This window comes from Leopardus geoffroyi, chromosome A1 (assembly GCF_018350155.1).
Source record: "Leopardus geoffroyi isolate Oge1 chromosome A1, O.geoffroyi_Oge1_pat1.0, whole genome shotgun sequence".
NCBI classification, from domain to species: Eukaryota; Metazoa; Chordata; class Mammalia; order Carnivora; family Felidae; genus Leopardus; species Leopardus geoffroyi.
This window is the reverse complement of record NC_059326.1, coordinates 53853199-53925287: the sequence shown is the minus strand read 5'-3', so window position 1 is coordinate 53925287 and position 72089 is coordinate 53853199. Positions and strand designations below refer to the sequence as shown.

Below are 72089 nucleotides of genomic sequence, written 5' to 3'. Positions count from 1 at the left end.
AGACCAATGAGATCTTCCAAGGTACCCAAAGTGAGACTACAAGCTTAGTCAATGAAAAGTTGTAGCTTTCTTATGAAGAGGACTTGATATATATGCCATGAACCATTGACTTCACTTTTTTCAAATGTGAATTTTATTTTTTTAAGCTTATTATTATTATTTTTTTTTTGAGAGAGACAGGGATTGAGAGAGAGAGACAGAGAGTAAGCAGGGGAGGGACAGAGAGAGAGGGAGACAGAATCCCAAGCAGGCTCCGCTCTGTCAGCACAGATCCCGATGAGGGGCTTGAACTCACAAACCACAAGGTCATGACCTGAGCCGAAATCAAGAGTTGGATGCTTAACTGACTGAGCCACCCAGGAATTCCCCAAATGTGGATTTTAATTGTAGCTAATGCTGTTCCTGCTCCACCACTGTATATTGGATATTCTGCAGGTAGATAACTAGATTACTGGTTACTAAGACATTACATGTGGTAAAAAAAAAAAAAAAAAGAAAAGAAAAAAAAATTACACAGTCCCAGAAATTATTTTACCTGGAAGAGAAACAGCTATGAATTTAGAATATAATCTCCTTCCAGGAGAGTGGTATTCCTATATTTGAATGGGAGCCAACATTAGCATCACTAAGTCCAAATGCTACTAACACACACCCTTCCCCAGTCATCTTGACAGATAAAAATATCTCCACACATTTTATAATATCGTGTATATGGATGTTGGGTAGCCAATGCTATACACTTTGGCAGATGTAACTAGTTGTCCACCAAATGTATATTTTTATCTTCTTTGTACTATAAGAACCCCACTTTTCTTTGGGTGAATCATTGTGTCAAGATAAAATATTCACCCTCCCAGATTCTCCTGTACTTAACTGAAGCCCAAAACAGGTATATAGAAATCACTAGATGGGGCTTCTAGGAAAATATTTAAAAGTAAGCCAGACTCTGCTGGCAGAAGGCCTTTTGTCCTCTTCCTTTTCCTTTATCCTGCTTGGGTAACATAGATGGGGTGTGTGGGGTTTCTGGAACTGTCCTGTATCCATGAGGTTGAAGGCCATTCACTAAGTTTAGCAGAAAAGACAAAAGGAAAACCTGGGTCCTATATGGTGTGCTCGGCTGCTATCTCAACCTAGTCTACTTCTCTCCAGACTTCTATGTGAGCAAAGCCACTTAATTATTTAAGCCTCTGTTGGGGATTCTGTTATGTGCAGTCAAACTCTGTCCTGATTGGATACAAAGCAAGAACAAGTGTTTGTGCCCTCCTCTCACTGAAGATTCCATGGCTGAGGGAAGGGAAGAGAGGAGTGGTAGAGCAGCACAGTAAAGTAAGTTACAACTGTGTACTTTTGCGAAAGGAATTTGAACTTTGCCCACAACAGGGTGAATCCCAGGAGGGAGTCCTAAAAACCCAAGAAAAATGTGGGGGGTCCAAGTGAAGAGGGAAACTTGCTGGATTTGTCTTGTACCCCAATGAATCTGAGATTATTTTGCCCATGTATGTATGTATGTATGTATGTATGTATAATTTACAGTAATGCTCAAGGTAAACACAGCAGAGGAGAAAGCGGGTTTCCCATTGTTATGAAATGTTTACTCCTATTCAAGGTGTACCGTCAGGGGACACTTCTTCAGGTAGCAGGCGTACTTTACATTTATTCAGATGAACTGGTTGAGACCCGACAAATATGAACAGTTTATTGTAGGGCACAGTTATTCCTGAAGGACTAAATCCCAGGAAAAAGAGTAAGAATGGAATCAACTTTCTTTTCTTCGGATTAAGAAAACGTGCAATTTAAAGAGGAAATGTGCCATGGTGCTACCTGAGAAATTTAAAGCGAGGTCAATTAGCAGTGTCACATTTCTGTAGCATCTCACTCTGCAAATGTCCCCGCAAGAGTTAAATGAAGCTGGAGCCACACACTAAAAACCCTCTTGCAACAGCTGTGCTCAGAGCCCCTTCTGCAGAAAGGGGGAAAAAAAAATAAGTTTTAATTAAATTGTATTAATTGGTTTAGCTGATCTGGAAATAGAGTAAGGGCTCTGCGCTAATTTTGTTTGTTGGCTCAAATCCACTTATCCTTGACATGAGAATAAAGGAATGAAGCAATAAAATGTCTAGAAATGCCCTGGTAGAGACTTTTAAACTGTCCGAGGTTAAAGAGTGATGCTATCTCAGAGATGAACTTAAAATTCTGTTGCCAACTTAGAGAAGTCAGAAGTGCAAGCAAGAAAAGAAGAGTGTGATTAAAAACCCTGCTTCCTTAAAGCTCTGCAAAGCTGCAAAGAAAAGGCAGGCATTCTTCCCATAATAGTGAGCACTTGTTATAAAGAAAAGGAGAAGGTTGTGAAAGCGTCAGGGTATAATGACCTTATTTCAGGCCATTCAGCGTAAGTTTTCGTGTATAAGGTAACTAAGATTTGGAGTGTAGCTTCACAGTTTGATGTTGCTATGTGCAAAATTCATTTTATTACACTTAAAACCATACCTCAATCCATGATCCATGCCTGTGCGGCAGCACTGATCAATATTATTTTTAAAAGATATTATTTCAAAGGCATAATGCTAATACAATCAAGGGGTTTTTTTGTTTGTTTTTGCTTCCAAGTTCCTACAAGCTAGCGGCTTGAATATAATCACAATTACTAGAAATATTTCTTCAAATAGCAATATTCTGTAGTGCACAGAAGATACTCTACAAAAATAGCTTGAAGTTTGCTCTATAGAAAACGTGTAGCTAAAACTTGGTGTGGAAAAAATACGTACAGGACAGAAGGCTGCTATGCCCTGAATATTTGTGTCTCCCCCAAATGTGTGTGTTGACATGGTATTTGGAGATGGGGCCTCTGGGAGGTAATCAGGGTTAGATGAGGTCATGAGGGTGTGGCACTCATAATGGGATTAGTGCCTTTATAAAAGGAGATACCAAGAGAGCTTGCCCTCTGCCACCTTCTCTCTCTCCCTCCCCATCCCCCATGGGAGGACACAGTGAGAAGGTGGCCAGGAAAAGAGCTCTCAACAGAAAGTGACCATAGTGGTACTCTGACCTCTTAACTTCCAGACTCTAGCACTGTAAGAAAATAATTACCTGTTGTTAAACTATCCAGTCTATTGTATTTCTTTAAGGCAGCCTAAACTAATACAGAGTCAGTGGAGAAAAAAAATACATCAACAGATGTCATTTATAAGCAAATATTTGTAGTAATGAGACGGTATCTCTGGCTTTTTGTTTCAATCCATGATTGGGCTCTGAGAGTGTCTGATTATTAATCTGTGACTGCTCGTCCTTCACACACCCCTGCATGGTGATGCATTTTTCCCATAACGTGACAACTGCTGAGAGAAAACATCTAAGTGTCAGTGACTCAGGCAGATGCTAATAGTGGTGTTTCCCATCCGTCTTGTATATTAGAACAAATTGTGTCTCCAAAATTCAAACTGTGTCTCTAGAAAGAGCTATATTAGCTGTTTCCTTTCTGGAAGGTCCATGTGGTTATGATTCACGAATTGTGGTCAAATGATTGTATTAATGAGACTGGGTTCTCCAGTAGGAAGAGGAGTGGTGGGACCAGATATTGGGGTGGACACAGCTTCAGGAAGGAGCCAATACTCAGCTGGATGGAGAAACTTACATGGGGTAGGGCCAGGGGGCAGAAGACAGAAAGAGAAGAATTAATACACAAAAGGGCAAGAGCCCCTTCACCCTTTCCTTGTCTAGGTACACTCAGCCATTTGTCTGAGTTCTCTCCCACCTCCTTGAGCCCCTGCCTGACCCCACCCCTCCACCACACACCTGTATCTATATACATAGTTTTAAAAACCCAAAATGCCTGGCTTTGGAAAATTCTGATATACAAAGCCATACAGACAGGATCACCTAAAAGCAATTTCTTACCCCTTCCCCAAGTTATAGTTGCTTCTCTCCTTTTGGTTGAAGATTCGGTGGTCAGGGACAAACAATTCTTTGTCCCTTCCACCACAGTGGATATTTCCTGGAGGCTGTCCTCGGGTAAGCACTAAGGGTGCGCCCCCAGAGGTGCAAGGTGGAAAGACACCACTCCCCTCTGATAAGCCTCCTCAGATAATATCACGGGGTCGGTGTTCGAGCCCTTTCATTCCATCACCTCTTATGGGGTGGAGCAAAGAGATCTTCAGTGTCACAGTATCTTATTTTCCTACTTTCCAGGTAAGGGTGGGGAACTTTACAGGAAAGTGAAGATTTCTCCCAAAGAGATTTAAGGCAACTTCCCATAGAGGCAGGTTTCTAATTCAGGGAGGAGTGCTCTATCCTCCAAGTCACTCAGTTTTCTAGGAGAGCAGGACAAGAAAAACCCAAATGCTGAAGTGTCCACAGTGACCCTTTACCACTGGAAGCTTGTACAACTATTTTGTCCTTTGCAGTGATAATGCCCACACTCTTTCCCTCTAGTCTAGGGCAGGGGGTCAGCTTCTAAGGGCAATTGTGCAAGAGATGTTCACAAAGTCCCTTAGCACCTCAAATTCACTTCTTATTTGAATACACTTTTTTTAAAAAAAGTTTACTGCTGTATTATCAAAATGATACTTTCAGGTGCTAGATATTTATTGCTGTGTAACAAATTATTCCAAAACTTAGCTGCTTAAAATAAACACATTTATTTTATCATAGGTTTGGGGAGGGGGGGGCGGCAGCCAGGAATCTGGGCACAGCTTAGCTGGATCCTCTGTTCTGTGTTCTCTAACAAGGCTTCAGTAAAGCCTCAGCCTAGGGTCTGGAGTCTCATCTGAAGGCTTAACTGAGGAAGGAAGCTCTGAAGCTCGATCCACTCTGAATTCCTTCCACTCTGAAGCTCAATCAGTAGTGGTGGCAGCATTAGTTTCTTCACAGGTTGTTGGACTGAGTCCCCCTGTTCCTCACAGCTGTTGATTGGAATATGCCCTCAGTTTCTGGCCAGGTGGGCTTCTCCCACATGGCAGCTTTTTCATCAAATCATGAAAGTAAAGAAGGTGATAGAGAAAGTTTGCTAGCAAGATGGAAGTTAGAGTCTTTTATAATCTAATTATGAAAGTGATAACCTATCATCTTGGCTATATTCTGTTGGTTAAAAGCAAGTCCAGCCCACATTCAAGAAAAGGGAATTATAGAAAGGTGCACATTTCAAGAAGTGGGGGTCATCAGGGGCCACCTTAGAGGCTGCCTAGCACACTAGTCATTCAGAAGATACAGAAAAATTAAAAGAAGGCTATTAAAAGATAGTCAACCACTCATGTTTATATTGCTTCTTTTCTTTCTAGTTTTGACTTCTGTGTAGAAGTTAAAAATTTTTTTTAACTTCATTATTACCACACTCTATACAGTAAATCCTGACTTTTAAATTTTTACACTAAATTAAACTAACTTTATTTAATTGAGATAATTCAACTTAGTGTAAAGATGTTTTCATATTATTATAGCACTCTCTCTTTAGAAACAATTTTAATGTTTGTTTGCATTAGAGTATCTCAGATGGTTTATTATTCTTTATTTAAACATTCCTTTGTTGCTGGTATTTTCTAGTTATTTTCCTACTATACATAGGAACACTGAGCATTTTTTGTGTACTTACTTTTTTCCCTGTAGTTTGCATTCCCTTCTAATGGATTCTCAGAGGTAGTACTTAGAAGTCGGGATTACCTTAAAAATATTTGATAAATATTCTGAGCAGTTTCCAACATCCCTAGTACTCAAAGAGTATGGCGAAAGGTAACAGATGACACGTCAGACGGATTCCTAAGGGAGGCACTAAAAGAGCTACGAGGTAATATCTCAGGAGAAAGTTAGTGAAAACATGATCATGCAGGAAATGGAGCAGGTGAGAGGAGGAGATGTGGTCTGGATGACAGTTGGTGGCCAGAAGGCAGGGAAGCTGAGGGAAAACAACCATTGAACTAATAAAGAGGTAGTGGATGGGATGCCCATACACAAGAGAATGGACAATAGAAGTGAAGATAAAGGAAGCTAATGGGAAGGATGAGTAGATTATCTAGGTAAATACTCAAAGATGAGCCAATATATGAGATATTTAGCTGTTGGTGACAAAGGTGGGCACTTGGTCATGGGTACAGGTCAGAATCCTAGCTACTAGGTTAGAACAAGATTAAGTAAGTTCAATTGGGTGCCGATTAATCTGAGCTACTAAAATAATGCTCCTTCATTTTCCCTCAGTAACAGAAGGATGGGTCCTGACATCAATAATTCAGCTGAGTCTACTGATAGGATGTAAATGGACAGTGGAGGAATGAGGGTTTGGAGAGTAATGCTGATACCTTTAGCAAGGATTACTTTGTATCATGGGAACAAAGAAGTTGCGAGGTGAAAAATAGAGTGCTCAGAGGAATATGTAAAATCTAATGGATTAGAAATAGAGAATTATCTAATTTTTAAGAAACTGAATTTCAATCATGTTCCTGTACCAATTTCAAATAAGTTGAGGAATGAGAAAGGAGAAGAAAATGTCCACCTGTATGTGTGGGTTTTGCATAAAATATTAGCATGAAATCTGTCCCTGAGTAAAAGAAAGGGAAACATCCTACTAAATGCGTTTAGGGTTTAGATGGTAAGTGCACTGACATAAAACATAACAAGAATAAAAAATAACTTTCTATAGTGGGCAGTAAGATCAAGCTAGAAGAATAATTCAATTTATTTTCTTTCTCCTAAGTGCGATAAAACCACTGTGGCAACGATAATTAGAATTCCCCTTCTCTCTGAATAGATCTTTAGGGGAGAAAACAGAACACTAAGAGAAAAGCCCCCATATCTCATGAAACATGGTTAAGAGAGAAGGATCAGTGATGAGTTAGCCCTGCTTGGGAGGAACAGGGCAACATGATAGAAGATCTGAGCCCAGCTTATACACTGGGGCTGAGAGTTTAGGCTTCCAGCCAGCGTTTGGATGCTGCTACCTGGAGTCTGAATGCTGCTCTCTCATCTCTCCCTGGGACATGGAATAGGGGGAACCACATAACAAGCTGTGGTCCAGGAAAGGCCAATAATATCACATTCAGAATTCTCCCAACCATCCCACGGAGAAGGATGCCAATTAGTGAGCGTATCTTCCCTTGGACTTTGGCTGGGTGAATGAAGCGTAGGCATTTGCTTCTATTTCTGTTTTGCTCCCCAAACCCAAATAAACTTATTTTCATTATTTGTCAGGGTCTGTTCCTAAAGGCTATTCAGTTTGGCAGAAGTCTGTTTGTAGGAGCCCGTTGTAAAGACTGTTTCATAGGGCAGAAGCTGTGTGTGGGCAGACCAGAAAGAATTACATAGAGCATCCGTAAAACACTCTTCCAAGTTAAGGGGTCAAATATATAACAATCCACACGAGAAACTTGGACTTTATGAAAACAGCCAAAAAAGCAGCTACCCAAACCAATCTCCTTATGTAAGCTTGCTGGATATTGAGAGCAAGAATTAAAGCACAGGCTAATTATCATTTAGACATTTTAGTAGGATCATCTGAGGAAAGTTACGATGACAGAGCACTTATTATATAGTGTTGATAGCACTAAATAATCCAAACAATATATAGAATGTGGGCAAAATGCTGTCAAGAGACAAACTCATGTACTTTAATATTATTGTATCTACACATGAATAGGCAAAAAATTAACAATAAACTCACAAATGTAGAAAAAGAATAATGAAGGTAAGTCATACTGAAGAGAAATATATTTAAGATAAATGTAAACTTCTATAAATATATAAGATATATAAACTATTAAGGCAAATTCTCTTTCTGAAGCTCCTAATCACTGCTTTAAGAACCACTAGTATTGATGACATTAAGATAAAAAATTCTTCTAAATACCACAAGACTTGCATATGCCATTACCTATAGCCATTTACTGTTTCATTTCTACTATGTGGTCTCCTTTAGGAGAGGTTCTGTGTCATATGGTATCCCTAATGTCTAATTCAATTCCTGGATGCTCAAGAAAATTTTATTAACTGAATATTTGAATAAGTAAGTTTAATGCCATATATTATTTATACCATATATATTCTTGATCCCGTCTGTCAAATACTTTGTCAAATTTCATCCTTATTAGAATCTCTTCTCATTCTTAATCTTTCAGTACATAGAATTCGCAAAATCTAAATGCTAAAAGTGTATTTATCATGGCTCAAGAACAATTACATTGTACTTTTCCTTCTATCTAACTTGACTAATTCTCACATGTATTTCAGAAATATGAATAACGTCTTCATACAATTCATGTAAGGCACAGAAAATAGGTATCATTATTTCTGTCTTAATGACAGATTTTGAGGTTAAGGTGACTCATGAACAGCTGAGCAGCCAGTCAGTAGGAGAAACCAAAATAGAACGGAAACGCCTCCATTCCTACCCCCACGCTCAAACCCGAGCACACCCTCCCTCCTTGGGGGAGTGAAGCGTGATGGGCCTGGAGTGAACTGTGAAGGCTTCCTGCAAGTTAATGAGCTGCGGAAGGAAGGGTCGCTATTCCCTGCTAGTGATCAGTGAGCACAACTCATTCTCAATCTAGCAGATAATAAAAAAGGAAGGTTGGGAGAATTTAGAAAAGCAAGCCCCTTAAATACTGAGCTCGTTTTATTTGGAGAAGGATGATTCATTTACCTTTAACAGGGTATTTTCAGAAGTCACCATCCAAGTCACCTACACTGAGTAATTTTTTCATCCCAGAGAATGTAACCTTAAAAGGCAAACTACCTTGTGTGTCAGATGGGCATATCCCAGCCTGTTTTACTCTCTTTGAGGGGAAAAATATTTTATTGAATGGGTTGCTCGGATTCTTCTACGTACCGAAGAAAAGAGTAGCAAGGCAGGCTTCCAAAGCTGGCTAGATACTTAAGTTACTTTGAAAAAGTAATCAACAATAGAATATGGCAGGTGTCAATCTTTGACTTGCAAACAAATTAGTCTTGGAATGCTTAAGGAGCTTGAGAATATTCTTAGAATATTCAAGGAGCTTAAAGGTGATTTTAAAAACCTGTTTAAAAAACATTCACGATCAACCTGTATCCACGCACAAAATGGCCCTGAGTGGATGGATTACAAATCAAATGTGTAATGTGTGTGATAAAGTTAAGATGCACCTCTGCCTCCACCATCCAATTCAAATAATAATGTTGTCCAACGCAAATACTAGTTTCCAGTAACTGAAGTCTCTCCTTTTCCTACACCTCTGTAACTGGAGGCATGCAAGTCTATCTGACTTACTGAGGCCGCTTTCATAATTCCAGTGGGCTGGGTTCTAAGGAGAAATTTTAAAACTGTTTTCCTCTCCACCAAGTCCTTTGCCACAGCACTATAGCTTAGAGCAACCCACACCTCACAAAGAGGAGAAAAGGATCACTGCTGAAACCTTTGCTTAATCCACCAAAAACTCTCTATTGCTTTTACGGCCCACCCCACATTCACATCATTATTAAATCCCCTCCTCCATCCTTATATCATAGATCCTACTTGTTTGATTTTCTCCTCTGTACTCAAGTGCCTGTGGTTCTCTTTGTCATCACTGATTTCACTGCTGCCCGAGTTTAAGCTTCTAGAGTTTATGTTCTCCAGGGTCCAACTGTCATGCCTCCTCTTGAAAAACAAACATGCGTACAAAGCAGTCAGGCCAGTGGAGATACGGACAGGAGCCTGTGAAGGAAACACTTATAAAATATAAACCAGACACATTAATTTCACATTTGGCCATACACAAGCCTGAGTCTGATAGAAGGATTTCAGCCAAAACAGAAGGTTCTTGCGGTGAGACGGCTGATACGGTCAGGCTGGAAAAACCTCTCCACTCCTTCCTGTGGGCACCTGAATTCCACAGGCTCACAGAAGGCAAGAGGCCCTGAATAACGATTCCTTAGAGTTTTCTGTGTGCTTGTTGGAGGCCTTGCACATGGCATGTGGCTTGGGACACGGTGATTTCAGTTCCTTGAGCAAACTCAGATAAAATGGGGGGAAAATGTTTCCCTGCTTATCCTGGACACCGTCCCATGAAAGCGAGGCAGTACAGGCAAGTAAAGTTTTCTAGGGAGTGTTAGTCAAATGTGACATTATTCCAGTGTAACCTACCAGGTAGGAGGTTCAATGCTCTCTGGTGGCTTCAACATGCTGAACATTTGAGGTGCACGAGAAGTTGCTCTTAAGACACACATTTCCTTATCCTTTGGACTAATCCAATGGGAAAATTATATTTGGCCAATGATTCGTTTTCAAGTCCCCATCTCCACACAAGTTTCACAGTAATTTACTTTCCTTTGGAAACTATGAGTACAGTGTGGATCTTAATGAATTTTAACAATACTTCAGCTAAGATTAAGGAGAGAAGCTGGCAATATCTGGAGTAACTCCACTGCAGGAAGCAGATTCTTGGGGTAATTCTTTTGCTTTGCATTTTGTCCTGTGCAGCTTTGTCTAACCTAAAATTCTGTGAGCCTAATGTAGCACCAACTGAATACTCTCATTTCTGACCATCTCAAGGGGGAATTTGATGTAATGGCTGCAGTGTCAAAAAAAGTGACAATGTTAGGTGGAAGCTGACCTTCAGAACGAAACCAACTCTAGAAATTCTCACTCGGGGAGTGACATCTATGGCCCCATTTGAGAGGATCTTGGACGAGATTCAGAGTATCCAGGGAATACTCTGAATTTATGTGTCAAATAATACCATAACATTCACAAAGGGGTGCATGACCCAAACCTGTTAAAACTTAGCATTTATAATCACATTTCATCTCTACCTTTTCTTGTTTGTGTTTTTTCCCCTCCCCAGTATTTTTTCCAAAGATGTGCTATTACTTTTTCCATTGCCATTGCTTCCCCTACTCAGTTTTGTCTGCTCACACAAGCGCTCATTTTTCATTCATTCATTCAACAAATATTTGTTAAGGTACAGGTCCTGTTCTGAGCACCAGGGTAAAAATAGTAAAAATAAAACAAGATCTATTACTTCAAGAAGCTGATGGTCTAGTGAAAAAGCACGATCAAAAACTAGAAAACTAATAAATAACTTCAGATAGTGATAAATGAATAAAATAAATGCTCTAATGGATCTCAAGTATGTCTTTTAAGTACACAAAATGAATTAAATGAATCCTAGGTACGTTTTTAAAAGGTTTACTTATAGTTTAGACATGGGGTATTTTGAAAAGGGAAGTATCAATGATTTTAGCTTAAGCATTAGAGCAATGGTAAAACCATTTTCTAAAATTGAACAAACAACTTTGGAGGGATAGAGGAAAGACAGAACCAATCTTCTCTTAAATCTGAGATGTAACTATAGGTACTCAGGGGTGAAACCAGGGATAGAGTTCCAGTCTGGTGAGTCATAAACCTACAAATAGCCTTTAGATTGATGGGCCTGGGTATTATCATTGGTAGAGAAGATCAAGATCAGACAATTAGAGGTCAAATAGATTAAGACAGGGGCGCCTGGGTGGCTCAGTTGGTTGACCATCCGACTTTTGACTTCAGCTCAGGTCATGATCTCACAGTTCATGAGTTTGAGCCCCACATGGGGCTCCGCACTGACAGTGGGGAGCCTGCTTGGGATTCTTGCTCTCCTTCTCTCTCAGCCTCTCCCCAACTCACACTCCCTCTCTCTCTCAAAATTAGTAAATAAACATTTAAAAAACAAACCAACAAGAACCAAATATATTAAGACAAAGGGCCAGCATTCTTGAGACACAAACTGCTATATATACTGCAATAAATAAGTAACTACTATGTGTCGGACATTTAAATGCATACATTTCTGGCCTTGAGAAATTTGCTAGCCAATGGTGGGAACAGAAAGAAACAGACAATTTCAGGATAGCATGTTAAGTACTCCTTTTTTGGTTTAGAGAATGGGCTGCCTCTAGTCCTCATATTCATTTTCATTTATTCACAAATATATATTAGAGTTTAATCTGTTCCAGGCACTATGCTAGGTTCCAGACATACAGTTGTGAAATTGTGTGAATACTTGCATCATGAGTTAGTAAGGGAAATAGATACTTAACAAATGATTGTAGAAATAATTGAGATTACAATCTTGGTAGAAGACTAAAGGATGAATGTAAAGTTTTCCTAAAGGCTGCACCTGGCCTAGTCTGGCCTAGTCTAACTAGGAAGTACCATTTTTAAGCCTAGGCTTGAAAAATGGTTGGTTAAAACTCAGGAAATCGGGGCGCCTGGGTGGCGCAGTCGGTTAAGCGTCCGACTTCAGCCAGGTCACGATCTCGCGGTCCGTGAGTTCGAGCCCCGCGTCGGGCTCTGGGCTGATGGCTCAGAGCCTGGAGCCTGTTTCCGATTCTGTGTCTCCCTCTCTCTCTGCCCCTCCCCCGTTCATGCTCTGTCTCTCTCTGTCCCAAAAATAAATAAACATTGAAAAAAAAAAATTAAAAAACAAACAAACAAACAAACAAACAAACAAACTCAGGAAATCATAGGAATCAAGTAGAGTAAGAAACCAGAATAGTGATGCAAAGGCACCTGGCTAAAAAGAAATTTGACACGATAAGAGAACAAAAAGTAGATAGTATGACCAGAAAGCAGTGAAGGAAGCAGGAAGCAACTCTCCATCTCTGTCACAAGATCCAAAACAATATTGTGAAGGACAAACAAAATAGAATTCAGGAATCCCAAAGATCCCAAAAAAGGGATCAGAATCTGAGGAAATCAGAAACTGTTTGGGATTCTAGCAAATGGTTCAGAATGTTGACCATAAATGGGAACCCATGTCTGGGGTAATTCCTGGTGAGCATTGACTTTTAGAGGGCCTGCCAGCTTTGGAGAGCAAGAGTGAGGGAGACACTTTAAAATGACATAGCACTGTGTACTGCTTTCTTGGTATTTATCACTTTTTAAAATAATTCCCACAACTAGGCTGAAAACTCCCCTATTAAACTTCTGTGTGCCTAACATGATGCTTTATTTCTACTAGACAGTCACATGGTGAACTGTTTAATTCAGGTAAGTAGTGCTATGGACACTTCATCTGGAACAACAGTCTACATAAGAGTAACATAGTGGGCAAAACCCATTTGACGTTTCATTTGAGGAGTTAGCAAGTCCAAAAAGACAAAGGTAGATTGGTGATTGCCTAGGGCTAGGGGAAGGGCTGAGGGGAAATGGGAAGTGTTTTAGTGAACAGGTTTCTTTTGGAGTGATGAAAATCTTGAAAGTTGCACAACTCTGTGAATAGCACTGGATGCTTTTTTTTTTTTTTGTTTTAATGTTTATTTTTGAGAGAGAAAGAAATAGAGTGTGAGCAAGGGAGGGGCAGAGAGAGGGATACACAGAATCTGAAGCAGGTTCCAGGCTCTGAGCTGTCAGCACAGAGCCTGATGCAGGGCTCGAACTCACGGACCATGACATCATGACCTGAGCCAAAGTTGTATGCTTAACCAGCTGAGCCACCCAGGCACCCCTGTCACTGAACGCTTTAAATGCATAAATGTATGGCATCTCAATAAAACCATTACACAAAAACAATGGGAAGAGCTGAAGGACTTGCCAGGGTAGTCTCTATGATGCATTGTTATTTTACCAGTGACGCTCCTAAAAATCTTTTAGAATCACATAAGAACCAGGATGTGCCATGGGGTGCCTGGGTGGCTCAGTCAGTTGAGTGTCCAACTTCGGCTCAGGTCATGATCTCACCAGTTCGTGGGTTCCAGCCCCATGTCAGGCTCTGGGCTGACAGCTCAGAGCCTGGAGCCTGCTTCAGATTCTCTGTCTCCCTCTCTCTCTGCCCCTCCTCCACTCATGCTCTGTCTCTCTCTGCCTCTCAAAAATAAAGAAACATAATAAAAGCAAAAACAAAAACAAAAATTTAAAAAACCCAAAAAACAAAAAACAAAAACAGAATGTTCCAGAATCCTGAACCCCACCAGGTTCTCCTTTGAGCTGTTCTCTCGTGAACATTATTACCTTCCTAGGCAGGATATGTTATCAAAAAATTAAGAAAAAAAAAATGGCCTCACGTTCTATTCCTTTCAGATCTTGGTAGGATATGTTACAGCAATGTTGTAGGGGTTTAACCTGAAATCTTTGGGCATGGGAGGGAGAGGAAAGGCGTGAGGGGGGGATCCATAGATGATCAGACTACAACTGTCCTGAAGTTGTATATTAGTTGTGAATATGTGCTTTGTTGAATTACTGTGGGAGAAGGCACATTTATCACGGTCTCAGAGGAGTCTATTTGGTGTCACCCCTTATCCCTCTCCCCGAAAAGAAGAATGCTTTAAAAATTTGAGACATAAAACACAAAAGTTTTTAAAAATTCCACCTCCCACTTCAAAATTATTTTGTTTCACTGGTTGGGTGAGGAGGGGTTGAGGGAGGAAGGAGGAGAAAATAGAGCAAGAAGACTAATTCCAATTTTCTGAAAGGAGGAAGCAGCATTTCCTAAGGCATAATCTGAATTAGACTCCGTAGAGTAGGAAAGGCTGCTGGAATATGCTTGTTCTCTCTTCTTTTTCTGTAATCATTTTAGGAGAGGGTATAGTTTATAGGAGTAAGCATCAACCCTGCTGAAGCAAATGAAATGAATGAGCAAGCCATACTTCATCTAAACACTGCAAATCAATGTTATCCCTCCTTACCCTCTCACTGAAGATGCCTGCCGCATTAATGATTCATGGTGAACCATCAACTCAGTACAGTCACTCTGCGAGAACACCAAGGGTTTGCTTACACATAATTACTCAGAACTGAGTAGGAGGAAATCCCTGTCTCGGATCATGGGAGATAATGGAATTCCAACTAAGGATGCCTTGGCAAAGTAGAAGTACTTTCCCTTAGACCTTTGAAATCCTTAATGAGTTGAATCATGTCAAGTAACAAAATAAACAAGGATGAGAAACATCAGTTGGGTTTGGTCCAAAATCTAGCCTGCTTAAGATTGGGCTTCCCCCATCGTTGCTTAAACATTATACAGTTTTCTATCAGCCAAGCCTGTGGTTTCATTTCATTTTTTTCCTCTTAAATCAGATTTCAAAAGCCAGGCACTAGCTGATGGTAATTAGTAGGCATCGGTTGAAGTTTATTCTTGCCGTTCTTTCCAGGCATGCATAATTTTTGTGCAGAGAAAAGAAAATCCAATTATCCCCAAATCCAGCCAGTGTGGTTCATCTGCTCTCGTGTTAGATCTTTAGAAAGGGTTCTTAACAATTGAAAGGAAGACATATGGTACTTGAGAACAGCATCTTGTAACCTTGTTTATAATATTAAGAAAAAAAAAAAACCTAGTCTTGGTGACCATTTACATCCCTCTTTACAAAAATCTGACACAAGAAATATTGATCTTATAAAAAATGTGACATAGAGCTATTTCATATCGTAAGGAATTTATTGGTGATTGTATTTCTAAGTTCTGTCTTGCACTTTAAAGGATTCCCTTAAAAACGTTCAACTTGAAATTTTCCAGCAACACTTACGTAATGCAAACTAAAACCATCTGATATGATATTGGGAGAACTCAGATTCTCCAAATCAAGGAAGGTAAGAATTTCTACCTAACTTGGCAAAAGTTGGATATATGCCAAAAGATTTCAGTAAATTATCTCACTATTGAAATTATTTCTTGAAATGTTGGTTAATTTTGGAAACTTCATTGATCTTTGAGTCCCTGAAAATACTTTAATATTACAAAAGTAAATAAAATTCTTGGTAATAAAATATACTCTTTATTATTTGGATTAAAACTGTTTAGGTCATATTTTTCTTCTGTAAATATGTATCTCCAAGGAATAAACATGACGTTAAAAACAAATCATACCCAAACTGCTTTTTGTCATTTATTTGCTCAAGAAAATTTTCTTATTGCCAGTGAAATCTTAAAAAATAAACTAATTGAGGGGCGCCTGGGTGGCTCAGTCGGTTAAGTGTCCGACTTCGGCTCAGGTCATGATCTCTCAGTGTGTGGGTTCGGGCCCCGCGTCGGGCTCTGTGCTGACAGCTCGGAGCCTGCTTCGAATTCTGTGTCTCCCTCTCTCTCTCTGCCCCTCCCCTGCTCATACTCTGTCTTTCTCTGTCTCTCAAAAATAAATAAATGTTAAAAAAAATTTTTTAAATAAATAAATAAACTAATTGAAAAAATAAAGTTTACATTTTTAAATGAACCTATATTGAACCCTTTTGATAAAAGCATTGTTCAACAACACCTTGTGTGTAAAATTTTTTTTCCATTTTTTTCTTCAGCTAAGACAGAAGAGAGGATTTATTGTACATGTGTTACATTTAGCCACAAATGAAAACAGAATTAGTCCCAAAAGTCACAGGTGCAAAGGAACAAAAAGGACTGTTTTGAGCAAGGCAAGTTTCTCAAAGATGGTCATTGTGATCAGATGGTGATGGATGTTCTAGATCCACTGAATCAAGCTCTAGAAAGTAGGCATGCAGTTCAACAATTGGTACCAGAGTCCCTGGCCTCTGGCTTTCCTTATTTCTGCTCCTATGGCTCCAAGTGTGTACAAGCTAGCGATTTACTTGGACCTCTGCCTCATCTTTCTTCTTTTGTGCTTCGGCCTGTGCATTTACTTCTTCCTCCACTGAGGATTCCAAGAAGATGGCACTAAGGCCAAGAATATAATCATTTTCATTACCTACCCTGTTTCTGAAGAGATATACTGCTGTGTTCTGGTGACTTTGTGTCATAAATTTGCAGAAGGACAACTCCCAAGATGGCATGACTCTCTTTACCTCCAGGGAATTTTCTACTAAGTGTGCCTGAAGATATTAATATGGACACAATTCTCCAATTATACAAACTTTTTTCTTGTCTGGATGATAGTTTGATCACACCATGTTTCTGCTAAAGGACTTCTAACAAACTGTGGGAGCAGAAAGGTGAATAAGGCACAATCTCTGTTTTGAGGAACTCACAGTGTAGGTTGGAATGCTAACGTATATGTAAAATAACATAAAGTAGCAAGGGCACTTGAGATTTAATTAAGGAAAATATTTATTTAAGGAAATAACATAGTCAAAAGAGGTAAGAGTTGATTGGAACCTTGAAGGAGAAGTAGGAGTCTACCATAAAGATTTGAATTTTGTCTGGTAAGTTTATTACTGTATATTTGTAGACCTTCAAAAATATTTGTTAAATGAAAGAGGTAACTAAATGCTAAGCTACTTATTTTTTTTTTGACACATTTGTCTTTCCCAGTTTTTACAACAGCCTTATGAAGTGCATAAGGCTATTAACACTTTATGAATAAAATATAGGCCCAAAGGAAGTTGATCCAGTGAACAGAAGACCTGAAACCACACCATCCTTCTGACTTTCTCTCTGTCCTCCTATTTCTTCACCATTCTTCTGAAATTCCTGACTGCTCCTATCACAAAATGGACTCAGAGAAGACAGTCAGCAACAATTATTTATTGATAAAGACAGGCTATAGCTTTGATGGCAAAAATTTAATACGGCAAAATTTTAATTGGAGCGTTTGGCTTCAAAACCCAGTCTTTATCCAGCTTCAATTTGGCCTTTTCCCTACTTTATACTTCCTCAGTCAGGGCTTTATAAACCGCTTGTTGGTGTGAGCAAGTAGCCAATAGTGTCCAGTGCTGATGATCTCACTCCTGAGCCACTGTCAGAGGAGTGTCAGGAGGGGAGGAAGGGGAGAAGACAAGTCCAGAGCCCTCTAGGAACTTCTCCAAAGCCACTTATCTCTTAGACAAATACCACGGATGACTCTGTAAGTTTTCGCTACAGACTGGTTGCCCCGGTGCTGCTTTCAGAGATTCAAGGCCACAGCCAGGATCCTAATTTCCAAGTCTGCATTAATGTATCTCTTGAATTACTCTCTTCCAGAAGGAACAGAAAATCTTATATTCACTGTCAAGATTTCCCAGGTCCTTATACTTAAGCACATGCCAGGTTGTCTAGAGGGAAGTAGTGACTGGGAGAAATGCTCTGCCTTGAATTCTCATTTCCATTCAAAGATATTCCTAGAATGTTCCATGGACCCTTTGTGCCTGGAATGATGAAAGGACATTCCTGGGTGGGCTGGTATATTTCACACAATGTGTTCTCCATGAATGTGCTTTCCACAAATGACTCAGGCAAGGGTAAGCTGCATAGAATTCTGGTGCAGAGAAGGAAAGAAAGCTGCAGTCTACTTAAGCATGAGTGTACTTTCTCTGAGCAGGCTGAGTAATCTCCTGGAGGTGACTAGTCCAAGAAGAAGCCAAGGAGTACAAGTCAGGCTCTCTAACTTTACTTTTTTTATTTTTTTTTAATTTTTTATTGTTTATTCATTTTTTTGAGAGAGAGATGGAGACAGAGCGTGAGTGGGGGAGGGGCAGAGAGAGCTGGAGACACAGAATCTGAAGCAGGCTCCAGGCTCTGAGCTGTCAGCACAGAGCCTGATGTGGGACTTGAACCCATGATCAGGAGATCATGACCTGAGCCGAAGTCGGACGCTTAACTGACTGAGCCACCCAGACACCCCCGGCTCTCTAACTTTAAATGCCGACATAGATGAAACAAATATGGGTAGGTGACTTAACTTCTTTGGGGCTTATTTTCTAATCTGTGAAGCAGAAAAATTAATGTCCATTTTGTCCATTTAATGATAGTGGTGGGAAAGATCATGGGCAAAATCAGGCTGACCATTATTTATTAAATGTTTGGTGAAGGAAGAGTAAAAATACAGTAATTAGAGATGGTGTCTGAAGAAAAAGATTGTTCAACCCATGTTTAGTGTTGGTGCTAGGGATATGGTAGTAAACAGAATGTTCTTGCCCTCATGGACTCACATGGTAATTTAGGAGACAGACACTAAATAATTAATTGTGCATTTAATTATACAATTAAAATTGTGATGAGTCCCACAAAAGAGAATTATGGCATTAAGAGAATATACAAGAATAGAGGAAGATTTAGTCCAGTCTCAAAAAAGTGTTCTGTCTGGGAGTGGCATTCCAGTTGAACTAGGAAAGACGAAAGGCGAAGGGTGAAGTGGCAAAGATGTGGGAGATGGTTTTTAGGAAGAGGAGACCAGATGCCATATTCAAAGGTTTGTGAGGTAGGAAGCACAAGGCAGGAATTTAGAATTGAAAGCAGGCCTTTGGGGCTAGAATAACAGTAAAAACAGGAAATGCAAAGGGTGGGGGCGGGTGTGGTTCTAGATAAGGCTGACTGATAGGTGGGAACCAGCTCCTAGTGGGCCTTGTGGGCCAAGGTAAGGATTTGGAATGTTTATCTTTAGAAAAATGGGCAGCCTTTACAAACTAGCATATCAGAGAAATTGTTGCAAACCATTTTTCTGATAAGGGGTTAATTTCCAAAATATATAAGGAATCTCTCTAACTCAATAGTAAGAAAACTAATAACCCAATTAAAAAATAAACTTTAGGGGCATCTGGGTGGTTCACTGGGTTGAGCATCAGACTTTGGCTCTGGTCACAGTATGTGAGTTAGAGCTCCACATTGGGCTCTAGGCTGACAGCTCAGAGTCTGGAGCCTGCTTTGGATCCTGTGTCTCCTTCTCTCTCTCTGCTCCTCCCCAGCTCATGCTGTCTCTCTCAAAAATAAATAAACTTAAACTTTAATAAAAATTTAAAAAGACCTTAAATAGACCTTTCTCCAAAGAAGATGTACAAATCGCCAATAGATACATGAAAAGATGCTCAATACCCCTAATTATCAGGGAAATGCAAATAAAAACCACAATGAGCTATATCACTTCACAGCCGTTCTGATAACTTTTACTAAAAAAGCAAAAGATAACAAGTGTTGGCAATGCTGTGGAGAAATGCGAGCTCTTGTACGCTGTTGATAGGAACATAAAGTAGTGTGGCCGCTATAGAAAACAGTATGGAGGTCCCTCAAAAAATAAATAAATAAATAAATAAATAAATAAACTACCATATGATCCAGCAATCCCATTCCTGGGCATTTCCCCAAAAGAACTGAAATTAGGATCCTGAAGAGATAGTAGCCCCCCGCACACTCTCTGCAGCCCTATTCCTAAGAGTCGAGGTGTGGAGACAACCTGACTGTTCATCAACAGATGAATGAAGAAAGTGTGGTATATAAATACAACGGAATATTATTCAGCCTTATAACAGAAGGAAGTCCTTCAATATGTGGCACATGGACAAGCCTTGATGACATTATGCTGAGTGAACTAAGCCAGTCGTAGAAAGACAAATACTACATGGTTCCACCTATATGAGGAATGTAAAATGGTGAAAGATACAGGAGTAGAGAACAGAATGGTGGTTACCAGGGGGTAAGGGGAAGAGGAAATGGAAGTTGTTCTTCAATGGGTATGACATTTTAGTTACATGAGGCGAATACATGGTAGACCTCTGCTGTACAACACAGGGCCTGTATAGATGGTCTGGTCCCTAACTTAGGATGGCTCGACTTACAGTTTTCGACTTTACAATGGTGTGAAAGTGATACACATTCTTTGAATTTGGATCTTTCCCCAGGCTACCATATGTGGTATGGTCCTCTCTCACAAAACTGGGCAGTGGCAGTGAGCCAAAGCTCCCAGTCAGCTATGAGATCAAGAGGGTAAACAGCCCATATACTTAAAACCATTCTGCCCCCATACAGCCATGCTGAGTTTCACCTTCAGGAGAGTCTTCAATAAATTACTTGAAATATTTAATACTTTATTATCAAATCATTTTTGAGTTAGACAATTTTGCCCAACTGTTAAGTAAATGTTTTGAGTATGTTTAAGGTAGGCTAGGCAAAGGTATGATGCTTGTAGATTAGGTGTATTAATTGCATTTTCAATATACAGTATTTTTAACTTACAATGGGTTTATCAGCTGTAACCCCATCAAAAGCCAAGAAAGATCTATAGATAACAGCACTATATTGTACACTCACAAATTTGTTAAGAGGGTAGATCTGATGCTAAGTGTTCTTGCCACAATCCCCTATTTTGTATTTTTTTAAAAATTTTTAAGTGTATTTATTTTGAGACAGAAACGGTGCAAGTGGGGGAGGGGCAGAGCGTAAGGGAGACAGAGAATCCCAGCAGGTTCCACGCTGTCAGCACACAGCCCAACACAGAGCTCGATACCATGAACCATGAGATCATGACGTGAGCCAAAACCAAGATTCGGACGCTTAACTGACTGAACCACCCAGGCACCCCACCACCATACAATTTAAAAAAGAAAAATGGATGGGGCGCCTGGGTGGCGCAGACGGTTAAGCGTCCGACTTCAGCCAGGTCACGATCTCGCGGTCCGTGAGTTCGAGCCCCGCGTCAGGCTCTGGGCTGATGGCTCAGAGCCTGGAGCCTGTTTCCGATTCTGTGTCTCCCTCTCTCTCTGCCCCTCCCCCGTTCATGCTCTGTCTCTCTCTGTCCCAAAAATAAATAAACGTTGAAAAAAAAATAAAAATAAATAAAAATAAAAAAGAAAAATGGAGAGTCTTTAAAGGATTCTGTGAGAATGTCATGATCAGTTTTTGCTTTAACTACAGCAAATGTGCAATGTGCAATGGAGAAGACAATACTGTCGTACGAGCATTAATGAAGGGATACCAGAAAGGATATTTGAAAACAGAGACCCCTGGTTCCTTCTTGCTGTGCCACAGGAGCCTAGGGTTCCCTTTCTGGTGACTTTTTGGGCCTGCCCTCTGGAGTAGAGTGTGAAATGTTTGTCCTACTATACACAGACCATCAGACTTAACTTTCCTATACTCTATTCCTTCCAAATCTCTGTATAACAAGGAAATGGGATGACTTTTTGGTATGATGATGATGGACAGTAAGCTAACCCAAATAACATAGCTATATTCTAACAGTGCTCTATCCTCCCTGATTGTCACATACTTACTGAGAGATAATCAAATTATAATAAAAGGCGAAAGATTTATACTATCTGAAGATAAACCAGAATATCAAATATAATCTAATTATAGAAACAAATTAAAGATAAATAAATAGATGCCAGATAGATACATCATATCAATTAATTTACTTTTAGCTGCAATAAACAGAAATCCCACATAAGAAGTCTTGAGGCAGGGTGGTACCAGGCTGGTTAATTGTTGGTTCAACATCATTTGAGGGCCCTATTATTTTCTTTTTTCCACTTTGCTGTCCTCAATATTTGGCAAGATTTCCTGATGACCATGAGCAAATTTAGCACTCTTACAATAACATCCTATGGTCCAGAGCCAGAAAAAGGGTTTATCTCTTCCAGATGTATCTCTTCCAGAGATAAGAAATCTTTCTCAGAAGCTCCCCCACCCCACCCACAGCTGACTTCATTCATCGTGTCTCAGACTAAATCATTCACAGGGAAATAAAATTATTCTGAATTTCAATTTATTAGCTTAATTATCTTCAACTTATTAAAATTCTCATCCTGGCACTGGAATTGAAGGTAGGCCTTCCCAAAGCAAGAGGCATTGGTGAGTCCCTAGGTACAATTAGGATCTGTTATTCAGGAAAAAGGGGAACTGGCTGCTGGAGGGTTAAGACATTAATAGCGTCTGTCTCACTTATAAAAATTAGAGGTAAATTACAAAACTAAATTTTACTCAAGGTTTAGTCTTCAGACCTGCAGCATTAGCATCACTTGTGAGCATGTTAGAAATGATAGTTCTACAGCTTTTTTCAGAATCTGCTGAATCAGAATGACTGGCAGTGGGCCCAGAAATATGCATTTTAAAAAGTTAATCAGGTGTGGGGCACCTGGGTGGCTCACTCGGTTAAGCATCCGACTCTTGGTTTGGGCTCAGGTCATGATCCCAAGGTTCATGGGTTGAAGCCCCACATCAGGCTCAATCCTGCTGGTGTAGAGCCTGCTTGGGATTCTCTCTCTCAGTCCTTCTTTCTCTGCCCCTCCCCTGCTCTCTACCTCTCCCCAAAATAAATAAATACACTTTAAGATAAGATAAGATAAGATAAGATAAGATAAGATAAGATAAGATAAAATAAAATAAAATAAAATAAAATAAAATAAAATAAAATAAAATAAAAAAAGTTTATCAGGTGTTTGGGATGCACAGCAAAGTTTGAGAAGCATGGTTTTAGAGTTAGAGAACATACTAGAAGGTTGAATGCCACCAAGCAAGGAGTGAAAATATGGGCCAGGGCTATGGGAGAGAAATCAGTCCTGGGAAATTGGACAGACCAGTTAAAACACAGGCCTTGTATCATGCCTAGCAATGGGGACAGTTTGCAAGGAAGCCATTGACCATCATCTAAATCATATTACCTTCCTTATCCACCAGTAGAATGCATCCTGGCTGCCAGAATAAGACAACATGTAAAGGTAACAAAGTGTCCTGCAAAAACTGTATGAGAAGAGCCTAATAAATAGAAGCAGTGGGAACAGTGTCCATGCAGGAAGGAGTTTAAGTTTAGAATTGAAATTGATAGTGAATTCTGGACCATAACTATGGAAATAAAGACACACAATGCCTGGAAGACATGTTATTTTATAGATCCAGAATAGCAATGATAGATTCTTTCTCTGGGCATTCCCAGAAAGCTGATCAGAGAAGAACACTTGATACAGTTACAAACAGTCAGTAAATAAATCGATAGAGAAACATATTCTAATGTTTTATTTATTTATTTATTTATTTATTTATTTATTTATTTATTTATTTTTGAGAGAGAGAGAGAGAGAGAGAGAGAGAGAGAGAATGAGCTAGGGAGGGGCAGAAAGAGAGGGAGACACAGGATTCAAAGCAGGCTCCAGGCTCTGAGCTGCTAGCACAGAGCCCAATGCAGGGCTCAAACTCACAACCCATGAGCCATGACCTAAGCAGAAGTCGGATGCTCAACTGACTGAGCCACCCCAGAACTCCTAAAGAGAAATATATTCTAAATGGCAAATACTTTTGTGAAGCAGAATTGTGGGGAAGGGGATCATTTTCTTGCATTTTCTTTATTTGTGGGAGTAAATGTGGGAGCCACCTACCTGCTACAGATGTTCAAAGGAATACTCACACATGGTTTTTAAATATGAAGTGTGGGAAATAATAGCACACAGTTACTGTCATGAATACCATCCTAAGCAGGTCCTCCAGAAAAGGAATCCAAGGACTTCTGTGGCCTTGGCACATCACAACGTCACAGCCACTGAATCTAGCAACGAAAGACCAGCTTTACAACAGAGGCAGAGGGAAAGACAGTTCATGAGGGGATTGTTAATACTTATGAAGTAAAAGAGAAAAACTGGCAAGGCTTTACACAGTAAGAATATTTCCAAAAATTGCCTCGGCTAGCTTCAACCTTATTCAAAATGTACTGTACAAAACTGCATTTTACTTTTTTTTAATAGGTGATGTGGATTAAGGAGGGCACTTATTTTTTTAAGTTTATTTATTTTGAGAGAGACAGAGAGAGAGAGAGAGAGCACAAGAAGGAACAGGCAGAGAGAGAGAGAAAGAGAGAATCCCAAGCAGGCTCCACACTACCAGTGCAGAACCCCGCGTGGGGCTTGAAACTCAGGAACCATGAGATCATGACTCAAGCCAAGATCAAGAGTGAATGCTAAAGCAACTGAGCCACCCAGGGGCCCTGACTGCATGTTACTTTGTTGTTTTCTTTAGGTCTCTTCTTAAACAGTGTTCTCAAATTGTGGTATGCATCAGAATCACCTGGAGGGCTTGAACAAAAGCACAGCTTCTGATTCAGTAGGTCTGTTAAGTGGCCTGAGAATTTGTGTTCCTAAGTTAGAAATGCTGTCAGTTCAGGACCACACATTGAAAACCACTTAAGTACTATGTGAGATTTTTGAAGTTAAATTATTGTTTGGTATTTTCCACTTTTCCCCTGACAACACCCCTACCTCCCTCCCTCAAACACCATAAGAACTAGAAATTGCTTCAGAGCCCAGGAATCCTGAGACTACTGGCGGCTGAAGGCAGAGGCTATAACGCTGGGCCTGTGCCCTTCTTGCCCAACACCCAGGACACTCACAACCCTGGAAAAGCAGGGAAGGAAAACCCACAGGTGTGACAATTCTGTTTCCCTGAGGACTGAGAGCTTCTTAAAATTCAAGCCAGAATCAGATAATATTCTAGGAAGCAAATAAGAAAAGACAAGCCCCTTCACTGGAAATGACTTTGTTGATAGTTCTAGAAAATAGCGTTGTGACTCTAACAGAGAAGACTGGATATATGAAGTCCTGGAAATTAAATTGACCAATAAAATACAAGATTTGGAACAAGCCATGAGACACAACTTTATCATTATTTTTAAAATGATGCTCAATTTTACCAAAGATGGCTGAAGCTGGACTAAGTGAAAAAATGGTGACCAGGATACAAGTTATAGTCATTTTTTAATGTTTTTTATTTGAAAAAAAAAAAAAACCCAAAAAACAAAAAACAGTTGTTCAGGAACTATACATGCGAGGATTAGAATTGCAGAATAACCATTTTTAACTATATATACTTTTTTAAAGTAAAATTTTTTATTCCAAATGCAAAAGATAAATTTTTGGAAAATTTTTGGAAAATTTTGGAAAATTTGACTAAAATTTAAAAATATTTATCCATAGTCTCAGTATAAATACAAGCATTAATATTTTTTCTATATTTTAGTCTTTTTTCTAAGCATCACTTTTATGTAATTTTGATACATAATTGATATAATTTTTGAAGTGCATGGTTTCCTAAATATTATAACATGAATGTTTTTCTATTATTGTATATAATTAGCATATTTAATGTCTACATACATATTCATAGGGGAGATGTATCACATTTTATTTAAATTTCTTTTATTGTCAAACATTCTGTTTCTCCTTTCTCCCTCTATTCTAAATATTACTACAATGAGTACCTTTGTACATAAACTTTTCTGTACTTAATATAATTTTCTTGTCTCAGGCTTGGAAATTTAAGCAACCCTTTACATATGGTCAAATTATTTTCCAAAGAGGCCATAACATTTCTCTCTCCTACTATGTCCAGTATTGGGTACCCTAAAATTTTTTATCATTGCCAATTTGATAAGTAAAAAATTGTATCTTGTTTTGTTTTAATTTGCATTTTGTTGTTTACTAATGAATTAAGTATCTTTTTCATGTTTGTTAAAGAGATACATTTTCTCTTGTATATATTTCCTGCTTACATTTAATAGTTCACTTTCAATTAAGATATTCATATTTATTCATGAGAAAATATGGGTATAGGTTTTTGAGAATAAAATAAAACCTGAAAACATAAAACACTTTAGTTGGTGTTATATACAGAATAACTCAGAGTTTTAAATTTGTCTTTGAAGCTCGGATCAGTACAGCGTTTGAGAAAAACAATTTCAAAGTAAAACAATTGTCACATTAGGATAACTAAACGTCACTGCACTGAAATCTTTCTTAGCATAAGCACAACATCAAAGAGGTGGCAATTTTAAAAACTGTCATCCTCAAAAGGAAGAAAGATGCTGGACACTAAATGGTTTAGGTTCTTTCTGTGTACAGGTGGAAAAGGGTATGCATTCAGTGACAAAAATCCTAAAGAACTGCTCCATCATTTCCCAAACTCTTTACCAGCCACGAGAATGAATACATCTACCAGTCCACACTTTATCAAACATTGCCTGGAAGAAAGCAAGCTTGTTGATCATAAGTTTTCAAATTTCCTCTGCCTGGGGCGAGGTGACTAGAGGGTGTCAAAAAGGCCAACACAACACCTGGATATAAACTGCATCTGGAAACCTTTTTTCAAAATTCATCCTTTGGACGAAATACTGGGTTTTTGGTCAATGAGGCCATTGATCTCTGGGGCTATTGACAAAGGCCATAAACGTATGCCCATTATTCTTGTTCTGTCAACAGCCTTTGACATTTCTATTTGGCCCATCATAGATCAGTCACAGGGAAATATGTGACTTCCTTTCCCTTAAGTTCAGGAACTCAAAATGTCTCATAAATTGAATTTTTCACAAGTTGGTACTTTTGTTATTCTTCCTCAAGAAGTGTGGTATAGTTAATGCTACCCATACATGCCTATATTTCGTGAGTTTTTTTTTTTTTTCCTGTTTAATAAGATGCCATGATGATGTTCTATATAATGTCCTGTTTGGTTTAGAAGAAATTCATGTATTTTAGAAAAATACAATTTTAAACGACACATCATGCACACAAAACTTTAATGTTCAGCTTCTGAAATCTATTTTATTTGCATCAATTTACTTGTATTAATGTAGATACTGTCTTAGAAAAGTGACAGCAGTGTTGGTAAGGAGAAAACAATTCATAAAAAAAAATACGAAGTCAAAACCCCTCTAACATTTCAGTTTCTATGTGTAGTGTGGAAGTGTGTGTGTAGCTATCCTAACATTTCTGTCTCCTTGTCCTGAATGTCAAATAGAGGGTTTATAAATAACTGAAGTGATAAACTCCCACTTTCTCGTATGTCCTTTGGCCACGCCTTCTGCCAGCTCTCCCGTACACTGTTTATTGTCTCTGGGGAAATCTCAACAGCTTTGGTTTCTAAAAGCGCATACACTTCACAAAGTAGTTCTCCACCACGGGCAAAGGCACCAGGGCCGTTTGGCAAGGTCTGGAGACAATTTTCAATTTTCGCAACTGGAAGTGCTACTGACATCTGGTGAGTGGAGGCCGGGGATGCTGCTAAACATCCTACAGTGAGCAGGACAGCCCCCCCAACAAGGAAGTAACAATAGTGCCGAAGGTAAGAAACTTAGCACTTGAGTGATAGTGACAACTCTGTGCGAGGACAACATAAGTGGGAGGAAAAACCGTAAGACACCTGACCTCTCCTCGGCCACAGTCTGGAAAATGATTCATTTGGGTGGGAAAGGAGAAAGAGTGGATGGTAGAAGCAAGGTGAACAGAGGTAGCCTTGGGATCCCAAAGAGAAATGTAGTCCCTCCACCTTCATTCTGTGCCTCCCAGGTTGGGGCCTCAGGAAGACAGGGCATGGCTATGTATTCTGTGTAGGCAGATGGGACAATAAAGAAATGATGATTCCTCTCCTGTGCGGGCTGATGACTGAAGACCAGAAGAGATGATGGATATCTTAGCAGAGACACTTGTACTTCGTACTTTTTTCATGCCCCGAGAGCATAGATACACCCCTGGAAAAAAGGGGTAGCTCACACTGACCAGCCAGGTAGGGGAGACTGAACAATGGAATACATTTGAATTTTTTTTTTTTTATAAGTGTAAAACTTGCACATCACACACTGTGGCCTGGGGCTAGTATGTGCTGTACGTGGAAGTTCTATCCTGAATTACTCAGACAGATTGTAAATATATTTACATAAGTCTATCTCGACTAATTCAATTAAAAGCAATACTCCTTTTTGTTTGATTGCATTGAATTAGAACAGGTTATTACTAAACTTTCAACATGATATCAGTGTTTGATTCTGTAATTCCCACCCCTTCTATCACCAAGAGTACTTTAGAATTTTGCTCTTTGTTTATGTATCAGGCCCAGTGACACAACTGAGGACAGTTTGGTAGGTTTAAAACCAGGACTAACTTAGAATAAACTAGCTGGTGGTCCAAACCCATCTCAAATGTTCAATTGCTATAATCTTAAGGAGAATTTAGTTTCTAAAAAAAAAAATATCTGGTGCAAAATGGATAGTTTTGGGGTATTTGATCTGGCTCGTCTTTAAAAAAAAAAAAAAAAAGGAAAGAGACACACAATTATGTATGACAGTTCTATTGATTTGAATCCCCACCCAGAAACCTAGAAAATTCACCCAACCATTCATCAAGAATTCTGGACACCATTATCAAAGGAAAAGGACATGTGTTGGCAGAGGACTCACCATCATCTGCTGCCAGCCCGGCAACAATCTAATGTTTGCATACCGACCCGAAGCCAGAGGAAGGCTTTGTTCCTACAGGACATCCACTACATTGTCCCCTCCGGTGCAAGCTGCTCTTCTCCTCCTTCCAGTGGCCAATCAATTTATTTGCTTTCTCCAGATCATTTGGTGTCCTTATCTCTCATCAGAGACTCGATGTTACAAAGAGAACCTGGAAATTCTCTTCCTCAGGGAAAGCAGTTATTTATTAGGCAATCCTTAATATTCTATTCATCTGCCATGGTAGCGTGTTGACCTGGAGGTAACTGACACTGACACCCACTCTATTTTCCTTCCAACAAACCTACATCTGGATTGGATATCCATCCCCAGAGCATCACTGCTTGGAGCAAACTCTTCATTTACGTTGATAATGCCTCCATTTACTTCTTGAGACTCTGGGACACATTATACAAATTGAATAAATAAACACATTACCCTGACATAAAGTCATGTCATGGAGTCCAGAAATAACAAGTTCAGTCAGAGCTCAAATCTACATAAAAGCATTTCTAATGTACAAGTCAATCTCCTCTCCACTGATTATATTTTGTCTTCCTACACAATCTGGAATTACTGGAAATATGCCATTTTTTCTTCCTCTATTGGGTTATCTAGAAGTTGCTTTACTGTTTATTCTGGAACCTCATTCCTATTTTTGACATGTAGAAGGGAAAGAGATTAGTGATTCCAGGTCTGCATAGAACTTTCTCTAGCATTACCCTTGACCCTTACTGAAATCTTCTACCCAATCAGGAGTCACCATTATTTTATAAAAGTGATATCATTGTAAAATGTCATTCGTAAAGGAAGAGAAATTTAGGAGGGACTTAAATAGATGATCAGGAGAAATGCCATGGCTTAAAAGAAGAGATATGTTCAACAGAGGCTTCACAATTATCTCCATGTTTATGAAAGTTTATTACAATTAAGACACTTATATTATTCTTCTTCTATGAAGAAAACACCTGGGGGATGGGAGAAAGCCAAATTTATCAGTAAGGGAAAACAATACCGTAGTAAAGATTGTAGGCAGCTTGATGCCATGGAAGAATAGGAAACAGAACCATCTGGGAAGGTATGTCTTCTCTGACAGGTTTCAAGATGACTCCCTTCTTGGTAGTTGACACTTTTCTGGGTCATTGAATAAGAAAGATCCCCTGAATGGAACTTCCTTGTTCACTAGCCTTCAGGCCCCATTAGAGGTGGGCATTTAGAGAGGGTGTCCTTTTTGGACCTTCACATCTTTTGTAGCCTGCCTCTTGCTGGTACTGGTTTAAGGGCAAGCAAATGCTTTGGGGATTGAACAGAATTTTGAGTCTTCAGCAATCTAATTTCTTCAAAAATCTAATGGGCTTCCAGTTTATTTGCTTCTGGTCAGTTGTATGTAGTTGTATGTGTTAATAGCCACAGACAGAAGTCTTGTAGAGTCAGAGTTTTAAGACCAAAGACACACAGGTCTTTTACTTATCGACTCTGGGCTCTGCCCATCCCCCTTCTCTCATGTTTCAGGCTGGCTCTCTTAAAGCCTTTTGAAACAAAGAACTGGGGTGGGAGACCGCACTCTTCATCTGATCTTTGCCACTGAGCTGGCTCTCATTGTCTGGCAGAGACCGCTTAACTGCAGGTGCTTGGGAAAGACTCAGAGACACCATCTTATCTTCTGCCAAGTCTGCCCTATTTGCAGCCTTAGCTTAGAACTGCTTCAGTATGGGGTACAATAGCAATTAGTTTTTTCAGTCCCATAAAGCCCAAACTGCTGGCTGTTTAGTACAGCAGTTAGGAACTTAAACTTTGAATCCAGATGGCCTACTTCAATTAGGGTCCTCACTTGTAAGGTGTGCAACTGGCAAGTTACTTAACTTCTTCAGATCTCATTTGTAAAATGGGTCTAAAACCACTCTGGACTTCATTGTTGGAGGCTTGATTTACTTAGAATATATAAAGCACTTGAATGGTGCCTGGCACACGGTAGGCACCATGTATGGGTAGTTAGTATTACTTACTAATTTAAGATTGCTTAAATTAGTTGATGCTTGGTCAACTTGTATTGCAGGATGCTGTTGGCTACCAGACTGACTAGCTCACACCTCAGTTTACTTCTTTTGTAGACTTTGCTGAAGAAGCGAGCAGTAGCAAACATAAGATAATGTATTGAATCTTTCCTATAATTTCCCCTAATGCTACAGCAATAGCAATCACTCTGCTTTCCAAGACGTCATAGTAATTGTTTCATCAAATGTGTTGCCACAGCATAACAAGAGCCTTTTTGGCTGTCTCAGCCATTAGTATCTACATTTTAGGTTTTGTCGTGGCCAACACTCTACTTTGAGACATCAAGTCCTGGTTTCATTAGGATTTATATTTGTCTGCCCCTCATAGAGATCTTAAATGCCTAAAGCATAAACACACGAAATCTTCATTTCTTTTTGCATTAAAGTCTGGATTGAGGTGAGTCAGGGATGGTATGGCGATTCCATAGTCAGATCTGTAGCACCTGTTGCATCCTGTGTTCCATGCCGCCATCGCTGCAGTGCTTCCTTATCCTCAACATTCAAGATGAGTAGCCAGCCCTCACACCCATCTCCAAGCAGCAAAAGGGAAGACGGAGGATATGTTCTGGAAGCTGAATGTACATATCCAGAACTTGTCACAGGGCCACACCCAGCAAGGGAGATTGGAACACGTGGTGTTGCCTCTAGTGTCAGTATGTCAAGCCCCAAATCAGGGTTTGTATTATCACAGGAGAGAATGAGAACAAACCCTGTGGAGACAAACAGAAGCCTCTGCCATATTTACTGAAAAAATTTGTTTATCTAGCTTAACACATTGTCTATTAAAAAAAAAATGCACAGCAATGTGACCTGTTCATTTAATTTCTCTTTACTCCCTACTATAAGAAAATGTAAAAACAGTGGGTAATTACATATTCAATAAGAAAGTAAAACCCAATAGCTTGTATCAAATGACAATTCTTTCCTGGAATAGCTTATGCTTTTCCCTTAAGAGATAATTGCATTTCCTAAAATTGGAATTAACTTGCATTTGTATTTTTTGCAAATAAGTACCAAACTACTTGCATGTTTGTGTAACATAGGGTTGGTAGAGGTTTTATTTACAGAAATAAAACACCTATTTTAGCCCCTATATGTTTCCCAAACTTGCATACAGCAAAATTATATTTTAGAAGGTTTAATGACCAAAATATATGGGTTGAAATGAAAGACAGGATATCCTACTCTATATGAGCATTTAGAGGGACTGAGAAAGACTGAACATCTTCCGTTAATTTTTGTTTACTTTTTCTCTTTCAGTTTACCTTCATGAGGCAAAGAGATAATTGAATAAGCAAAAAAACAATGTTTGGGGTTTTATAACTGCCACAAAACTTCAAATTTTAAAAAAATGACAATGAGCTAAAGAAAAAAAAGCAATCTATAAATGGCTTTTCTTTCTTCATTAACCAACATTTCTGTATCTGAGCCTAAGCTTTTTTTTTTTTTTCTTTCTTTCTTTTTTGGTTGGTTGGTTTTGTTTGGTTTTGTTTTGGGTGATGTTCAGCATTTTGTGTCCTGATAGGAATTTTAATGAATGTAAAACAAAAGCACTGGTACCAAGCTGAGCCCAGTGGATGAATCAGGTAGGCGTGTGTATTCACAGCACTGATTACTGACAATTTTCTTGTGCCATTGTGGTCCAAATGTCGGTCAATCAGACATGTCACCAGAAAGGCATATTTTTTAAAAGATCCTGGACATTTAAAAGAACATGGATATTGCAGGGATGGAATTGAAACAAAATTTACAAGCCCAGTAAGCAACTCTGAAACATTCTGCAGAATTCCTGCCTGAGAAAGCATCTGCTTTGGACAGTAAATTTTAGACACGCCACTAGAGATAAAATGCTTCCCTGAAGCCATGAGGCATTAACCATTTCCTTTTGCAGTCAATCCAGTTCATAAATAGAGTAACAGCTACTTTATTTTTCCCCTTCATCTTTAGAATTCTAATGTGGGCAACAGGTATCCAGAGTTTATCAGTGTAACACACTTTACAACAACAAAAAAAAGAATTCCTGTAAGTTCCCACAGGGCAGAAAAGAGACACGATCCATTTGGACTGCTTGATGTTTATGTCCTACTTAACCTTGCCCAGAAAGGATTCAAGGCAATTTACTTAAACTTTTGGTTTAACTCACAGCCCCTACCCCCATCTTAAGGGGACTTCAATATTTGAGTAACTTTTTTCCAGGTCTCATTTTTGCAAAGTCTAAAACTGGGATAAAACCTCCTTAGCCTATGCTTTACAATTCTTCAAAGGTTCAGGGGCGACTGGGTGGCTCAGTCGGTTAAGCGTCCAACTTCAGCTCAGGTCATGATCTCACGGTTCATGGGATTGAGCCCTGCGTCGGGCTCTGTGCTGACAGCTTGGAGCCTGGAGCCTGGAGCCTGCTTCGGATTCTGTGTCTCCCTCTCTCTCTGTTCCTCCTCTGCTCTCACACTGTCTCTCTCTCTCTCAAAAATAAAGATTAAAAAAAAATTTAAATTCTTCAAAGGTTCAGTTAAGTGTCAGATTCTTAATTTTGGCTCAGGTCATGATCTCATGGTTTGTGAGTTCAAGCCCTGCTTCAGGCTCTGTGCTGGCAGCACAGGGGGAGCCTGCCTGGGATTCTGTCTCCCTCTCTCTCTGCCTCTCCCCCACTTGCTCTCTGTCTCTCTTTCCAAATAACAATAATATTAAAAAAAAATTCTTCAAAGTTTCTCCAGCATCCACAGTCAAGGTCTTTAACATGGCATACAACCCTTTTGGGCCCTCGCCTCTTTCTGTCACCAAAGTTTCACATTTGCCCAGATGGCATATGACTTAGCCAGACACAATTTAATTAAACTACTTTGAAAGACATTTTAATGGAAAGAAAGCACATCCACATGAAAATAAAGTGTAGGGGTGCCTGGGTGGCTCAGTCGGTTTGGCGTCTGACTTCGGCTCAGGTCATGATCTTGCGGTTCATGAGTTCAAGCCCCTAGTCAGGCTCTGTGCTGACAGCTCAGAGCCTGGGGCCTGCTTAGGATTCTGTGTCTTCCTCTTTCTCTGCCCCTCCCCGACTCATTCATTCTCTCTCTCTCTCTCTCTCTCTCTCTCTCTCTCTCTCTCTCTCTCAAAAATAAATAAAAACATTAAAAAAAATAAGAAAAGGAAAATAAAGTTTAAATGATGAACAAATGGGCTTTTTAAGGTATTGGCTAATTGTGCATTGTTTTGCTACTCTTGGTGTGTACAAAGTATTTGTGTCAATTCTTGGAACCATTAGTGCTTTTTAATTTATAATTCATTTTGTCTTACACTGCCATACAGCAAAAATTTATAATAGCATAAATGTCTGTCAAATGGTAGTTTGCTGAAATTAATTATAGTAGGTTATAATGTAGCACACATTGTATGATCCAATTTTACCAAAAAATAGTAGTATGTAATATATAGAAATCATATAAAAGGATATGGAAAATATTCTGCAAGATATTAATAGCAGTTATCTTTGAATAGGTGGGATTATTGTATGCTTTGTGTTTACCCTATTGTTTTGTTTTCTGCAATAATTCATTGCTTTTTTTTAATAAGAAAAAAATTAAGAAAAAAACAATAATGAAAGAAGCTACCTTTGAATGAGTGTGAGCTTAGTGTATTCTAGGCACTGTGGCAATTTTTTTTAATCGTCTGTTTTAATTCTTAATAATTGTGTAAAGCAGATGTTACGAATCCATCTCATAAATGCAAAAATAGGAACTTGGAGATGCTAAGCTCAAATTCAAGGCCATACTATGACGATTTCCAGAGGGGAACTGCACGTAGACCAACCATATTCCTAAGGAGTCATTACACTTCTTGCCACTGATGGATATTTAGGTTGTGCTTTCAACCATTACAAACAGCACAGGGGAGAAATAAATAGCTGGCAATTAATTCAATGTTTTAAAAAGCAAAATTAAAATTAAAAAGCCATTTTACAAATCAGTAATCCTTAAAGCTAGGTGAGGGACCACTTCATAGTGTGCCAAAATGAACAACCTTTGAGGAAAAAAAAAAAAAGTGACCAGAAACATTCATTTCAACAACAAAAGAATTTTAAGCTAACTATTATACCAATCAGCTTTTTAAAAAATTTATAACCAAAGAACTCCAGAGACAAATTTTCAAGAGTCCTGTGGTTCCCAACAGCATGTACTTAGCACCCTCACCACTCAGACCAAACACTCTCTATACATAGGCAAAAATTATTTGAATCTTGACCTTGCCCATGCTCTGGAATTCTCTTTCCACTGCTTAGTAATGCTTGTTAATTCTTCAAGGTTCTGACTCTTCTCTCCCAACAGGCTTCCATTTCCATCCTGAAGATGAGATAAGGGCAATTTCACTGTTCTCCCACATAATAGCCAATATGGCAGATCAAATGGCCAAGCCAATTATGGCCTTGGCCAATCAAAACAGATCCAGCTATGCAAGAATACCAGTGCACAACAGCTAAATACCTATCGCCACAAAGATCACATTATGTATATCTCTTCAATAGGTACCCACGCTCCTTGAGGACTGAGGCTATTGATTTTTAATTTTATGTCATAGTGCATATTGGCTGTGCTGGAGCCAAATTAAGACAGCAAAAGCTTGGAAAACTCCTTACCTGTCACACAGTATGTGGTGATTCACAGAAACACTAGTCTGATTACATGCCTGATTTCCCTGGAGTGCCAAAATGTCACGTGCAAGGGTATGGAGCTTTTTCACAATTAGTGTTTGATATATGCAGACATATATGGTAAAGGGATGGAGGTGGGGAGCAGGAGCCAGACTTTACTAAAAGGCTGTGGGGACCTTAACGGTAAAAGCACCATGTTAGTTCTGTTGGGCAGGGCCTCGCCCCTCAGTGTGGCCTACATTTGCCAGTAGTTCCAGGTCCAAGTGAGATGGCTCAGGACCAATTTCCCATTCAACATTCTTCAAACCACTCCAGAATATCTACACACTAGATAGAAGAAAGGTGTTTTAAAAATAAAATAAGGATATCACCAGGGCCTGAGCATTTCTCTGTGGGATTCACCCCTCCCTTCTAACAGGTACTGACGTGAGAACAGTAGACATGTCCTTCAGCCTGGGGAGAAAGAGTGTCACCAAAATTCAAAGTCAGATACCTAAGTGTTCCAGGAGGGTGTGGGAATCCCATTTCTCAAGATTGTGGATGGATAGGACATCACAGGGATGTTACACTATGTTTCAATAGCTGCCATAACAAATTACCACAAACTTGGTGGCTTAAAACGACACATATTTATGATCCTACAGTTCTGTAGGCCAGAAGTCTGACATGAGTCTCACCATGCTAAAATCAAGGTGTCAACAGTGCTGTGTCCCTGCTGAAGACTCTAGTAAATTACCTGTCACTCTGACTTTTCCAGCTTCTAGAGGCCACCCATGTGCCATGGATGGTGGCCCCTTCTAAAGCCAGCAATGATGTGTCAAGCCCTTCTTACCTCATGGTCACTTCAGGACCCCTGTGATTATATTAGGCCCCCCTGGATAATCCAGAATAATCTCCTTATTTTAAGGTCACTTGATTGGGAACCTTAATTCAATCTGTAACCCAAATTGCTTTTTGCCATGCAACATAACATATTCATAAGTTCTGGGGGATTAGATCGTGGACATCTTGGTGGGGGGTGGGGTGGCTATTATCCTTTCTACAACACATGACAAAACACCATATTCCCAAAAAGGTAAAAGCAATACAGCATGGAGTAGAGATATACGGATGGGCCTTTTCCCATCATAGGCTCAGAGTTCAAAGAAGAAAACTCCCCATTTAGGTGACCTTATAGAAAACAAAATGCATTTAGTCTATAGCATACAGTCTACAGTGAGTGATTCATGATTATATAAGTTAAATAACTAACTTCAAATTAGCTTTGCTTTACTGTCTAATTTTATAAGTGGTTCCTTGAGAACCAAAAACTGTATTAAGATTTGCCAGTGAGCAAAATCATGAGCAGGGAAGCAGTTCCTTGGGTTCATTATAGGATCCTGACCAAGCCACCTTTCTACACTTCAATTTATAATTACCCACTCTTTTTCTAATCTCCCAGGAATGTTGCAAAGAGAAATTAATTATAACAAATATGGTTGCTTCTAATTATAATAAAATATTGAAGTTAAGATTGAGAAAAAGGCACAAGTAAATGTTTTTATAGGGCTCAACTTCCCTTTTCTGTTTTAAAAAACCCAGTTTTCTATACTTAGGTTTGAATTTGTTGCATTAATTCAATCCAAACCAACAAGCTTGCCTAGTAGTCAGCTTTGGGCAATCTCCTTTGCGAACATTTAACATGTCAAATGTTTCTATATAAAATCAACAGTACTTAACATAATTCCAGGTCAAAAGAATGTTGGATATTGCTTCTATTCATCTTTTCTCTACTATTGTCAATAAAATCTGTGTATTTGTTTAGTGGATCTGTTTGGGACCCACTTGTGGTAGAAGTTAGGAATGTAAAGATAAAGAAGTTGCAGCTCTTTCCCTCTGCTGTATGTCAAGAGGTGAAGGTTACCAGATGCTGTACGTAAAGAAAGGCAGAGCAGGGAGGTTGACAGGTTGTGCAATAAAAGTTGATCATGGACGTGCAGCTGAACATGATCATTTAAGTCACAATGTGGGCAAACTGTGTGCCACTGGTGGCAGTGCAGAGGCTCAGAGGAAGCGGGGAGAGGCAGACAGGAGAAAGGGGGGTGGGGTCAGAGATGCCTCAGAGGCAAAAAATCACTGGGGTTAAGAGCATGAGCTTTCTACTCAAGTAGACCCAGGTTGTTTGAAATCCTACGTCTGCTAAGTCATAGTATCTCTGTATATCTCAGTGTCCTTTTCTTTTAAAATAGGAGCCTTAATAGTAATTCCTGATGGATTTATTGCAAGGAACAATGATATAATGCACGTGTAGTGCTTAACACAGGTGCCTAGCACTGAGCAAATCTTCAGTGACAATTGGCTGCCTTTAGAAGACATGGTCAATATAGGGGGAATAGGAAGAAGGAGAGGGAGAGGAAGAAGAGAAGGAAGGCAAACAGGGCAGAACAAGAGGAAGGGAGGGAAAGGATATTCTGGGGCATATGTCCTGGATGAGAGATAGCTCATGGTAAGTCACAGGGCTGAGTTTCCCGAGCAAAGCTTCAGGCATCAGGGAAAAGTAAACCAGGGAAGAAAGAGAGTGCCAGCCTCTCATATGGAGACTTGAGTTGATACTAAGAAGGAAACCAAGACTGCATCCACTTAAAGCTCTAAAACGAATCCAGCTACAAAATGCCAGGGAGAGCAGTGACCTGGAAGAACCTCAACACACCTGGAAGCCCCAGGCAGATCCCAAATAGTCATCAAGGGAAATTTGAGAGAAACTCATAAACCCAGGGTGTCTCCTAGAGCACAAACTCTTCAACCGAGAGAAGGGCAACCTGAGGGATGGCGAATGCTTAAATATTTTGCCTGTATTGTGCCCTTTGGTTTGGGAATCCGAGTTAGACTCACTTTGCAGGGAACAATCACAGGGAAATGGTAATAACAGTCCTAGGAAAATGAGATTTCACCTCAAGGAGCTCACAATAGAATGTGGAAAAGATGAACACGCAAACAAAACTATCTACAGTGTACCCAACCATAAGACAAGCATATACCAAGTGTCTGAGGGAAGAGCATGATCAGTTCTGTCTGGGGGAGACAGGGAAGGCTTGCCAGAGTATCAAACTCTGGGGGCGCCTGGGCAGCTCAGTTGGTTAAGCGACCGACTCTTGATTTTGGCTCAGGTCATGATCTCCTGGTTCCTGAGATCAATCCCCACATCGGGCTCCTCATTGGCAGCACAGAGCCTGCTTGGGATTCTCCCTTTCTCTCCTTCCGCTGCCCCTCCCCCTGCTCTCACACTCTCACAAAATAAATAAATGAACTTAAAAAAGAGTGTCAAACTGGCGTCAGACTTCAGAGGATAAATTCACCAGGAGAGCAGAGGGAAGCGACATTCTAAGCAGGGGGACAGCATACAAAGTCATGCAGATCTGAAAGTGGACGGCAACTTTAGGACACCAGATGTAGTGGTTATAACATCAAGGGTATATGGATCAATAGTGAAGGGAAGGAAAGCAATGGAGATGGGAATGAAAGGAAAGCCTTGGTAGTTTCGTGATGTGTTTCCACGTGTCATGTGTATCAATAAATCAGTTTTTATTGATTTTTATTGTTCGGTGTGTAATAGGTCACAGTAATTATATCATCTTATATATATTTATATATTAATTTACTGTTTACAGAGTATGTCCTTCTTATTTAATTCTCACAGCAGAACAGGAAGATAGGTTTTGTCATCTTTGGTTTTGCAAATGAGGACAAAGTCTCAAAGGACGTTAAGTTGTATGCCTGGGGTTGCCGCGCTTTGACTGAAACCAGCTGCCTTGGTATTCATTCATATTCAGCAAACATGTACTGAGTTCCTACTCTACTGCCAAATGCTCTGATAGATGCTGGGAATACAAAGAATGCTCAAATGAATACACAGAAAGAAGGGAGAAACTAGTACATAAACAATGAATTAAAATATAATGAAGTAAAAATTACTATAAGGATGTGCATGAGATTGTTACCCAGAATATGCACAGAAGGGCACAGGAGGAGCTGCCCGGAACAGGTGCCTCCTGAGCTGTTGAGTAGGTGCGTAGGGGGTGGAAGAGATAAAGGCTGTTCCAGGCATGGGAACTGCATGTGCAAAGACACAGGAACCCTAGAGAGGATTACATGAAACCAAACCAGGAAACGTTCAGGGAGGATGGCCTTAGGTTGCAGATGAAAGACAGAGGAGCCAGATCAAAAACAGTCTTTGCAAGTCTATGCTCAGGGGTGTGAATTTTCATGCTGTAAATGGCTAGGATCCACTGGAGGGTTTTAATTGTGTGAGCGACAAGATCGGATTTGTTATTCAAAAAGCACACTCCGGCAGCAGTTCAGTGGGTGGAATGGAAAGTGGTTACCCTGGGGACGAGCAGACCCATTAGGAAGCTGTGACAATCATCCAGGAGAGAGAAAATGAGGATAGTAGTTGGAGGAATGAGCAGATTCAAAGACGTTTTGGAAGCAGAACTGATGGTCAGGAGAGATTCACTGGATACAAACACTGAACAAAAGGAACAATCAAGAATGACGGTCAGATTTCTGGCTTGGACATCTAGGTGAATAGTAAATCATTAATCAAGATGTAGCATACTAAAGAAGTAGCAGATTTGCAGAATATTATGCGTACATATGGAATGAGCTGAATTTGAGGTGCCTCTGGGACTCCCAGGTGAATATACCATATGTGGTTAATATATTTAGAATTCAGAAGAGAGATTATATCTAAAGATTTAAGAGTAATTGTGAAATACTCTGTTGTTGAAGTTTTGACAATCTCCAAAGCTACAAGATCTGGGTACCATTGCTTCTACCCAATTCATTTGCACCATCTCTGAAGGAGGTACTAGCTCAAGCTTTGTTCCAAAGTACAAATTAGCATAGCAGCTCAGTAAACAATGTCTCTGAGCTTCTGGAAAGAAAGATGTTCAGTCACCATAAGGCTCAGAATTAATGAAAAGTCACAGAAATAATAGCTCTATTCTCCAGTTGCTTTTGAACCTCAAATTACTCTTTGGCAACAAGGTAAGAATTTACAGAAACTGCTGAAAAGATCTTCTGGTAAATAGAGCAGCAAAAAGAGTTTGTTTGTAATATTTGTTCTAAACAATATATGTGGTTAAATTTTGAAATTGCTAGTTCACATTCCTGACCTGAATTCCTTTTCTAATTGGAAAGTCAATTTTGATTTTGATTGTAGGGTATAATTCCTTTAGAAAAATCTCCTGTGAAGTTAGTTCCTTCTCATTATGTTTTTTTTAACCAGATAAAATTACAAGAATTAAATGATATGTGCTATGTAATGAATGCAGTTTGCCTATGCTTTAATGAGAAAACAGTTCCTGGAGGGAAAATATTTTTGCTCAGTTATGGGCAAACACCGACAACATCAATTGAAAACCCAATGAAAACTGTTATTTGTTTCAGGTTGGATAGAAATGACCATAATGTAAGGCCAGAGCATTATTGTTATTAATGCTTGGAAAAACACTAATAATCAATAATTCGTCTGCTAATTGTGATAGATATGAAACAATCAATCCCATTGTTTTTCCTTTCCCATCCCCATACTTCCTAGTTGGGTCACAGTGGGAAGAGGAAGGGATTCATTTGTCACAGTATATGTTTTGTCACCAGCGTGAATATCAAACCTCTCTGTAGTGTTTGAGAGAAAGGAAGGAAACTAAACAGGGGCTTGGCATATTTAATCTTCTCAAAGTTTTCAAGTAAATCTGTTCTATGAATACACAGAGCTAATAAATTTAAGACCATTGAAACAATAATACAAAACTATTCAGGAGTAATTATGACATGATAAATGTTCCATAAGTATTTGATAGTATTATTACTAATTAGATCTCCATTTTTTACCTGAGGAACCTCATACTCAGGGAGGTTAAATATTTATCCAAAGTGATATAGCTAGTAAGGGATGGGTTCTGATTTGGAAGCCAGGTTTCCTGGCCTCCAGAACTTATGCCTTTTCCATTATTCTATACTGCCACTTAGTGACAAGTACATTTAGTCCCTATTGAAAATAATACTCCCTTATAGTCTATTCTCATGGAGATACTCCTGAAGTTGGTAGATGAAAAAAACTTGACTTCTAACCCTTGAGAGCTGATATCAAATAATCTTTCAACTTACCTGTGCCCTAATGTTCTCATTTGGAAATGAGAGATGTCATTACTGCCCTTCTTTATCAATACACTATGCAGGATAGTATATTACAGTTTCTATATTGTAGCATCCATATACATTATCTCATTTGGTTTCAAAACAGAGCTAATAAAAACTAACAGAAAGCACGTGGAATTTCCAGTTTCACTAAGGGAATACAATTCTTTGAGGGTCAGTTTTTTCACTTATAAAACTAGAGGTGAATTCTCTCGGGGTCTTTTAACATTCTTATAAAATGATGTTGCATATGGATTATTCCTAAGTTTAGATGTAGAAAAAGCTCAGAGAAGATCAATGATTTCCCCTAAGAATGTTCAACAAATAAATTATGAAATCCTAGGACTTGGGTTTTTGACTCCTCATGTAAGTCCCTTTCTACTCCATTGAACTACATATTTATTCTGATAGGCAAAGAAACCATAATGATGCTTGATATGAGTGATAATTTGACTCATCAGATGATTGTTTTTGCTTTTAGGTAGATTGATAAACTTCAAGGTAATTAGCATCTATAGTTGCTAAGCTGAGATCTGAGTGACATTGGTGACCTGCCAAAAGAAACAGTTGGCACCAGATTTTGTGAGTTGCCTTTCATCAGCAAGCTTCACTTTAAAACACTGAAGTCCACCCCGCCTGTACCTGAATTTCCCTCTTGAAACAAGTAACTCGTGCCATCTTTCTCTTGAATTGGCTGGCACTGCTGTGATATCAGTTATCACATGATATTCCAAAAGGCAATTGTGATCTCTGGCATCAACGCATTGGCAATCCACTTGGAGAAAATGCAGTTTGATGTTAAGCGCCTGGCAGTTTTTATCGTAGCTGGAATGAACAGAGGGTCCTTAAGTCACCCGGAATACCACTGAGTACTCTGTAATGCTACTCAATGTCAAAACTAGGTGAGAAGTCCCAAAACCTCAGGTTTCACAAAAGCAGAGTTTCAATTATCAAAGCTGGCTAGAATTGGGGAATCATCCAAATTAACCACTATATTTTATAAATGAAGAAATCTGTCACCATTTGTCTGGGCAAAGAAAAAAGGGATTGGAGCTAGAGTCTTCACTGGCTAATTTGTTCTGGGAACCATAGAAGTTAAACGGATGCTGGACAGACACCAACTATACGAGAGACATCATGCATTTTCTAAATATGTTGGTGTTCCTCCATATAAATCCAGACTATTTTGGTATTGCTTCATAAGCAAGTATTCCAACTTAGAAATGTTGAAAACCAATAGAGAAGTAACAGAATGCAGCAGCTCCTCCTTTCCTTTCTTCCTCTCACTATGTCTGCATCAGGTACTTCTCTGATACAGTCTTCACACTGTCATAATTGACTATGACCTTCCAAAAAAAGTCAACAAAGCAACTCACAGCCTACCTGCTGTAGTCCGTGTATAATTCACATGCTGAAATCCTACTCCCCAATGTGATGATATCAGGAGGTGGGGCTTTGGGGAGATAAGAATGAAGCCCTAATGAATGGAGTTAGTGCCCTAACAGAAGAGAACCCCGAGAGCTCCCTCACCCCTTCTGCCATGTGACCACAAAGAGAGAAGACGGCCATCTATATGAGCAAGGAAGTGGGCTCTCACCAGACACCAAATCTGCCAGTGCCTTGATTTTGGACTTGCCAGCCTCCAGAACTGTGAGGAATAAATTTCTGCTGTGTAAGCCACAGGCTCTATGGAATTTGTTATAGCAACCTGAGTGGACTAAGACACTATCCAGGTTTTTCTGATAGTGTTTTCTCCCCTCTTTCCACCCTGACAGTACATCTTTCTCAGTTGCCCTGTGTCACTATCACCAGGCTGCTTTTGACTTAAATAATGGCAAGAGTGCAAGGGCTTTTGGGACAATTAATATATTCTCTATTGGATCTGTTTCAAAGACAGAATAGCAATTGTCTTAGAGAACAAAATGGCACAATCATCAAAGTTATGCAGTGGAGGCTTTTCTATCTCCAGCTCAGAAGCCTTCCCTGCCCAGCTACACTTAGTCACCCTGGATGCACGCTGCTCCCACAGTGGTCTTCCACTCACAGCTCCAACTGGATGAAAGATGATGGGAAGGGACATTGCTGGTCCAGGGAGTGACTCTTCCAGGGTGAAGAAAAAGAAAGTGGTTCTGAGAGCACTGCCTAAGAAAGATCTAAAGCTGTTTGGTACGGCCAGAAGAATATGATTTTCCTGAGTGACCTGTTGAACCAGTCTTATTACTTTGTAGTCTCAATATATAGAGCTGGAACATAATTCCTTTCCCAGTACCAGGACAAGTGGGTGGGACTGTCTAACTCTCTATCCCTCCTTCTACTCTTCAAACTGCAAGATACTATTTTGTGTGTCTTTTCTTTTTTGAAGGCTGCCCTTGATGCTCAGCATAACCTGAGCTCACCTGGATAAAGGCATGGTTTAGGAGAGGGTACTCGGAGAAACAGTGCCCTGGGTCCAGAGCTTCCAGGACAGGGCCAGGCGGCAAAGCTTAATAAGGAAAGACTCATCTGATATAAATAATTTAAGAGACAGAATTCACAGTGGCCTGAATAGAAAGTGAAAATGCAAGCATGCTGCTTCTCATGGATGGCAAAAAACACTGGCATAAAAAGTCTTGTTTTCTGGTTAATGAATTAAAGAAATAATCACAAATGGGATATAGATCCAAGTGACCACATCATGATTCACTCATTTGTCCATGATGAATAAATTACCTGTTTTATGACTGAGCCATTCCCCAATGTGACATTAAAGTACCAAAAATTGTTAGGGATTGTTCTTTCTAGAGAAAGATGATGCTACTGAGCCACCAACAATGCTCAATGTTTTCAGCAGTGAGAAAAGATTTGCAACATAACAGATGAGAACTATTTGTATGTGCTGATCTATATTTATGAATCAGAGAACATCCCAGGGGAGTTTTAGCTTCACTAGTAGGGGTTTTCAATCCTCATCTCTATCACAGCAATTCCCATACTGTCACACACAAGAAGGAATACACAGGTTTGATGAAACTCAAAAATAACTAGTGTTTGATGCTTCCTCTCCCATCTTTAAAAAAAAAGCCATTTTTGCCATGGCAATCCTTTAAAAAAAGAATTACAATTGCGTTAGAGATAAAATCAGATATTGAAATAGCACACACACACATACATACAACCTATTGTATCAAGATACACAAAGAAAAGGGAAATATTATGACTAATTTTTAAACTAAATATTTTCAAAAAGATTCTCAATATCTCTAGATTGCCATTCTCTAGGTAATAATAAACTGAACAAATACGTGGTATGACAGCAGCAGAAGTGAAATGCATTTTACCAGTAAAATTTTACCCGGGGTGAGGTGGGGGGAGTAAACTGATGTGTCTAAGAGGAAGTATCTTGTGTCTCATCCGCCATAAAGGATAACTACAAAATCTCTATCTAAAAGAAAAAAAGAGAAAAAAACAAACAAAAACACTAAACGTTACAAATGGAAACCAGTGAAGCCAGGACTTGAAGTTTCTAGATCCTGAATCCTTGAAGATTGAGTATTGATTGCAGAGAGAAGGGAAATACTTTGAGGTGAGCCCCACAAGCCCTCGGGGAGTAGGCTAGGTTTTGGCACAGAGCATGGAAGCAAAACAGAAAACAGTGGCATAGGGTTTATAGTGCTCTCACTGCACTGTAGAGATAAAAATCAAAGTTTTAATTGAGGAAATTGGAAAATCTTTGGAAATGAGTGACATGTGTGCAATGTAGGAAGAGTAGTGCTTAAAGAGGAAATTTTAAAGCCTTAAATACATCCACTAGAAGAGGGAGAAAAAAAGCTAAAAATCACACATGTTAAAATATAGTAAAAGGAGATCATGAACAACTTTATATTAATTAACTTCATACGTTAAATTCCTTGAAAAAAGCATTACTTACCAAAATTGATACAAATAAATAAAAAATCTGAATGATGCCATTATCTATGAAAGATATTGATTTCAAAATTAAAAACCTTCACACAAAGAAAACTTTGGGCCCAGATGCTTCAAAAGAGAACTATTCTAAATACTTAAGGAAAACATTATTTCAATCCTGCACAGGCTTTTTAATAGTCTAGATAGAGGGAGTATATTTCCCATCTCATGTTATAAGACCATTGTAATCCTGACAGCAAAACCTGGCAAAGACATAAAAAAAGGAAAATTACCCATCTTTCTTGTGAATAGAGACACAAACATACTAAAGAATATCAAATTAAACCTAACAGTATGGGAAAACATAATATAATTGGAATTAAACTAAGAGTGGGAAGTTGATTTATCACTCAACAATCAATCATTGTCATCTACTACACTGACAGAAATAAGAGAGTAATCATGTAGCCCTTTTAATAAATTCAAATGAATAAATAAAAACATTTACAACCATTCATGACTGAGACAAAACAAAATAAATGCCTCTTAGCAAAACAGAAGTAGGAGGAAATTTCTTTATATGATAGAGAGTATCTTCAAAGAAAACTTATAGTAAATATTAAGCTTGATGAAACTCTGAAAAATTTCTTTCTGAGATAAAGTTATCTTAAGAAATAAGGAGAACCCCATTGCCATTGCCACTTAAGAGTTTCTTGGAAGTCCTGCCAATGCAATAAGGCAAGAAAAATAAATAAAATATATATGCATTGAAGACATGAGAATGTACATAGAAAATCCAAAAGATAAACATTTAGAATCAATAAGTGAATTTATCGAAGTCAGTACATACAAAATACACAAAAATAAATTATACTCATAAGATACCAATAAATTAGAAAATAAAATTAAAAATGATACAATGTTATTTATAATATATCAAAAAATTAAACACATAGGATTATATCTAACAATAGTGTGTAAGAGAGAAAACTATAAAATATTATTGAAAGAAATTTAAAAAGATCTAGATCTATGTCATACATACTATGTCCATGAATTAGACAATAGTATCAGAAAAGTCATTTCTGAGTTTGATCTCCTGCACTCCTAGTTAAAATCTCAACAGGTATTTTTGTGGAGTTTGAGAAGTTGATTTAAATCAATGTGGAAATGTTAAAGACCAAGAATAGCCACGATGACCTTGAAGAAAAGTTAAGTTGGAAGACCTACAACATCAAATAAAGAAATTAAAATTTATAGCTATTGTAATTAAATTTATTATTCATTAAAGGATAGACAATAAATGTATTGAACAAACATTCCAAAAATAGTCTGGAAACAAACCCATATACACAAATACTGCACTGATGAGTAAGGGTTGTCAAATGATAGTTTCTTTTGCTTTTCTTCTTCCCAATAAGTGATATTGTGTGAACTGGAAAACAAATAAAAATAAACCTTGAATCCCACCTCACTATCTTATATCATAAATAAAAATGAATTCCAGATGGAATAGATTTCAATAGGAAAAGTCAAACAATACATTTTCTGGAAAATAATGGAAGAGAAAATATACATGAGCTTAGAATAGGCAAAGACCTTTTAAACAGGACACAAAAATGCTACCCATAAGAAAATGATAGATAAGTTGGACTTCATTAAATTACTAACTGAAACAGCCCCTCCCATGTTTTAGAAGAAGGTAGAATATCCAACTTTTAAAAATCATAACATTAAAAAAATTTAAGAAACCAACATATGGGTAAATTAACGATATCTAATTAGCAAAAATCTTGTCTAAAAAAAATTAAAACCTTAACCATTTCAACAACATGTATTCCCTCAATAGAGATGCAAGAGATAATTACCTGGCTATAAGTCAGTTAATACTGAATCACATGATGTAGTAGTAGGCAAAGAATTGTGTTCCACAGAATGCATTTTAAAATTCAAAGGTGGTTTAAAAAGGTAAAGTTAATCAAAATGTCTGTGAACACCTGGCTTCCTTCTTTTTAGTTAGGCTTTTCTGAAGCACAGTTTTGACAGCATCATAAAAGTGGAACTGAAAGACCATCAGGGAGAAAGCAAGTGAGTGTATGAGACATGCACAGAGGTTCCACCTCAGAGAACTAAGGCTGGAAGGATGTATTCAGTGGTTATAATAGAAGTTTGACTTAGAGCTCGATCTCCTATCATGACCTATAGCTAATAGATTATGTTATTAAACCTGGTGGGAGTGGGGAGACCTAATTCAAGAATAAGAATAGAATAAGAATAATACCCTGCCATCCAGAGGCATGAGATTCAAGTCCATAAATATAAATAAATTAGCTTCAAAAGTAAGACTGCTTAATTTTTAAAAAGAAAACAACCAAAAAACAAACAAAATACCAAAAACTCTCCAAAGGCTTCATGTCCTACCATTATAAAGTAACAAGACTGAGCTCCAAAACGTTGGGTCCGGCCAGCAGGACTGGCTACATAACTTGTGATGCCCATTGCAAAATGAAAATGCAGGGTTCCTTGTTCAAAAATTCTTAAAATTTTTAACACTCAGCAACAGCAAAGCTTTAAACCAAGTACAGGGCCCTGCTAGGCGCTGGGCCCCGAGTGACTGCCCCATGCAGCTGACCCTGTCAGCCAGCAAAGACTGGCCACAAAAATCTAGGTTTTCGTCCACATTTTCCTACAAGGAAAACCACACCATCAGCAGTGTTATCTGAGACAAAGTGTGAAGTTTTGGATTTGATGTGCTTGTCTTAGGTTAAACAGGGGATAGTATCCTTATGCTGAGTCTTCTGTGCTTTTATTCTGAAATAGTTTGCCCATTCAAGGCTGTGATCATCAGAATACATCCCCATTTCTGTCTCCAGTCTTGTGTTCCTTACACTGCCCAGAAAGAAAGCATTGTGTGTGTGGTGGTTTTTTTCATGCCCCAGTAAGCTTTCAAATTGGGCCAATCAGAAATGATATATGCACACATAATATCTAGCTTGCTTTAATCTATCAATTAATATAGAGAGACTATTTAGAATATTTAATACAAAGAACAAAAGAATGCCATTACATGAAAAGTGTAAGAACCAGTTTCAATTGTGTGCTATTCCATTCTGCTTTATCCAGCCACTTTATCTGCATGGATTCCTTCCAAGAGATAAATCTTTCAAACAGGACTTTTTTTTTTTTTTTTGTGAGTTATAGCCCATGTCCTGTCAGGTTGTGTATCAAAACTGCAGGTGAATTTTCACCTCTTGATTCTGCTAAACTGTAAAAGGGCTCACAAGGCAAGAAATCTTAGATCTTTTATTCATTCTAGGCACTGAAAAAATGGTAAAAATATTTTTTCCTGCTAAATACAGAATATGTGTCTCCTGATACACGGCAGGAGCACTAAAAATAGGACCAAGTACACATCTTTGTTTTATCCAAAGGACATAAAATATACATTTAAAGTTACAATTCAGGGTATAGTTTGCTATTTCTTACCATTAAGAAACACATTTCCAAAATCAATATATACTCCTATTTAGGTTTCTTGGAAGGGAAGAATGAAATTGAATATGAGAAAATGTGACTGGTAATGAACAGTAAGAAAGGGATATTTATACTTTATCTTCTGTAGTCCATCCTGTGAAATAAGAATGAAGCCAGGGGACTGATGATAACAATCACATGCTTTTATGAGCTAGGGAACCACCATCTCAGATGGTAGAAACCACTAAGGAAGAGTGCTGACAGCAGCTGACAGAAGCAGAGCACCCTAATGCATAATTTAAGGATAGCTTGTTACAAGAGGAACTTTAGCAAATGTGTACAAGGTGAAGAGTTAGTGCTATGTAATGTAAAATTAGTATCTGCCTTAGTTGGGGTTTCAAAGAGAGCAGAGAGAGGCATTTAGCAAACTCCTTACAGTTTGGATGATTCTATCTCTCATTGCCATCTTTGAAATTGTTTTCACATTGGATATTCCTATCTTACATACCTTTTGTTGTTGTTGTTGGTTTTTGTTTTCCTCAAGATTTTATTTAAGTTCAAATTAGCTAATGTATAGTATAGTATTTGGTTTCAGGAGTAGAATTTGTGCTTACATATAACACCCAGTGCTCATCACAACAAGTGCCCTCCTTAATACACATCACCTAGATAGCCCATCCCCACCCACCTCCCTTCCAGCAACCATCAATTTGTTCTCTATAGTTGAGAGTCTCTTATGGTTTGCCTCCCTCTCTGTTTTTATCTTATCTATTTTTCCTTCCCTTCCTCCATGTTCATCTGTTTTGTTTCTTAGATTCCACATATGAGTGAAATCATATGGTATTTGTCTTTCTCTGACTGACTCATTTTGCTTAGCATAATACACTCTAGTTCCAGTTACGTCATTGCAAATGGCAATATTTCATTCTTTTTGATGGCTGAGTAATATTCCATTGTGCGTATGTATGTGTATGTGTATATGTATATGTATATGTATATGTATGTGTGTATATGTATATGTGTATATGTATGTATGTGTACACACACACACACACCAGAGCTTCTTTATCCATTCATCAGTTGATGGACATTTGGGCTTTTTCCATAATTTGGCTATTGTTGATAATGGTATTACAAATATTGGGGTGCACATGCCCTTCATATTTTTTATACTTTGGATAGATACCTAGTACTATTGCTGGGTCATAGGGTAGTTATACTTTTAGCTTTTTGAGGAAGCTCTATACTGCTTTCCAGAGTGGCTGCACCAGTTTGCATTCCTAACAACAGTGCAAGAGGGTTCCCTTTCTCTGCATCCTTACCAACATCTGTTGTTTCCTGAGTTGTTAATTTTAGCCATTCTGACAGGTTACACACTTTTCTTCCATGCAATTTGAGTTCAGAAAATAAAAGCTTATCTCTACAGGTTTGGGGACCTTCTACTGCATCTTAAGAGTCATTTTCGATTACTGTTTCTTTAACCAACTCTTCCCTTGTGCCCATCTTCTTGGTCTTTCATCTGGAACATTTTAATGACTTGACTGCTCTGGCTCCAGCCTTCTTTCCTTCTGATCCATCACTCAAAAAACTTCTAATTTCTCATTTCAAAATGCATATTTCGGGGCACCTGGGTGGCTCAATCGATTAAGCGTCTGACTTCGGCTCAGGTCACGGTCTCATAGTCTGTGAGTTCAAGCCCCGTGTCAGGCTCTCTGCTGGTGGCTCAGAGCCTGGAGCCTGCTTCAGATTCTGGGTCTCCCTCGCTCTCTGTCCCTCCCCCACTCACACTCTGTCTCTCTCTCTTTCTAAAATAAATAAACATTTAATGTTTTTTTCAAAATGCATATTTCATCATGCCACTCTCTCTTGGCTTACAGGATAAAATCTTGACTCCCCTATAGATTCAGAGTCCAAGGAGCCACAGTGGGGGAGGAAATCTTAGCCAAGTCCATGTACATTTAATTCCCTATGCAACCCTGGTGCACCAAAGGCTAACCTCAGTGCTCACTGATACTCAAAATTATATTGTCTTGCCTTAGATTTAGAGGCTTTTGGCTATACACTCTAACCTTTAGAGATTGCTCAGTGTTTCTTCATCATACCTGGCTCACGACCACCCATGTTCTATTCCAAGGGAACACACTTCCCAGGAAAAAAGATTCTAAGCTGAGCCAAGGACACACTTCCAGGGAGTTTTAAGATGAATACCAGGGTGGTCCTCAGGGAAACGAGATAAAACAGACTACTTGGACTAGTTCAAATTCTAGGTATAAACCAAGGGGCAAAACAGAAGTGCAAAGGTTCACATGTGGTCCAGACCAGACCAGCAAGTTCAGGATTTCGCTGGGATTTGTAGTTAAAGCCCATACAAGTCAACTGTGTGTTTGACTGAAGTGTTCCTTCTGCATATACCACTGGGAATCTAGCACAGATTCCCGTTGATGAATTTGGACATTCAGAATCTGTGCATATCTCTTTCTAACAAGGTCCACTAGCAAGGACTGTCTATATCACATCAGCCTATAGTAGGGGATTTGAACCATTTCCCCTAATTACACCAAATGAATTCAGTGAACAACAGAAGGGTACAACTTAAGATGAGAAATCACATTACCCACAACTGAATTTTATAAGTTTTTTTTCAAAATCATATATTTAATATAGTATTCATGTTAAGGCTGGGCAGAGGATATTGAATCTCTGAAAGATCTTAGCAAATTATGTAAACATCACTTTATTTGCAGTGTAGAGCCAAATATTTCCTATTAATGAAAGATTTCTTTACCAAATTCCCATAATAAAGCTGTTTATGGTATTTTCTAAATGAACTGAGTTACATCAGTCCTCAATGCAACACTGTCGCCTTATAGCTTTAGGGGATTTTTCATATTCCACAAGGGATTTTATTTAAGAACTAGTCTTTTAACAATTATGTCTTTCTTAATATTTTAACAACTTTACAGACCTCTTGGGGTGTCGTGTTACACTGAAGCCTCTTGAAGCTTCACAAAAATGGATATAAAAACTCTCAGAACTATTCCCAGAACCAGATTAATCCTTCATGGGAGACACTTCGATCATGTGACCACACAAAACATCATTTTCTTAGTAGCACATTAGGATTTCTGTATAAATCAATGTCTTCTTTTGTCTTCCTTTTTTTAGATGGAAGAAACTTAAAATGAAAGAAGAAAAGAAAAAGCCCCACCTGTAGCCCTTGGTAGCAATTTAATAGCTGACAAGAAGAGGGCTTCATGACCACAGAGATACTAGTTTTGACATGAAAATACTCCGTCAGAATGCGAACGCTGGTCCAATACATGAACAGATACCGTTTCCCCTGACGCTTTTTGGCGAGACTTCACAAGGAACCTGTTTTCAGCATTTCAGTCACCTAAAACTGAACAAAAAGCTAATGCAGTTGAGGCACCAGAGTTCACAGGGCTGACAAATGGATAAAATGTTCCTTTGCTAGATTAAAAAAAAAAAGCTGTAAAACTGTTTCTGACATCTTTCTATGTGTGCATGCATGCACCACCACCAGGAAATCGAGCTCCGACTTGTTGCTTCTAGAACTCTTTTAATCTCTCCTCCCTCCTTCTGGCATTAGCATGTTTTCCATGACGGCAGTGTGAGTTCTTATAAATGAAGGTGCTGACATCTACACTGGTTTTGGAGCCTTCTTCCCGATGTCTCAATATTTTTGGAAAGCATGATTGCCAAATGCCCTGACCACAGAAATCACAGGATGGACTTGGGATTTAAAAGTCTGACCCAAAATAATTTTAGGTCATGATGAAAGGACTCAGGCCAATCAAAACTCCCTTTCAAAGGTGCTGGCTAAGATCCTAGTTAGGCAGCATGTAGTATCCTAAAGGTGCATAACAAGACCTAAAGAGAACAGGAGGCACAAAGTCTTAGGGATAGGTTTGGAATAGCTAATTCTGTTGAGTTTAAGTCAGTAAATGCAGACGGACCAAGAATAAAATTCTATTCAGTACCGATATGAAAATAAAACTTAATTCCTTAACGATTTATGTAGGAAAGAACAGGCACGGAACATAGTCTGGGAGTCCACCGTGATTAGACTGAGATATCAGGTCAGTCCCTCACATGTGCCATTTGCATTAAGACACAAGAAGTTTCTGGAAAACATAATGAAAATTCATGGAGCTGATAACTGCTGTGATCTCTGAGAACATGAGGGCCACTAAGGTGAACACCCTCGAACAGAAGGTTGAAGTAAGGTCTGTTCACCAACAGATGCCCTGGCTGGCAAGGATCTCATCCTTGAGATAAGAAGAGTTAAGTTTCCTGAGTTCATTCCTGGGCCTGATGGTGTAGCACTCTACAAATACACTCTGTCCCAGGCCCTTAGGGAATCTGCCCCAAATGGTTCTAGGTAATGGTTTATAAATGGTAAGAACACAGTGGCTTTGGCATAAGAAAAGGCTTAGAAAGAGCAGTATTCTCGTCATGGCAAAGAAGAGAATTTGTAAAGAGAAATGCTGTGCCCAGAGTGGAGTGACAAGGGTACCAACAGCAATGGCAGTGACCTCAATGTCCCTGGTATCTGTGCCACTCCTGTGCTTTACCAGCGGTGTAGAAACCACCCAACAAGGCCCCTGAGTGGCACTGATGGTAGGCAAAAGGAACCCTGGGGACAAATATCTCCAGTGTAGTTCTAGGGACCATTGGATAATAGATCAATAGCAGATGGTCCTTGGGAACAGAATGGCTCTGAAGAAGGGATGAGTATGAAGAAGGACAAGTAACCACATCTGAGGGTAGAAGTAATCCCACTGCCTCTGGTGCTTAAATGACTTGAGTAGATTTTTTTACTTCATTTCAGAGCCAACGTAGTGAAGTTGGGCAAGAAAGACATGGGAAGGAAATAGTTAGCATCCTAAAACCACACCACTGGAAGTTTTAAAATATGGTTTCCTCAGAAAATTAATGCAAAAATGTAGATTTCTCTAGCTATCATAAAAACTTGAATTTATCTTTGGCTATAATTTATAAATCTCTAATGTGTTTTTCAGACTCAAGAAGGGGTTCCATTTTGTTTAAAAAAATGTATCCCATTTGGTCTAATCAACAATCAAGACATTGAACAAGTAAACACTTGGGTCTATCTATGTTGTAAATGTTCACCTTAGGCATCTCAAGTCCATTATCTCCATCTTTCCCTCAAGACCATCTCCTCTTCCTATGCCCTACACTGCAGAGGCTATCACCACAATTACCTAGATGGCCCAAGCAAACAAAGTAGACAGTCTTGATTCCTGTTTCTCCTTTCATTCATTTATTCGTTCATTCACGTAATCCTTCTTTCACCCAATAAATATTTTGGAATACCATGTATGTGCAGGGTACTCTAATTAGTGACTAGATAAACAACTCAGAGCACAGCCCTGTAACTATGGCACCTTCCACAATCAAGTCAGTCACCAAGACCTTTTGATTTAGCTTCATTAGCATTGCTTCAATCTGCCCCCTTCATTCCATCTTCACTCCCACACCTTAGCTTAGAACAGGGTTTATCAACATTGGCACTGTTGCTATATTGGGTTGGATAATTCTTTTTTTGTGGGTGGCTGTCCTGTGTATTGTAGAATGTTTAGCCACATCTCTGGACTGTACCCACTGGATGCCAGTATTACCCACCCCCAGTTGTGACAACCAAAATACTTCCAGACATTGCCAATATCCCGGGGGAAGGACAAAATCAATCCTCACTCCTATTCCATTAAGAACCATCATCATCTCACTGCTAAGTTACTAAAATGAACTCTTTACTAGTATCCTTTCTTCCTATCTTTTCCTCCAATATGGCATACACATTATGGGTACTTCCATTTACTCAGCCGTTTCTAAGCACAATCCCCTCATCCTATTTTACAAACAAATCAGTGGATGACTAGGGGAGTGATTAGCCAATAGGCAGAATAAGCAGAGCCGGTATTCAAAATGAGGGTCTGACTAAATAAACAAAAAACCTGTGCTTTTATCCAATAAGCAATATTCTCTAGGTTGTTATTCTAATACTAAGAATTATTTTTTTTTCCCTCATATTAAACTCATTTGATGGCTCCTCACGGCCTGCATGGTGAACCAGGCTTTTCAGGGTTTGATGCTTGGTCACCCGTCCACCTCCATCTTTCCCCTCTACTTCCATTTCCTGACCTATACTCCTATTCTATTGCCCTTTGTGCCTTTACTGTGTTTGGCACCCATGTTTGTTCTAGTTTCTGGGATTTTCCTCATGCTCCTCTTCTACCTGGAAAGCATTCTCTTTGTTCTTGTCTAAATCCTTTCCACTCTTTAGGACTTAGTTCAAGCACCAGCTTCCTGCGAAGCCTTCTCTGACACCCCCAGTCTGTGTTAGGGGCACCATTGCTGCCTCTGTGTCACACCTGCATATATTGCTATTATATGTCTCATCACAATGCAAATGTTGGGTTACGTGTCTCCCCTGTTGGTCTCGCTTGTCAAGGCTGTCATGAAGCTATTCTAGCCTCAGTTTCTTTATTGTAAAATAGGAATAATAACAATAGCTGCTTTTTTATGTTGTTGCCAGGATTAAATGAGTTGTATTAAGTGTTCAGAAGAATTCCTAGCACGTGTGGATGCTATATACACATCAGTTGTTATTATTTGAATTACAAAAATCTAGTACACTCCTGGCACATGTTGGAAATTCAAAAGTCTTTGATTAAATAAATACTTTTATCACAACTCCCAGGATAATTCTTCAACTGAAATTCAACTACAATGTGGCAGAATCAACGTTGTGCCTCCCCATGATGAGACAGAGCTAATTAGTTCAGACTAGGGTCACAACTGGACTAGAACTGAACTGGGGGTGCAAACAGTCATTCCTCAATCCCCACAGTGAGTCCAACAGATGCAAGAATCTCGCAAAGCTGCATTTGAGACTCCAGACCCAAAGTAGATGCTCTCTAATACTCTTGCCATGGAGAAAAATCAAAAGCCGGTAGGTGGTTTTTACCTCACTTTTGTGAACCCTTTCGTGTGTGTGTGTGTGTGTGTGTGTGTGTGTGTGTGTGTGTGTGTTTTCTACATCATTCATTCTTCCCACTTATTTTCTGGGAGCTACTTTTTTCTCTTTTTAAGTTTCAGCTCCTAAACTTTCTCTTTTTTGTAAGTAGATCTTTCTGTGGCTGCCCTCAACAGTTCAGAGTCACAAAGTATCGAAACAGGTTTTTTTTTAACTTTATTATTATTATCAAACAATTTGCTTCCCCAAACTCAAAATTGTGAGGATGTTACTACAGACAAAAACATAAAACTAGTCACCAAATTACTTGGATCGAGAATTGGCTTGGGGGCACTGACTCAGTCTCATCAGGAAAAGCTTTGCTATTTATCTTCTAATAAAAAATTCTCTACGTTTTTCACTGAAGACCAATTGTATGCATACTTTTACAGTCAGTAATATTTTCCATCTTTTATTAAACTCTCCACTGAAAAAGGCACAGACATTTTTTTTAAATGATGCCATTTAAATGCAAATCAAAGCCCTTAAACCTTACATAGATCCATCCTTTCCCATAGTATTTTATTGAATTGCCTGATGTACCAAATAAAAGGTTGCATTGTCTTGTGTTAAAAGAACTTCTTTCAAAAACAGAATTGTACACTCAGGGGATGGATTACAATTTCCTTGGGAATAGTCATTCTGAATTTTCAGACTTTGGTGTAATTGAAATCTTTGTCTTAACATAATAGTAACATAGTTTAGGGCATTAAAATATTTTTTATTATTGGTTAAGCATTCTTTTAAAAATTTCTATACAAAAATGATTTTTTAACCAAATGTTTGCAAGCTTGAAGTTAGGTAAATGCACCTTATCTCTCATAATTAGAGATTGTCTTCATTTAATTTAGATAAATGTAGAGCATATTGACCATAATGATTTCACAAGGAACTCTTCTTTTGTCATTTAAGAAAGTGCTAGACCAAATCACTTTGAGAATTATGTTTGGCCCTTTCTGAATTAAAAACATGGCTTGAGTTTAGCTAGTTTAATAACCATAAAATTTATAGTTTTTTTTCTCCTGCTATAAACTCAGGAAGTTGGATTAAAAAGAAATTGTATATAAATGTGTGTATACATATACATACATATACAAACAGAGATGTAATATATGTCTATACATGTGTATATATAGAATATGTGTGTATGTGTGTATGTATGTGTGTGTGTGTGTGTGTGCGTGTGCGTGTGTGTGTGTGTGTGTATACAGTCTATACATAAAATGCACATTTTCCTGAATTGGAAAGCAACTTTTGCTCTGTTTTTGGGTTATTTGTAACCCATTCTTGGCCTATTCTTAGTAGTAGCTTTTGCTATTTTTGTTTTGTTGGTTTTTTTTTTTTGAAAGTAACTTTTTGTATTTTTATTACAGGTAAATTGGGATACTCACATTGTACAGAGACAGAGGTAAGAGAAACGCTCAAAAATTTGTTAGTAAAGCAGCTTTGCAGTTCTTTAGACTAACTTAAGTATTGAACTATCATTATGGATTTTTGGCTTTCTGACAAGGATATGTTGGGAGCAGGTGTATATCCTCTACATTTTTAAAAAAAAATTTTTAAATATATGAAATTTATTGTCAAATTGGTTTCCATACAACACCCAGTGCTCATCCCAACAGGTGCCCCCCTCAATGCCCATCACCCACCCTCCCTCCCTCCCACCCCCCATCAGCCCTCAGTTTGGATGGAACTGGAGAGTGTTAGCTAAGTGAAATAAGCTTTTGCTATTTTTGTGTCCCTTTGAAGCACCATGAGTTAATGTAACAATCATATATGTGTACAGGAAACAGAGCTGCTGTTTGTGATTGAGGATCATGCCATGACAGCAGTTATCACTGTTTTTAATGTTCATTTTAATGAGTAAAGAAATTAGGAGTAAAAGTGGAACTTGGACCTGAGTGATGAGAATACCAATGCCTTAGTCTTTACCTACCTTCGCAAGCCTTAGATACACACAAATGAGGATCTGTTCATCCTTTAACCAAATATTTACTTGGCACTATTACATACTGGGCACTATGCTAGGTGCTGAGGAAGAATAAGACTCTTTTCCTGCCCTCATGTAACTGGCATTTTCTCAGGAAAGACAGACATTTACACAATAGAGTATAATATGGGTTCTATGTTCTTGAGGGATATCAGGGCAAGTTTCACACAGGAAATGTGTGAAGGTGAGGGATAAGAGTCAGGCAAGGGGCACAGATGTGCGAAGATCCAGACGCAAGCGACAGCATGGAGCCTTAAAGAAAGCAAAAAGCATCTGTCACAGGAGAGATGGGTCATGGATAATCTCGGAAGCCATGCTTGTCTTAAGAATATTGGAAGAATTTACAGTGAGTTTGGATTTGGGGAACTGACATTCACAGAAGATCATTTGAGCTACCATGTGAAAAATGGATGTGTGAGAATTATGAATAGATACAAACTATGAGGCATTTTCAGTGGTCCAGGTTAGCGATGGTGATGGCACAGATCAGGGTGATGGCAGTAACGCTGGAAAGATTAACAGAACCGAAACAGAATTCTTTTATTCACTATTTATTGACCTGGTGATTGACTAAGCAGTAAGAGAGAAGTCATAGATGGCCCCTGGGTTTCTGGCTTAGGTAACAGAGCTACCATTCACTGACTTAGAAACACTGGAGGACACAACATTGAGAAAATGATGGGTTACATTTTTGAAATGTTGAGTTCAAGGTTCTTAGATGCTTCTGAACGGAGCTATCCAATAAGAAGTTGGCTATGTAGCTCCAGTTGTCTGAAAATAGACCAGACTTAGAAATACAGATTTGGGAGATATTTCAAAAACCTGCCGAATGAAATCCATGTTTTCTCTTTCATCATGGGCACACAAGTAAGCTACATTTCCCTGTATCCTTTGCAATTAGATGTTGCAATGTGACTGAAATCTGGCCAGTGGAACTGAGAAGAAAATGACACCACTTGTAGACCAGACCTTTAATAACCTCCCAGGTGCACTCATCTATGCTCTTTTTCTCTTTAGCAAATGTTGAAGATGGCAGGACCTCTGTCAGCCTGTTACTGAACAGCTGAAGAACTTTTCGTTTACTCAATCCTACTACAGGAGCAATATCTGAACCGAATTATGACCAAGAAATTTTATGTTTAGGCAGTGAGTTTGTTATGGCAACAAGGTTACCATAAGTACTTCAGGAGCCTTCTGATGTGTAAAAGGATAAAGACCTGAAGTGTCAGATGAGACTGTCCAGGGAGAGGGTTGTCTTAGTTTCCAGTTGCTGCTGTAACAAATTATCAGAAACTTAGTGGCTTGTAACAACATACATGTATTAAAGTTTCAGAGGTCAGAAGTTTAAAGTGGGTCTTATAGTATCAAGGTGTCATCAAAGCTGCATTCCTTCTGGAGGCTCCAGGGGGAGAATTGATGTCCTTACCTTTTCCAGCTTCTAGAGGCTGCCTGCATGCCTCCAACCTCTGTTTCCATTACTACATCTCCTTCAAGAACTTTCTTGCCTTCCTTTTCCCCTTATAAGGACTCTTGTGATTACACTGAGCTTACCTGGATAATCCGAGATAATCTTTCATGGGAAGATCATTAATCTAATCATGCCCACACAGTCCCTTTAGCCATGTAAGGTAACATAGTCACAGTTCTGGTACTTAGGACATGGACATCTCTGGGAAGGGACTACTATTTTGCTCCTACTACAAGGTGTAGAGACAAAGCATCAAAGACAACACTTTGAGTGGCACCAATTTAAAAGGCATGGGCCGAGGAAGAGGAGACAAAGTAACTATGGACAAACATATAAAGACAAGAGGGAGTGCTGCAACATAGAAAGCATGAATGAAAGTATTTCACGGGGCACCTGGGTGGCTCAGTCGGTTAAGCGTCCGACTTCGGCTCAGGTCATGATCTTACGGTCCGTGAGTTCTAGCCCTGCATCGGGCTCTGTGCTGACAGCTCAGAGCCTGGAGACTGCTTCAGATTCTGCGTCTCCCTCTCTCTCTGACCCTGCCCCCGTTCATGCTCTGTCTCTCTCTTTCTCAAAAATAAATAAAACATTAAAAAAATTACAAAAAAAAAAAAGAATTTCATAAAGGAGGAAGCATCAGTTGTGTTTTATCAGTGAGAGATCCAGTAAGATTTGTAAAGACTTACAAATGTTCTTTAAACTTAGCTATAAGGAAACCATTATCAGTCTTTTAAAGATCTGTTTAAGCAGAGCAGTAAGAATGAAGAGCTAAGTTGTGTCATGATTGGGAGGTGGCACTGTGGAGATAGCAGTAAAGACAAATGTTTAAAAAAGACAGGCTCTAAATTAAAAACGAAAGCTAGGAAGAGAACAGTGGGCAGGGGCTGGAATTAGAAACGAGGGATTGCCCCCCCCCCATTGGAAATACATATGTAATATTTAGGTGGGCCAGAGGAGAGGGAGATATTAAATACAAAGAGATGGAATAACCAGATTTAAACTCCTATGGAGAACAAATCTCTTTTTAACAGGGGAGGAGAGAAAAGGGTTGAGAAGTATGTAAGTAAATTGAAAGAATTACTGTCTAATTACTTGGTTTCTCTGTGAAGCAAAGACAAGATCAGAGAAAGCGATCCAGGTTGTACTTTTGACAGGCGTAAGTATTATCTGAAATACCCTGTGGAATGAGAGAATGCCGACCAGGAAAAACATGATAGTGCTGTAACAGCGAGCCACACATGCTTCCCTGAGATCAGAGCAGAAATCTATCATGGACCAACCTTCAATACCATATGATTTCTCTCTTAAAATATCAATGTATATCAGGGCACCTGGGTGGCTCAGTCAGTGGAGCGTCCAACTTCAGCTCAGATCATGATCTTGCAGTTCACGAGTTCAAGCCCTGCATCGGGCTCTGTGCTGACAGCTCAGAGCCTGGAGCCTGCTTCAGATTCTATGTCTCCCTCTCTCTCTGCACCAACCCCCTCCTCTGCCCCCCCCCCACACCACCTGCCTCTCTCGTGCTCTCTCTCTCAAAAATAAATAAATATTAAAAAATTTTGAAAAAAAATCAATGAATATCAAAGCAGAGAAAGTAGCAATTACATTAAGATTTGTGGGTCTTCTCTCTGTAGCAGTGTGGTGGGAAGACAATAGACTAAGAGATTTTAGAATACTGGTAAACTAAGGGATAAAGCGCTAGCATGGGTGGGAAGCTAAATGAGACAGGAGGGATCTGGTGGAGAGAGGGACAAAGGGCTCTAAAATACAGGTACTAAAGAAGTCAAAGAATCGGTGTGTTGGGAACAGTAACATGAGGGAAAGAAGAGGGGAGGAAGGGAAGGAGGGAAAGAAAGAGAAATGTTTGGGAACACATGGTTAAGAATGAGTGTGAAGGCTTTATTTGAGAGATGGACCAATCTTCTCTATAGAGAAAAGAGGAGAAAGGGAAGGAAGGAGAGGGAGAGAGAGAGAGAGAGAGAGAGAGAGAGAGAGAGAGAGAGATGATTGGGAACAAGTGGCTAAGAATGAGTAAAAGACTTTATCTGAGAGGTGGACCAACTGAATCTGACATGGTTTAGAGTGTGGCCATGGAGTGGTGCCTGCCTTGGGGAAGGTCCTTAAATTTGAGGTGGGTATGGAACCATGAGGTGACATTGTCATATTAAGTCACCCAGAATGATGTCAGCCCTGAGAGTGGAGAATATGACTGTTGGCAGGTGTCGAGGTCTTCCAATAGGATTTATTGAACGTATCATCAATAAAGAGGCAAGAAAACTCCAAAGCTGCTCACAAGGCAAAATACATTTTAGCAATTACCTGAATAATTCAATTAAAAATTCTTCTTGTGACTTCTTAGGAAAAGCAGACTTTGTCTGAATTAGCCTAAATGAACCTGCCTGACAACCTGCAATACCCTAAATCATTTCTTCTGTCTGAAGAGTCACCAACTCATGGGCTACCTCTTTTCGCATCGGGCTGTCAGGGTTGAGGATGGATTAGCGCTGGACCTGTTGCCAGTGAAAGTATACAAGAAAATGTGGGCAACGTTCTTCCGTTAGTTCAGTCACATAAAACAGTTTTGTGGTGAAGAGAATCTGGATTAGAGCATATGCAATGACATGAAAAGTATCCCTGCCCCAACGCTGCAGTTTGCCCTCTGAGCTGCAAAGGAACTGCTTGCTTGCATGAGCTCCCAACCCCATGATTCGGTCCTGCCATAAAAGGGTATTTTTCAAAACAGCTGCAGTACCTTATACTGTGTAATGTACTCTGTAATGCAAGATAAGCTGGCACCTTTCTTGCTCTCCACGAGTGAATCCTTGTGTGCATAATTTTAGCTGCCCAAAAGAACAGATTAAATCACTTAGTTTAAACTTCTACTTGCTATGAGCAATGCGCAAGTAAATTAATAAGTGCTTTTAAATGATGATAAACAAGGAGATTCTTTTTTTTTTTTTAATTTTTTTTTTCAACGTTTATTTATTTTTGGGACAGAGAGAGACAGAGCATGAACGGGGGAGGGGCAGAGAGAGAGGGAGACACAGAATCGGAAACAGGCTCCAGGCTCTGAGCCATCAGCCCAGAGCCCGACGCGGGGCTCGAACTCACGGACCGCGAGATCGTGACCTGGCTGAAGTCGGACGCCCAACCGACTGCGCCACCCAGGCGCCCCTCAAGGAGATTCTTAAGAAAGGGCCCATCAAGAATATCATCTGTTTCCTTCCAGTTCAGAGAATTCTAGCATCAAGCGACCACCTGCCAAGTACACAGAACTGAAGAAAACACAAAAAGAAGGCACACATACATTTCTACTGAGCACACTTGTAGGCCAGTTTAGAACATATATAACATATATTGAACATTCATAAAACATGATATTTCATCAGCTACCAAAATCATCTTAGCTAAATAAATGGCATGTATTATAGGAGGAATGAGCTCTGTTCAAAGGGTGAAATGTGGTTCTTGTTCTAGTATAGCTCACGGTGTAAGGGATAGGGGGACATAGCACATATAAAGATGAACCATAGAAGCCTTCCAGAAGTCATCTCAGAGACTTGTAGGGAAGAGAGGAGTCACTCACAGGAGAAGTTAGGGACATCCTCTCAAGGGACATGAAATTGGAACCAGGTCTGGGAGGCATTACAGAAAGTTGCTAAGGAGACTGGAAGGAAGGAAGGAGATCAGCCCTCTAGTTTACAGCCTTCTCCAAAGAGGTTTTCTCTGATTAACATCACTCTAAATGAGTCCTTTGATCAATAATCGATAATTTATTAAATGCTTTTGGAAGTTGAAACTTTCAGGGAGTCTGTGATTCAGAAATCAAGTGTTGAACACTGAAATCCAAAATTTAAAAAAAAAGTGCTTATCAGAGCTCATATAGCTCACAAAGGGACAAAACAGCACTAGAGAAATCAGTAAGTATCTATGGAATAGATAATCACCCAGGCTAACCAGTGCTGGGGCAAAATCTGTAGGAGAATAAGAAGAGGTGATAAAGGCAAGAGTTTAACACTGAACACTGTGTCTAATGGTTATGACAATACTTATTTTTATTGCTCTTAGGATTCTACTCATGCCACTCAATACTGATTAAACTAGACATAGCTTGGTGAAAGTAAGCTTTATTGTCCTGTTTCCTTGAACAAATATTCTGTGCTTGCTTATGATATTTTTGAAATTGCAACTGAGTCATATACCTTGGGTGGGGACCCCAGGCCCACAGTGAGCAATTGTTTGTTGGGAGGGACAGGCAAGGCAGAGTCATGCTCTATGGTGAACCGTCTCTGCCTCAGAGGCTGGCAATCAGGATTTTGCTTTTTTAGTAGATCAAACAAAGTGAGAACCAGATACACCAGAGCTTAACAAAAATGTCCCTAAAGACCCAAGTTTTGCACAATGGGGAAATCCAAGCCTAGCCTATTGTAAGCCACTTATAATGAAAATTGATAGGACTCCACAGATGTTGTGCATATAAATATAGGTAAAGAGTTACCACTCCATCCTAACAAGTAAGCTGAACAAACTGAAAAATCAACTCTTCTTAGATCTGTCAGAAAAGTGAGGTCACAGAGTGAACCACTGCCCACCCCCCAAACTGGAGTAACAGACAGACAAATACAGAAAATCACAACTTATTAGAGCTAAAAGCCACAAGCAGAGACCTCCCTGGGAAGCAGCTCAGGACTAAAAATGCCTGAACTATAATTGATGAAATGCTGGTGGCTCGGAGGGGACAAATCTGGGGGTTAAAAACTCCAGGGGACCCACTCATAGGGGAACCCCCACACTTTTGTGAGAATACCAAGCAGGTAAGTGCCCCCCAAATTCCAAATAGACACCTATCATTTTCAAACTACAACAACTAATCAAACACCATTTTACCTCCAGGAGCTCTGTCAAGACCTCAGAGTGAAAACTGGAGAAAAATCCCCTGATACTTCCAACAGGGAGAGGATAAGTGGAACTATTTTCAAATATACTAGAGTATTCTGTTCTTCTTAATAAGGCCTACCCTGAGAAGACAGCGTTTTTACCAGAGTCTAACCAGATGGGGTTTTAGCAGAGCTGACTTCCCTGGGGAAGAGAAACATCCAAATCCAGTTCCCTGAACCCATTCTGCCCCACCTCAGGGCAGGTTGGGGGCACCAAGAAGAACTGGCAAAGTTCCATGGGCACACGTTCACCAAAAGACTGAGACCTAATCCTAGGACTACAGAACGCTTCCCTCCCCCAACACAATACCCCTACTAAAGCCCGACTTACAGAAGTTTCTTTTACTCAGTGTATCATGTTCACTTTTCAACCACTGCCACAACAAAATTACAAGTTACGCTAAAAAGGAAACAACACAATTTGAACACAATCTAAACAAGCATCAGAACCAGAGTCAGATATGGTAGGAATGCTAGAATTGTCAGACCAGGAGTTTTTTTTTTTTTTTAACTATAATTAATATGCTAAAGGCTTTAATGGAAAAATAGGCAACATGGACGAACAGATGGTTAATGTAAGCAGAGAGATGGAAATTCCAAGAATCAAAAAGAAAGGCTAGAGCTCAAAAACACTGTAGCAGAAATGAAGAATGCCTTTGATGGGCTCATTAGTAGACCAGACATAGCTGAGGAAAGAATCTCTAAGTTGGAGGATATGAGCATAGAAACTGCCAAAATGAACAAAGTGAAAAAAAAAAAAAAAAAAAGAAAAATAGAACAGAGTATCCAAGACATGTGGGACAACTGCAAAATGTGTCACATGCATGTAATGGATATACCAGAAGAAGAAGAAACAGAGGAGAAGCACTGTGTGAGGCAATAATGATTGAGAATTATCCCAAATGAATGTCAGACACCAAACCACAGATCCAGGAAGCTCAGAGAACCCCATGCTGCATAAATGGACTTGCACACAAAAACTACACATAAGCAACCCTGGGACTGCCACCACCAAAAAAGGAGGAAAAAAATAAGTATAATTGATAGGCTAAGAAACGAGAGAAAGTAAAACTATATAAAATGATCAATTACAACCACAAAATACAGACAAAGTGTGAAAGAAAACAAAATAGGAACAAAGAACAAGGGCAACAAATAGAAATCAGTAATAAATGTTATGATAAATATTAATTGAACTATATCAATAATTACTTTAAACACAAATGATTGAAGTGTAACAATTAAAAAAAAAAGACATTGTTAATTTGAATAAAAAAATAAGACCCAACTAACTATATGTTGTTTGCAGGAAGTCACTTAAAATGTTTTTAATGTTTATTTATTTCTCAGAGAAAGAAAGAGAGAGAGAGAGACAGAGACAGAGTGTAAGCAGGGGAGGGGCAGAGAGAGAGGGAGACACAGAATCCAAAGCAGGCTCCATGCTCTGAGCTGTCAGCACAGAGTCTGACATGGGGCTCGAACCCACAAACCTTGAGATCACGACCTGATCTGAAGTCGGACGCTTAACCGACTGAGCCACCCAGGCACCCCTGCAAAGCTGCTTTAAACATAAATGTTAGTATAGATTAAAAATAAAGAGATGGAGAGAGATATACCATGCCAACACTATCAGAAGAAAGAGGGAGTAACTATATTAATTCAAGCAGAGCAGGTTTCAGAGTAAGGAAAGTTATCAGAGAGAGTGAGGGGCATTATATAATAAGGGGGCCATTACTCCCAGAAGACATAATGATCCTTCACTTGTATGTGTCTAGCAACAGAGTGTGCCAGTACATGAGGCAAAAATAGACAAAACAGCAAGGAGAAGGAAATGAATTCACAACCACAGTTGTTAGGTCTCCCTAGAGTCCTCTTGGCTCTGAGTTTCTCAGACTTCCTTGTTTTTGATTATCTTGACACTTTCAAGAAGGATTGGTCAGGAATTTTGTACAATTCCCTTCAGTTGGTATTTAATGTTTTCCTTTATGTTTGGGGGACAAGGAACACAGAAGTAAAGTGTCACTTTCATATCAACAACATACTATTTATTGGGGCTCCTGGGTGGCTTAGTCAGTTAAACATCTGACTCTTGATCTCGGCTCAGGTCAAGATCTCACAGTTCATGAGATTAGACCCCATGTGGGCTCTGCACAGATACTGTGGAGACTGCTTGGGGTTCTCTGGTGATTCTCTGCACCTCCCCCATGTGCACCCACATTCTCTCTCAAAATAAATAAACTTAAAAAAATACATATTACCAACATTGCTTACCATGTTAATGCTGATCCTGACCACTTGGCTGAGGTACTGCTTGTAAGGTTTCTCCACTATGAGTTCCTTTCCCCTCCCCCACTTTCTACAGGTGAACTTTTTGGACCAGATTTTCCTGAGTGCAAACATAGATCATATTGCAAGTTTCAGAGTGTAAGATTTGTTGATATTACTGAAAAAAATCCCCAAGTAAAATGTTAAGTAACAGGGAACTGGCATATTTTTTCCCAATTAAACTTGAGTTTGATTTCTAAACTTTTAGGGCTATGCCCATATTTGGCTCCATTTTCTAGAGAAAATGGTATACGGTCATTCTCAAGTAAGGTCAAGTCATTTTAATAAAGTGCATTAGTTAATTTGTATATAAACTATTTGGTAACTAGAAGTCAGATTCCATTTGTAATAAAGCAAAAGGACTGTATTTAACATATACATACATATACACAAAGTGCACAAAGAAAAGGAGAAAAAATCTGTCTAAAACTGAATGGAAGATCCCTGGTCATAGCAACTAGATAAAGGTGTTTTATCTATAGCAAGATGATTTTTCATCATCAGTTTCAGAAACAATACTTACAACAGGCATCATTTAACTAAATGAAATTAAACCAAAACCATGAAGGTATGAAGAAATAACTCTAAATCATCCTTTTCACCAATTCTTTTTTTTCCACTTTATTTTATTTTATTTTTTTTAATTGTATTTTTTATTTTTTAAAATTTACATCCAAATTAGTTAGCATATAATGAAACAATGATTTCAGGAGTAGATTCCTTAATGCCCCTTACCCATTTAGCCCACCCCCCCCTCCCACAACCCCTCCAGTAAACCCCCAGTTTGTTCCCCATATTTATGAGTCTCTTCTGTTTTGTCCCCTTTTCACAAATTCTCTTAACATCTTTTATATTCCTTGAGTTTGTTTCTTTCTTCTTTCTTTAAATGTCATCTTTAATAAGACATGTCATTTACTATTATTATTTTTTTTAATTTTTTTATTTTAGAGAAAGATAGTCTGGGGGGGGGGGGGCTAGGGAGAAGGAGACAAATCTCAAGCAGGCTCCAAGCTCAGCATGGAGCCCAAAGTGGGGCTCAGTCCCATGACCCTGGGATCACAACCTGAGCTGAAATGAAGAGTTGCATGTGGTGAAATCAAGTCAGATGCTCAAATGACTAAGCCGCCTACACACATCTTTTAATAAGACATTTTAAATGGTCACATCTTATAATGGATTTAAAAAGAGATGGTACCTTTATTAGGGGACCCAAAAATTCAAACTTCTGTTAGGTTAAAATTGAAATAAGCTTTTAGACTCTCTGTTATTTTATTTTCTACTTAAGTTTTAACTAATGTAACATTAGCAAAACTCTTACATTGGTGTGAAACCACAGTAGGATTAAGAAGCAACTTAGACGGGCAGGTTCCCAGAGCTCTAGTCTGAAAGGTCAATAAAATTTACTGGAATAAATCAGAAATATGGTGCCAGTTGATTCAAGTTTCCTCATTCAAATTCTTAAATAACCAGAGAAATGAAAGTACCTTGAATGAAAATAGTTTTTTTTTTTTAAGTTCTCACCTATATGGCCTCTATAAAGAGCACCATAATCTCTGAAGTCACCTGGCACATAGTCATATGAAGTTAGCTGTCTCAGCTGAATTCCTGAAAGCTAATAATGTAACTCAAGTTCGTTTTAGTAAGGAGGAGTATTTGATTACCTAAATTTTGGGAGTTACAATGCCTCCCAAGAAGTTTGTATGATGAGAGAAATAGCATGTAAAAAGAATATGTGACAAATTCTTTATTTTGGTTGATTAATTTATAAGATTAGGGAATTATTTTTTTAAGGCTTATTTGAAAGAGAGAACAAGAACATGCCTGCACACAAGTGGGAACGGGACACAGAGAGAAAGAGGGAGAGCATCCCAAGCAGGCTCTGCACTCTTAGTTCAGAGTCCAACATGGGGCTTGAACCCACAAACCATGGGATCATGACCTGAGCCAAAATCAAGAGTCAGATGCTTAACCAACTGAGCCACCCAGGCGCCCCAAGATTTGTGAATTATTAACTAGGATTAATACACATGATATAAGATGGAAAGACACTGTATGATGTACAGTCAGATGCCTCCCTTTTTCCCTGCCCCCCAGCTACCAGCTCATTCTTCAAAAACAACCAGTTTCCAGTTCCTTGCATAAACTTCAAGAGATATTTCTCCTGTTTGTGTTAACTTATCCACAGAAATACTTTATATATGGCAACATGTTACACATGTCATACATTTTGTATTTTTTTTTTTCAACTAAAACATTTGGAGAATTTTCCATATTGTAACTACAGAAGTTCACATTTTTAAAATGGTTTATCTATTATTTTATTATGTGGTTGATCCATAATTATTATGTAAACCTTTACTAAGGGACAGTTTCTTATAAACTTTGGCTATTATACCTGATGCTCCAAGTAATCTCTATCATATATAATTTCACATCTATTTTGTAATACCTCTGGGAAATTACTTATTACATATAATTTTTGTTAATTGGAAAGCAATTTCTTTTTAGACTCCAAGTAAGTATCAAGGCAATATTTATAAAATATCAGTTGGAAGGGAGATGTGAGCAGTTAATCTAGTAAGGGTCCTCACATGCTCCAATCTTGTCTTGGGGACTTTAGTGTTCCAAGATGGTTCACATGTACCTGATACACAAGTCAAGATTGACTTGACACGTTGGGAAAAAAAAAAGGGGGGTGGTGGTGGTGGGATCTTTTAAAAAGATTTCTGAATTTTTTTATATGAAGAGTTTTGAAATGCTAGGAATATTGAGTCTTATTTACTTATAATATTTCAAAAATGATCAGTTTCTTGACATTGGAACTCTCTACTGGAAATTCCATGGCTTATGGCTACCATCCATAAAGATATGAATTGGGTAAGATCAGTAACAGCATTAGTGCGGTAAGGCATGGGAAATCATGCTCCACTCCATCCATAGGCAGGCAGGGTCAAAATGACAGAGACCCAGTATCTGACATCAACGACCTCTAGTTTCCATAAGTCAATGGGCTTCTGTCAATAGCAAGGTAAGAATATTTCCTGCTAGAAGGGATGAGATACTGTTTGAGAAAAAAATCAAAACATCTTTCTCATTAACTCTGAGTTGCACAGGGCTTCCAGGGGAATGGCAGGTGAAAATCTGAGATCTCCCTCGATTGGAGTGATAACTTGCAAGGCAAGAGCACGACAGATAGAATATTTTTGGAAATAATCCTCACTGGGCCATATGGATTGAAGACATCATGTAAGAGACCTTGGAGAACACTGTAATGAAGGACATAGGTGACCAGAAAAAATTTAATCATTATTATTTAAAGTTCTTTTTGTTCAATGATCTAAATAACAACCTGTTGGGTTTATTATTATTATTATTTATTTAAGAGTTCCAATTTCAGGTATTTTTATTCTTCTTAATTAAGTTTCTTATGAATATTATTAAATACAATAAGCACATTAAGTTCTTAGGTTTTATTTATTGAAAAAAATTTTTAATGTTTATTTTTGAGAGAGAGAGACAGAGAGTGAGTGGAGGAGGGGCAGAGAGAGATACAGAATCCAAGGCAGGCTCCAGGGTCTGAGCTAGCAGCACAAGAGCCCAATGCAGGGCTCGAACCCACGGACCAGGAGATCATGATCTGGGCCAAAATTGGACACTTAACTGACTGATCCACCCAGGTGCCCCTGTTAGGTTTTATTTTATTTTTTTAAAATTCATAAATTAGGGGCACCTAGGAGGCTCAGTCATTTAAGCATCCGACTCTTGATTTTGGCTCAAGTCATGATCCCAGGATTGTGGGATCGAGCCCCACATCCAGTTCTGTGCTGAGCATGGAACCTGCTTAGGATTCTCTCTCTCTCTCTTCATCTGCCCCTACCACATTCTGTCTCTCTCTCTAAAATAAATAAAAATTCAAAAATTAGAAATCAATTTTTAAAAATCTGCCCTTATCCTAAGTAAAGGCAAATGATCTGAATAGACATTTCTTCAAGTAAGATACACAAATTGTCAATAAGCACATGAAAACATACTCGATGTCATTAATCATCAGAGAAATATAATTCACATCTACAATGAGAAACGATTTCAGTAGAATGGTTGGAATAAATAGTTTGATAGTAACAAGAGTTGGCAAGCATATGGAGAAATAGGAACTGTCATGTGCTGCTGATGAGAATACGAAATGGTGCAGCTACTTTGGAAAATAGTCTGGCAGTTTCTCAAATGATTAAGCACATAGTTACAATAAGATCCCGCAATTTCACTCCTAGGTATATACCCAAGAAAAATGAAAAAGTATATCCACACAAAAACCTATGCATGGATGTTTACAGCAGCACCATTCATAATAATCAAAATGTGGAAATAACCCAATGTCTGTCAAATAATGAATGGATAAACAAAAGGTGATATAACCATACACTGGGATATTATTTGGCCATAAACAGGAATGAAATACTAAAACATGTTACAACATGGATGAACATTAAAAACATTATGCTAGGGCACCTGGGTGGCTCAGTCAGTTAAGTGTCCAACTCTTGATTTCAGCTCAGGTCATGATCTGTGGTTCATGGGTTTGAGCCCCAGGTTGGGCTCTGTGCTGACAGCATGGAGCCTGCTTGGGATTTTCTCTCTCTGCCCGTCTCCGTCTCATGCACACACTCATGCTGTCTCTCAAAATAAATAAATAAGCTTTAAAAATGAAAAAAAAAAAAAAAAGCAACATTATGCTAAGTGAAAGAAGCCAGTCACAAAAGACCACATACTCTATTTATAAGAAAGTCCAGAAGAGAGAAAGCTATGGAGGTAGAAAGTAGATTGGTGGTTGTTTAGGGCTGGGATGAATGGGGTTGGAGGTAGGAAGTGATTGCTAAAGGATACAAGGTTTATTTTTTGGGTGGTGAAAACATTTTTAAAAACTGTGGTGACAGTGGTATCTAAAACTAAAACTAAACTTAATTGAATAGACTGAAAACCATGGTACTGTACATTTTAACATGTGTCTTGGATAGTATGGGAATTATATCTCAATAAAGCTATTTTTTTAAAAAATCACCTACTCCCCCAGGGGGAAATAAAAAAGAAAAGGAAAGGAAAGAACCCATCCTTGTGACATAGCACTGCTTTTCTGCTCTTGCTTATTGCTTATTGAGATAATCTCTGGCTTCTGGAAGAATTAGCAGTTTTGTAATAAAACAAGGACAGTTTTACAAAGAAGGAAATAATCACAGTAGTCTTTTAACCTTCCACATAATCAAGCACTATTGAACAGTCAGCAGCCTACTGTCAGAAGCA

The 72089-nt window shown here is 38.9% G+C and overlaps 2 long non-coding RNA genes across 2 annotated transcripts; both read left to right on the top strand.

The window, feature by feature from the left end:
- Nucleotides 1-27438: 27438 nt before the first annotated feature.
- On the top strand, nucleotides 27439-52512 carry LOC123599139. Its single transcript, XR_006712998.1, has 2 exons — nucleotides 27439-27632; nucleotides 52177-52512. It is a non-coding gene; the product is annotated as an uncharacterized LOC123599139 (long non-coding RNA).
- LOC123599138 lies at nucleotides 39754-45599 on the top strand. The gene is made up of 2 exons (XR_006712997.1): nucleotides 39754-40500; nucleotides 42134-45599. It is a non-coding gene; the product is annotated as an uncharacterized LOC123599138 (long non-coding RNA).
- Nucleotides 52513-72089: the final 19577 nt, after the last annotated feature.